The sequence below is a fragment of the Ceratotherium simum genome, chromosome 4 (genome assembly GCF_057802395.1).
Source record: "Ceratotherium simum simum isolate JZ-2026a chromosome 4, ASM5780239v1, whole genome shotgun sequence".
In the NCBI taxonomy this organism is placed as follows: domain Eukaryota; kingdom Metazoa; phylum Chordata; class Mammalia; order Perissodactyla; family Rhinocerotidae; genus Ceratotherium; species Ceratotherium simum.
Genome location: NC_141903.1, coordinates 64299771 through 64371859, shown reverse-complemented (window position 1 = coordinate 64371859; position 72089 = coordinate 64299771). Strand labels below are relative to the sequence as shown.

Here is a 72089-nt window from a genome sequence, read left to right as displayed (position 1 = left end):
AAGTATATGTGTTTGATAATGTTATCATGTTAAGAGACCACATCAAAGGGATAAAACCAAGACTTTGACACTCAGGGGACTTCTGGGAGGAAGTAATATCTGTAGTGAAATTGGAAATGTCTTAGAGGAAAGCAGTTGGAAGGTAAGAGGGTGAGGTAAGGGGAGAGGAGTGGAAAGATCAGACTGAAGAGATTATGCAAAAGTCTAGAAGTAGAAGAGATCATAGCATTTGGGGGAACTGAATTACTTTGATATTTCTGGAGGGAGGGTGATACAGAGACAGGAGAAAGCTAAAAATTTGGAAAGAAATAAGAGCCAGGCATGAAATATCTGAAAGAAGTGGTACCAAATTAAATTTACAAGCATCAGCAATAATTAAATGGATCAAGACAGCAAGCTAGGAAGGATAGTCTCAGAAGAGAGAGCAGTGAGAGGAGAGTCAGGAGTTGTACAACACTGCAGTATGCTCCAGAAGCTACACACATTTTGCTTTTAAGAACACAAAGTGTGAGAAAAGGAGGATAGAGGGATGAAGCTGTATAGTCACATGAGGACCATAAGGACTATAGCAGAGATACTCCTCACTGCCATGAAATGCCTCTTTTGCCTTATCCTGTGAATAATGGGGAACACTAAAGGATTATCCTATGAGTAATGGAGAACAACTGAAGGATTTGGAGCAGTAGACGCTGTAGACGGTTTTGTTTTAGTGTGAGGGATGGATTTAAGCAGGGTGACCTTGCTTGTCAGGATGCTATTGAAATAGTATCGGTAAGAGCTGAATGATGTCTGAATTTAAAGTGGATATGGTAGGTATCAATAAGTGAGAAGAAATATTTAAGACATATTTAGGATTAATACTTGATGATAGCATTGTTGGTTGCACTGCAGAGAAGTAACCAATATGCTTCCCAGTTTTATTTTTTTGGGTGACCACGGGAATGTAGAGGAAAAAGATGGAAATATCTTAGATTATTTTGGACATGAATTTGGTGGTGGCAAATTTAAATAATGTGTTATGCAGATATGTGTCGTATGAGCCATCAGGAAAGATATCAGAATGGAAATGTCAATGTTCAATCACCTACCTTTTATATTTTGTGGAAACCATGAGAGTGGTTGAGCTCACATTTGGCAAGTATTCAGAGGAAATAAATACCAGTAAACCAAGTTTAAAATATGAGGGAATACAAATATGCCAAAGATGGACCTACAAAGATGGCCATCAACAGATAGTTGCGGAAGCATTCAGAGACTTGAGAGACAATATTTATATGGAATCCAGGACACTTTTAAGTGGACACGTCTAAGAAGGATAAACACTAATTAACATGGTTTAATTAGTCGAAAGGTGGCAGAACAAGGATTTACTCTTGACATTATAGAGGTCATCAAAGTGACCTCTGAAATGACAATTTTTTGGAATGGTGAGGGAGAGAAAAGACCTTTAAGAATTGAATGGAGCATGAATAAAAGAGACGGTGATTATAGTTATGAGAGATGAAAGATCAAGGGAAAGGCATTTTTATTATAAGAGACTTGGTTGTTTTTATTGGGCTGAAGAGAAAGAGTGAGTAGAGAAATAGAGATTTGAAACTTGATGATGGTGACAGAGGAAGAGGAGAGGAATGATGATGGAAAAAGATGAGAGTGGAGAGAATGAAATCAAGAACTACTGTGGAAGAGTTAGCTTTGAAAAATAGGAGGAAAAATAATTTTCTAATGCTAAAACATAGAGTAGAGATGGAGAGAAAGCTTCTGCTTTTTTGATTGAAAGGGACAGGCATAGCTGATGCAGCCTCCTTCCTTACTTCTTCCTGCCTTAAATGTTAATACAAAGCCTGGAGATGGAGCTACTCTCTATAGCCATGAAGCAAAGTTCAAGAGAATTATAAGAATGTTGATTGTGTTGTCAATGGGCTGTTGAACCAATTCCAAAAGGTTCCTTCCTCCAAAGTCATAACAATTAAAAGGTTTAAAGTTTTCATTTATGCCATTTTATATCAAGTCTTTAAATTACTTATAGCTACATTAATCCTAAATGCTATATTTTTGATAAATCTCTGAAAGACAGGAGAAGGAAACAACTTTTCAAAATGTGTTGAAGTGTTTCTATGGCAATAGTATTTAGTTGGTATTCCATAGGAGCACAGAGAGTAGATGTAGAATTGGGCTGGGTTCTTGCTTGGTCATTATAGAGGAAGGACAGGAGTATAAGAGTTTTGAAGTGATGAGTCATGTCTGGCTAAAGGTCCAAGATGAAGCTGTGGGAATAAGTGACAAAGTGGAATAAGTGAAGATCACAGGTATTGAAAAGGCCAAGTATCTGTGAAGATAAGGAGTTTCATGAGTTGTCTATGCAAATATAGAACTCACCAAGCACGATGGCATAAGTTGGGGGTTAGAGGGATACTGCAAACAAGGTGTAATTGCATTAGATAACATATCTTACTTCATGGGTTCAGATGCCATTTATAGGCAGATAACTCCTAAGTCTTTAGTTCCAGTATTCCCAGTCCTTGTCTCTCCTCAATTTTCCAGAGTCACATGTTAACCCGCCTCATTAATATCTCCAATTGGATATCATATTGTTATCTAGACGTTAGCATATCCAAAACAGACTCTTGATTCATCTCCCCAAACCTGCTCTACCCTCAGTCTTTTCCATTCCAGCAAAAGGTACATAAATCACCAATATTTCTGGGCCAAAAATCTCCTTCTAGATCGAATCCATTAGTTCATCTTCTACCTTCAAAAACATGTCTTATATCTGTCCTCATCTCTCCATCCCCACTGCTACAACTCAAGTCCAAGCCTACATCTTTTTCATGTTTGTCGTCTACTACAACCGGTAAATAGTCTTCCTGTCTCTATACTTGAGTCCATATAGCCATCTGTAATGAAGAAACCAAAATGGTATTGCTAGCTCTCATATCATATGACTGATCTCTCTAAAACCTTCCAAAGGATTCTCCATGCAAACGGAATGAAATCTAAATTCTCACGCTAGCTTACATATTCATATCATATCCAATCCCCCTTTTTCGTCTACAATCTATTTTACATATTTGCACTCTCATTCACTAAGCTCCAGTCATATGGACCTTCTTTATGTTTCTTGAACACACCAAACTGGTCCCTACCTTAAAACATTTGCACTAGCTGTTTCCTCTGTCTGAAAGAATTGTCCTTCTGGTCTTCACAAGGCTGACTCCTTTATGATACTGGGATCTCAGACTACAATGTCACCTCTTCATTGGTGCCTTCTCTGAACATACAATCTTAAGTTGCCATCCTGTCAACTTTATCAGTTCTCCTCGTTTTAATTAACAGTATAGTGCTTGCCGCTAGCTGACTCTTTCAGCTTATTTTTTTATTGATTTAATGTCTCCCCCAGCCAAGTGCTAATAGCTCCATGAGAGACGAGGTTTTGATGTCATGTGCACTGCTGTATTCCTGTTGTCTACAACTCTCAGAGGCACTTGTTAGGTATTTGTTAAGCTTTTGTTGAATGAATTAATGTAATTATGTTTATCTTAGATTAGAGTTCTAGTAGGGATGGTTGAAAATTATGAAAAACCGAGAACCAGGGCTGGGGTTAAAAACAGAGCATATGATTGAAGAAAGTATGGGAGGGGTGTATGGAGGAGTGGTTAGCTCATATGGCATCTTCACAGAAAATCATCCATAAATTACTAGAAATTTATACAGTTTAACTTATCTGAATAAATTTTCTTATCCAAGATAGAACAGAACTTAACTTAAGAACATTCTGATGAAGAGAGTGTATGAAACAAACATGCTTGGGCAGAGGAAATCCACACCAAACTGAATGTCATAAGGAACACAAAACAAACTTAGATACCTCACGTGTTGGCTGAGCCCCTGCTGGTTCTATGCAGATGCTCAGTGGAAGCTATCAAAGTTTTTTGAAAGTTATTCCTGACATAGAATTCTATTTTTTAAAAATAAATTTACTAGGACAGCAACTACAAAAATTAAAAAAAGATAACGACTTAATATAGATATCAGGATTATAGTTCATGTTATCTTAGAATATAAATGTGGAAAACTGAAGCAATTTTTATGAGCAAATCTAGATAGTAAAACAATTTATATTGAAGTTGCAACGATATTGGTATGTAGATACCTTAAGTGATAAAAATTATTGTTATGATTGAATACTTAAAAATATCTAAATAGTATTTATGAGGATTTTTTTATGACTTGATAAATTGCTTATGCTATGATACGAAGCTATTAAAAGTAGAATACAGGGACTGGCCCAGTGGTGTAGTGATTAAGTTCCTGTGCTCCCCTTCAGTGGCCTGGGGTTCACAGGTTTGGATCCCAGGCACGGATCTGCGCACCGCTTATCAAGCCATGCTGCAGCAGGCGTCCCACATATAAAGTAGAGGAGGATGGGCACGGATCTTAGCCCAGGGCCAATCTTTCTCAGCAAAAAGAAGAGGATTGGCAACAGATATTAGCTTGGGCCTAATCTTCCTCACCAAAAAAAAAAAAAAAAAAAGAGTAGGATACAAAGTAACACACACAACATATAATCTCCAAATGCAGAGAAAAAAACAGCTATTAATGTATCAAAATTTTAACAGTAGATATGAGTGGGCAGTGAGATCATGAGTGGCTGTTATATTTTTTTTTAAACTTTGCCATATTATCCAAATGAACATGTGTTATATTTAAAATCAGACATAATAAATGTTTAATAATGAAAATTCTCTGGTAAATAAATAAATGATTCATAACATTAGACAAATGAGAAACACACCACTACTTGCTACAGTATTAATTCTCCAGAGATTTGTGGTACACTTTTCAGAGCTTTCATATTTTTAGGGGCAAGAATTGAAGAGAAATAACTAATTTCTCCACCCCAAAACGGCTCTAACCTCAGATCTCAATTCATTGACAATCTGGTCAGATCATTTATTATATCACAGTTCGCTGGCCAGAGGCTTCCCATTGCCAAGGAATTTTGGCAGGCCAACGGGCCCAATGAACAACGTGCTGCATTGTGTCTCGAAAAGATAGAAACCACCTTGCTTTTCTGTAGCCAAATGTGAGGGCTTAGAAAAACTTCAGAATGACAAAAATAGTTAATTTTAAGGGTTTCCATGTATAACAAGTCTTTTGTTGTTGTTGTTGCTCTTTTATTCTACTTTAGCATTTGATAAATAGGAATAAAAAGAAAGTCATTCTGGACTTTATCCAGCCAAAATTTTAGGTGGAGAATGCACACTGATTAAAGCAAGTCGATAGACATTTTAATTCTATCTTCTGCTGACCAGCTTGGGAGATAAATGTGGAATTACTACTTCTGGGTCAATTATATTAAGTCATGGATTTTACATGGCACTGTACATTTTAGACATGTTGTTGAATGTACTCAATGTGTCTATGTATACACAGTAAAATACATATTATTTAAATAAATTCAAACTACTCAACATAAGCCCCAGGCATATGTTAAACAAGTCAAAACTATACCTAATCTGAAAAATAATTCTTCAACCATTGTGAAATAGTTCATATTTTATTTGACAATACTACATATATTGTGCTTGAATATTTAGGATGTACATTTCATGCTGTAAATCTGAGATAAAATAAACATAACAGCATAATCTCCTGCCAAAATTGAAATCTTTTTTCCTTTACAACAGCCAATGCCAAATAAACAATTTGCATTTTTAAATTTATAGATGATTTGTTATTTTCAACAAGTTTTATTTTCAATTACTAGAGAAATATCAGTGCTTCGGATTAATTCATCACATGGTTAGAAAAGTTTTCAAGTTATTCAGAATAAATTTTGTGTTTCTACACAAAATTTCTATTTTGCTTTTTTTCCAGCTGAAATAAGCAACTCATTTATTCTTTTTAGGCTTTAGCTTTTAAATCATGCATTCCTCAAATTAAAGACCCAAAGGAAAGGCTGACCATCAGTAGACTTCATTCTGTCCTAAATGCTCTACTTTAACTACACGTAGATTGTGTTCATCTAGAATAGTCTTAAGGAATTGATGTGCAAAAGTTTTAAGTTAAATAAAATGTGGCTTCTTAGTCTCCTTTTCATTTCTCTATCATATTCATACCCACCTCAAAGTTGATGTGGTCTGATGCTTTCAGGCAGCTCCCTAACTTCCCCATCTTCTCCCAGCTTACCCCATGCTGCTTTCAAGGTAAAGCTTTAATGACATACAACTTAGGCAGAGAGAGAGGATGTGCTTGGGCTCACCTTGAACTATATCATACCTTCTTTTTACTGAAATTTATATATATGTACTTCATCTGCTCATGGAAATGCTCTGCCTAACTTTCAAGGTAGAAAATTAATCCATAGTGTGATAAAAAGGAATAGATACCTTCGTCACATACAAGGAATATTTTTCCCCACTAAAATGAAGGAAAGGTAGACATTTTGTTCAGGAATTCTAGAAATAATGTCTTTGTTGCTTTCGTCTAACTCATATAGTTTCTAAAAATAATATTTCCAAAAGACAGCAAAAAACATCTTGAAAGAACAATATGGTGACACTTACCCAGAGCCAGATGTATGGTATCCCTTGAAAGACATGATGGGTCTATTACCATCAATTGCTCAATTATTGGGTAAATTCTGTCCTGAGAGGAAGGTTCAAGTGTTTATATCAGGGGTCAGCAAACATTGATCAATGGAAACAAATGGCTGTGAAAACAAATCCAGCCTGCCTCATGTTTATATATAGCCTGTAAGCTAAGAATGGTTTTTACATTTTTAACAGGTTTAAAAAACTCTAACGCAGAATAATTTTTCATGACATATGAAATTGTATGAAATTCAAATTTCAGTGTCTAAGAATAGAGTTTTGTTGAAGCATAGCTACACTCATTCATTTATTTATTGTCTATAGCTTCTTTCATGCCACAACAGCAGAATTGAGTAGTTGTTACAGAGGTGGTATGGCCCACAAAGCCTAAAATACTTATATTCTGGTCCTTTACAGAAAAGTTTGCCAACTCCTGGTTTAGAGTATAATTCTTTCATTACTCACATCTTCACACCGTTGCCCAGAGAGGATTAAGGCAACCTGCACAAATCCCCCAACAGTACACTAACTTCAGACAAAAATGCCTTTGGATAATTTTTGGAAGCTGGAATGACAAATAGAGCTACTGTGTCCATGATAAAATAAACCTCTTTCTGAATATATCCTGGCTCCTATAATCCTCAGGCTGATAGGCAATTGCTAACATAGGAATGACTTTTAAGGTTTTGAAGAAATGAAGGAAATGATGGAACTTCAAGAATATTCTTCTGACTACATACATTGTTTGGTGTGAATATTACTTTTAAACCTTTTTATAGAACATATCACAATATATGTATACAAGGTTTAAAATAGTCTTTGTTTCCTTAAGAGTAGATGAGCTTTTAGAGTTTATTCAAGGGTTAGCGTTAAAAGTAGAATGAAGCAACACAATTTTGATAAGTCTGTATTGTCAGAAAAATCCTTCCCACTTTCCATTCGTACTTCATATTCTTCTTCTCCAAGATTCAACATTTCCGTCAAGTGTAAACTAATGTTATTGGTTAATCCTTTCTGTCAGGTGGTAATTGCAAACCAAAGCTTCTCATTCAATAACATAATGGCCAAGTCAACAATAACTAACAGCTTTCATTCCAGTGTATATCCTTGATTATCCATTTTTCCACGTGTTAAACCATCAGCAACTAAAATTTCTCTGGGATAAAAAGAATAATCTCCAGGGTCATCATGCCTTTAGTTTTTCATGTTTTAAGGGAGAAACAAGCAAACTAAGAATAAAACCCCACTTTTTAAATAAAAACAAATATTTAATAATCTCTTTTGAAGAAATATATCTACTAACAGCAATGAAAGAAAAGATTACTTGTAATTTATTTTAAGCAGTTGTGCATTTAACTATACCTTTGAGTAAAAAATCAGAAATTATATGATTCCATTTTTAAATCTGTGGTAAACCTTGATGCCCTGTATTAGCTTTATCATTATGTTTCACCAAATCCACAGCTGAAAGAATAAGTATCCTATTCTATTAAAGAGAAAGCCATAAACCTAATGATTACCTATAGTTATTTTTAAGTATAAGAAATGTGTAGTTATATTAGAAACATCCTGATGAAAGCTGATGTGTGGTTTAGAATTGTAATGACCGCAATAAAGTTTTTGTGGTTCAATTTACCTGGAATAGGTCCTATGGCATTTTGACATTTCCTCTTCTAGGTGGTTTCTTAAAATTGCCAACGTATTATCAGAATTACATCTGAACTGCCCATCATTGCATAAGTCCTAACTTTTACCATAGAGTAACAAGATTCCATTACTGAATCAAAGCGTGCTTTCATTTTAATATCTTCTTTTAAGTAAAATTGAAACACAAATAAGAAAAGAATCTCACTATTATATTTAATATTTCTTGGACGTTTTGTCACCATAAAGAAATGATAACTGTAAGTATTGGAAAGCAGGAGATTAAAGCTAAAAGTAGTTTACAACATTATGATTATTTGTTCAAAGAATAGCCAGAAAGGCTATTAGAATATATGTTTAGTAAAATTTCATTTATGAAATAAATATAATAGTAATGACCAGTTATGTAAATGGGACAAAAGAACCTATTCACAATAGCAACACATTTTTTTTTTTTAAATGAGAGCAAACTTAACAAGGAAACTCAGAGTGAATATGAAGGAAAAAAATATAAAATTTTCTGAAGGACAGTGAAGAAGACTTAAGTAACTAGAGACAAATCTTAGTCCTGGAGGGAATTACTTAATATTGTAAATACATTAATTCAAGTCAATATATACATATTATATGCAATTATAAAATCTTTAATAGGATATTTTTAAAATAAAGTAATAATTTTAACATCCATCTAGGATGTATAGGCAAAAGTACACAAGAAATGATTGATAAATGAATGAATAAATAAATAAAGATATTTGAGCCCTAGTGCCCAGATCTTGGTTTTTAAAACATCATCCGATTAAAGGAACCAATATTCTTTTGGATAAAGGGCTGCTCCAGGACTAGGGCAGGAAATATGTGACATGAGCCTACAACATCTTTCAGTGCCAGAAAATAAGGAAGTGCTCAAAAAAAAAAAATAGAGATGGTCATGTGGTATGTCAAAGAGAAGCAAGAGTCAATATAAAGAGCTCTCAATGGCCAAAGTTACAACAATTTGAGCAACAAAATAAATTGGTATAAAATAAGGATCCATGCATTCATACGTATATAAATAAATGATTGAGTAAATAGGAGAGAATAGCAAAATCTCCCATGCAGAAGAATTCTAAACGATTTATGGGTATACTCTACCCTCGAGTAAGGGGAGCATAACCCCATACTCCTTAAGTGTGAACTGCATGTAGTGCCTTCCTTCCAAAGGATATAGTATAGAAAGAGGAGAAAAAGAGTAACCTTACAGTGGAGAAACCTGACACACACGACCTCAGCTGGGTGATCAAGATTAACATCAACAGTGATAAATAATGTTGATAGTATGTACCCTTGATAGGATGTGGTGAGAAGGGCCCTTTTCCTCTGTGACATTCCTTCCAAAAACCCATAACCCCAATTTAATCATGAGAAAAACATCAGGAAAATTCCAATAGAGAGGAAGTCTACAAAATATCTGACCAATGCTCCTCAAAACTATCAAGTTCATTGTCTTAGTCACTCCCTGGCTGCTAGAACAAAAGTACCATAGACTGGATAGTTTATAAACAACAGAAATTTCCCACAGTTCTGGAGGCTGGGAAGTCTAAAATCAAGACTCCAGAAGATGTGGTGCCTGATGAGAGCACACTTCCTGCCTTTTCACTGTGTCCTCACATGGCAGAAGGGGTGAAGGATCTCTCTCTCTCGGGTCTCTTTTATAAGGACACTAATCCCATTCATGAAGGCTCTGCCCTCATGACTTAATCATCTCCATTAGGCCCCACATCCTATTACCATCACATTGAGGGTTAGGATTTCAACATACGAATTTTGAGGGGACATAAACATTCAGTCTGCTGCAGTCATCAAAAACAAGAAAGTTTGAGTAACTTTTACAGCCAAGAAGAGCCTAAGGAGACAAGATGATTAAATGTAATGTAGTATCCTGGAGGAATTCCTGGATTTAAAAAAAAAAAGACATTAGATAAAGACTAAGGCTATCCCAATAAAATATGGACCTTAGTTAATAATAATGTATGAACAGTGATTCATTAACTGTGACAAAGGTACTGTACTAAAGATGTTAATAATAGGTAAACTGGAAATAGGGTGTTTAGGAACCCTATGCACTATCTTCACAATCGTTCTGTAAACCTACAATTATTCTAAAATAGAAGTTTGTTTAAAAAAGGATGTTTGAAATTCCAAACTTTAAAATCTACCATAGAGATGTAATAATTTATAAAGATGACCAGTACAAATTTGAACAAATAAATCACTGCATAGAACACAGAGTCTAGAAACACACCTACAATTATATACTAAGCTTTTAAATCATAATTAAACAAATTTTTATTAAGAGTCTTCTAAGTACCTGGCACCATTCTGGGCAATGAAGATAAAGCAGTGAACAAAACATGCCAAAAAAAAAGCCCTCATTAAGCTCACATTTTAGTGGAAGAGACAGGCCATAAACAAATAAACAAGTGAGGTACAGTATATTTCAGAAGTTGGTAAGTGCAATGAAGGAAAATAAACTAAGCAAGGGGAATATGAAGTGCCAGCTCTGGAGTGGCAATTTTAAACAGGATGATCAAAAAGGCCTGACTGAAAAGGCAAGATTTGAGAAAAACTGAGGCAAGTGAGGGAGTGAGCAATAGGGATATGTGGGGAAAGATCACTTTATACAGGAGGAAAGTCAAAGTCCCTGAAATGACTGTATGCCTGGCAGATTTGAAGTCAAGCAAGTGCACCAGTGTGACTAAGACAAAAGAAGAGGGGGCCGGGGCTTTAGGCTGTGTGACCAGCGTGGTGATATGGTTAAGGTTCTTTTTTTTTTTTTTAATTTTTTGTTTATTGCAGTAACATTGGTTTATAACATTGTAAAAATTTCAGGTGTACATCATTGTACTTCTATTTCTGCATAGATTACATCATGTTCACCACAAAAATACTAATTACAACCCATCACCACACACATGTACCCAATTATCCCTTTCACCCTCCTCCCTCCCCCCTTCCCCTCTGGTAACCACCAATCCAATCTCTGTCCCTATGTGTTTGTTTATTGTTGTTATTATCTACTACTTAATGAAGGAAATCATACGGTATTTGACCTTCTCCCTCTGACTTATTTCACTTTGCATCATGCCCTCAATGTCCATCCATGTTGTCACAAATGGCTGGATTTCATCGTTTCTTATGGCTGAGTAGTATTCCATTGTGTATATATACCACAGCTTCTTTATCCATTCGTCCCTTGATGGGCACTTAGGTTGCTTCCAAGTCTTGGCTATCGTGAATAAGGCTGCAATGAACACAGGGGTGCATGTACCTTGGCAAATTGGTGTTTTCAAGTTCTTTGGATAAATACCCAACAGTGGAATAGCTGGATCATACGGTAGTTCTATCGTTGATTTTTTGAGGAATCTCCATACTGTTTTCCATAGTGGCTGCACCAGTTTGCACTCCCACCAGCAGTGTATGAGAGTTCCCTTCTCTCCACAACCTCTCCAACACATGTTGTTTCCTGTCTTGTTAATTATAGCCATTCTGACGGGCGTGAGGTGATATCTCATTGTAGTTTTGATTTGCATTTCCCTGATAGTTAGTGATTTTGAACATCTTTTCATGTGTCTGTTGGCCATCTGTATATCTTCTTTGGAGAAATGTCTGTTCAGGTCTTTTGCCCATTTTTTAATTGGGTTGGTAGTTTTCTTGTTGTTGAGATGCAAGAGTTCTTTATATATTTTGGAGATTAAGCCCTTATCAGATGTATGGTTTGCAAATATCTTCTCCCAATTGTTAGGTTGTCTTTTCGTTTTGTTGATGGTTTCCTTTGCTGTGCAGAAGCTTTTTAGTTTGATGTAGTCCCATTTGTTTATTTTTTCTATTGTTTCTCTTGCCCGGTCAGATGTGGTGTTTGAAAAGATGTTGCTAAGACTGATGTCGAAGAGCGTACTGCCTATGTTTTCTTCTAGAACTTTCACAGTTTCAGGTCTTACATTCAAGTCTTTAATCCATTTGGAGTTAATTTTTGTGTATGGTGTAAGGTAAGAGTCTACTTTCATTTTTTTGCATATGGCTATCCAGTTTTCCCAACACCATTTGTTGAAGAGACTTTCTTTTCTCCATTGTATGTTCTTGGCTCCTTTGTCAAAGATTAGCTGTCCATAGATGTGTGGGTTTATTTCTGGGCTTTCAATTCTATTCCATTGATCTGTGTGTCTGTTTTTGTGCCAGTACCATGCTGTTTTGGTTACTATAGCTTTGTAGTATATTTTGAAATCAGGGAGTGTGATACCTCCAGCTTTGTTCTTTTTTCTCAGGATTCCTTTAGCTATTCGGGGTCTTTTGTTGTTCCATATAAATTTTAGGATTCTTTGTTCTATTTCTGTGAAAAATGTTGTTGGAACTTTGATAGGGATTGCATTGAATCTATAGATGGCTTTAGGAAGTATGGACATCTTAACTATGTTAATTCTTCCAATCCAAGAGCACGGAATATCTTTCCATTTCTTTGTGTCTTCTTCAATTTCTTTCAGAAATGTTTTATAGTTTTCGTGTACAGATCTTTCACCTCTTTGGTTAAGTTTATTCCTAGGTATTTTATTCTTTTTGTTGCAATTGTAAATGGGATGGTATTCTTAATTTCTCTTTCTGCTACTTCGTTGTTAGTGTACAGAAATGCAACTGATTTTTGTATGTTGATTTTGTATCCTGCAACTTTACCATATTCGTTTATTACTTCTAAAAGTTTTCTGGTGGATTCTTTAGGGTTTTCTATATATAAAATCATGTCATCTGCAAATAGTGACAGTTTCACTTCTTCCTTTCCAATTTGGATCCCTTTTATTTCTTTCTCTTGCCTGATTGCTCTGGCTAGGACTTTCAATACTATGTTAAATAGGAGTGGTGACAGTGGGCATCCTTGTCTGGTTCCTGTTCTTAGAGGGATAGCTTTCAGTTTTTCACCATTGAGGATGATATTAGCTGTGGGTTTCTCATATATGGTCTTTATTATGTTGAGGTACTTTCCTTCTATACCCATTTTATTCAGAGTTTTTATCATAAATGGATGCTGGATCTTGTCAAATGCTTTCTCTGCATCTATTGAAATGATCATGTGATTTTTGTTCTTCATTTTATTAATGTGGTGTATTACGTTGATTGATTTGCGAATGTTAAACCATCCCTGCATCCCTGGAATAAATCCCACTTGATCATGGTGTATAATCTTTTTAACGTATTGTTGTATGCGATTTGCTAGTATTTTGTTGAGGATTTTCTCATCCATGTTCATCAGTGATATTGGCCTGTAATTTTCTTTTTTTGTGTTGTCCTTGTCTGGTTTTGGTATCAGGGTAATGTCAGCTTCGTAGAATGAGTTAGGGAGCTTCGCCCCCTCCTCAATTTTTTGGAAGAGTTTGAGAAGGATAGGTATTAAGTCTTCTTTGAATGTTTGGTAGAATTCACCAGGGAAGCCGTCTGGTCCTGGACTTTTATTTTTGGGGAGGTTTTTGATTACTGATTCGATCTCCTTACTGGTGATTGGTCTATTCAAATTCTCTACTTCTTCTTGATCCAGTTTTGGAAGGTTGTATGATTCTAAGAATTTATCCATTTCTTCCAGATTGTCGAATTGGTTGGCATATAGTTTTTCATAGTATTCTCTTATAATCTTTTGTATTTCTGAGGTGTCTGTTGTAACCTCTCCTCTTTCATTTCTGATTTTACTTATTTGTGCCTTCTCTCTTTTTTCTTGGTGAGTCTAGCTAAAGGTTTGTCTATTTTGTTGATCTTTTCAAAGAACCAGCTCTTGGTTTTATTAATTTTTCTATTGTTTTTTTGGTCTCTATTTCATTTATTTCTGCTCTGATTTTTATTATTTCCCTTCTTCTACTGATTTTGGGCTTTGTTTGTTCTTCTTTTTCCAGTTCCTTTAGGTGCATTGTTAGATTGTTTATTTGAGATTTTTCTTGTTTGTTGAGATAGGCCTGTATTGCTATAAACTTCCCTCTTAGAACCGCTTTTGCTGTATCCCATAAATTCTGGCATGTCGTATTTTCATTTTCATTTGTCTCCAGGTATTTTTGATTTCTTCTTTGATTTCTTCATTAACCCAGTCGTTGTTCAGTAGCATTTTGTTTAATCTCCATGTATTTGTGGCTTTTCTGATTTTCTTCCTATAGTTGATTTCTAGTTTCATACCTTTGTGGTCAGAAAAGATGCTTGGTATTATTTCAATCTTCTTAAATTTATGGAGACTTGTTTTGTGGCCTAATATGTGATCAATCCTGGAGAACGTTCCATGTGCATTTGAAAAGAACGTGTATTCTTCGGTTTTTGGATGGAATGCTCTGTATATATCTACTAGGTCCATCTGTTCTAGTGTGTCGTTTAAGGCCAATGTTTCCTTATTGATCTTCTGTTTGGATGATCTATCCGTTGGTGTAAGTGGAGTGTTAAAGTCCCCTACTATTATTGTGTTACTGTCTATTTCTGTTTTTATGTCTGTTAATAATTGCTTTATATATTTAGGTGCACCTACATTGGGTGCGTAGATATTTACAAGTGTTATATCTTCTTGTTGGATTGTTCCCTTGATCATTATGTAATGACCTTCTTTGTCTCGTTTTACAGTTTTTGTTTTAAAGTCTATTTTGTCTGATATGAGTACTGCTACCCCAGCTTTCTTTTCATTGCCATTTGCGTGGAGTATCTTTTTCCATCCCTTCACTTTCAGTTTGTGAGTGTCTTTAGGTCTGAAGTGTGTCTCTTGTATGCAGCATATATATGGGTCTTGTATTTTTATCCAGTCAGCCACCCTATGCCTTTTAATTGGAGCATTTAGTCCATTGACGTTTAAAGTAGCTATTGATAAGTATGTACTTACTGCCATTTTTTAACTTTTTTTTTTTTTCTCAGTGTTTTAGTAGTCCTTCTCTGTTCCTTACTTCTTCTATACAGAATTGATGGTCACTTTAGTTTGACCTCTGTCTGAAAGCTGTACTCTTTAACTACCCTCCTCCCTCCTTTTATGTTTTTGATATCATATCCAACCTCTTTTTTGTGCATTTGTATCCATTACGTTCTGATCGTGGAAATAGATAATTTTTCCTATTTGTGGTCTTCTCTTTTCCCCTTAAATCAGTCCCTTTAACATTTCTTGTAACACTGGTTTCTTGGTGACAAACTCCTTTAATTTTTGCTTATCTGGGAAAATTTTGATCTCTCCTTCCATTTTGAACGATAACCTTGCTGGGTAGAGTATTCTTGGCTGTAAGTTTTTTCCTTTTAGCACTTTAAATATATCATGCCATTCTCTTCTAGCCTGTAAGGTTTCTGCTGAGAAGTCAGCTGATAGCCTTATGGGGTTTCCTTTGTATGTAACTTGACTTTCTCCTGCGGCTTTTAGGATTCTCTCTTTATCTTTAATTCTGGACATTTTGATTATGATGTGTCTTGGTGTGGGCCTCTTTGGGTTTATCTTGTTTGGGGCTCTCTGTGCCTCCTGTACCTGGATGTCTGTTTCCTTCCTTAGGTTAGGGAAGTTTTCATCTATTATTTCTTGAAATAGATTCTCTGCCCCCTTGTCTCGCTCTTCTCCTTCCGGGACACCTATAACACGGATGTTAGTGCGCTTGATGTTGTCCCAGAGGTCCCTTAGACTGTCCTCAGTCTTTTTAATTCTTTTCTCTTTTACCTGTTCACCTTGGGTAATTTCTTCTAGTCTTTCTTCCAGCTCACAGATCCGTTCTTCTGTATCCTCTACTCTGCTTCTGAGTCCCTCTAATGAGTTTTTCATTTCCAGTATTGTATTCTTCATTTCTGATTGGTTCTTTTTTATATCTTCCATTTCTTTGTTGACATTCTCACTGAGTCCATCTATTCTTCTCCCCAGATCAGTGAGCATCCTTAACACTCTTAGTTTGAACTCTCTGTCAGGTAGGTTGCTCATTTCTGTTTCACTAAGTTCCTTTTCTGGGGTTTTGTCCTGTTCCCTTACTTGGAATGTATTCTTTTGCCTCTTCATTTTGCCTCTTTCCCTGTGCTTGTGTCTACTTATTAGGTAGGTCAGCTACGTCTCCTGCTCTTGGATAGGTGACCTTATGTAAGTGATGGCTTAGGAGGCTTCCAGTGTGCTTCCCTCAGTTCTCAATGTTCCAGGGGTGACCCCTATGTGGGCTACATGTATCCTTCTGCTGTGGCCTGTTTGCTCTCCCTGTAGGCGCCCAGGGAGGCTGAGTTATGCTCCTGGCCAGCTGTTGTAATGCTCAGCTGCTTGTAGTTGTTGTGGGCCCTTCAGTCTCTTTATCAGGTTTGGGGAGCCCCAGCACAGTTGGCTGCAAGTTCTAATACCACATTTGTGTTGCAGTATTTCTTTTAAGTGAGTAGGCCCCCCCCCGTGGCAGGTTGTTAGGCTCAGGGCCTTACAATTGCTGTAAGCCTCTAGCCTATTAGGTCTCTTGTCAGCTCTCTGAGGATTGCAGCTGGGTGGGGCTGGCCTCAGGCACAGGAGCACCCAATTGTTTCAGGTTTTGGAAGGTGGAGCAAACCTCCTATGTGGGTCTTTGAGAAGTACAAGTCTTCTGTGGCTGAGAAGCCCTGCCGCCCACAGGTCCACACACACAGTCAACACAGTCCTGCCCCGTGTGAGTGCCCTGACCTCCCCAAGTGGACCCAGTCTCTCCACGGCGGGAGCCCCACACACTCTGCCACCGCCCCACACTCTCCACCCGCTCCGTGTGCACACCCTGCCCCGCTCAAGTCAGCTCAGTTGCCAGGCTGCAGAGAATCCAGTCACCAATCTATGCAGGCCCACACGTTGCCTGAGGGCTTGTTGTTGGGTGGGGCTAGTCTCTAGGGTGGGCTGCCTGCCCTGGCTGAGCTGGATTAAATCGGTGCTCTAGCGGGTGGGGCAGACCCTGGGCTAGCAGGTCTCAGGGAGAACTCCAATGGCGTCTGTGTCAGCACGCTCACACCAGGCCACAACAATGGCCGCCGCCAATGTCCCAGTCCCTGGAGAGGTCTCACCCCTCACCGAGATGCACTCAGGGCCTATTAGGTGAGTCTCTTGTCACCGAAGCACTGTGCACCTTTCTTTCTGGTGATTTTAGGATGCTTTCTGGAACGGGTGAGTTTGTGCGTGGGCCCTTTAAGAGCCAGTTTTAGTTTCTTTGTGAACCGGGTTTTCTGGGGGTGCTCCCCAGTGTTTTAGTAGCAGGCAAAGTCAGATATTATGCTGCTGGTGTCGATTGTGCTGGGTCCACAAAATGCCCACAGCGGGGGCGCTCCCCGGCTCAGGGCCCCGCGCCTCCAGGGAGGCTGCGTACCTGTGAGCTGCTCCCGGCGGCCGTGGAGCTGGTGGCTTGTGAAGGCGGCGTTTTTCCTCTCCAGAAGGGAGTCTCTGCCTCTTCCACCCCAGTTAGGATTGTCCGTTGTTGCAGGAGTTCCTCTTATCCAGTTTTCAGTTCTGTCTCAGGGGTAATTTTTCCACGAGTAGTTGTAAATTGGCTGTGTCCACGGGAGGAGGTGAGTTCAGAGTCTGCCTACGCCGCCATCTTGACTCCCTGGTTAAGGTTCTTGAAGAATATTGTAAGGGTTCTAGAGTTTTTCCTTTGAATGAGATGAGATATTTTTAGATGGTTATGAACAGAGGCAGTGTACGGTCCAATCTGTATATTAAAAGCAATAATTTAGTTACTGTGCTGAGAATTGAATGCAGGAGGAAAAGAGTGAAATCAGGCAGATCAGTTTGGAGACAGAGCTGCTGCAGCTGCACCTACAACCACGCAGCAGCAGGTGCAGGCTCACGGCTCCTGCCCAGCGGCAATGCGACTTTCTGATCTCAGGGTAACGTCCTACCATCCTTTTTATTCCTCTAGCACTCCCATCTCCTTTCGGTTCTTTCAGAGGTTCCAAAACTTTTATGCCCTATCTCAAGGATTAAATTTTCTGTTTGAAATAGAGAATGTGGTTTCTATTTTTCAGCTGGATTCTGACTGATAGAGAGGGCCAAAGTTTTGATGTCCTTAATATTTAAACACAAATAAATAAAAAATTAATGTACCAATAGAAAACGGGCAAAAAATAAACAATTTTCTAAAATCAAATAAAAATGGCTAATATGTGTGTTTATGTATATATATATATATATATATACACACATAGTTTCAAACACACTAGTAATAAAAGATGAATTCTCAGTGAGATTTAATTTCTATTCATCAATTGAGAAAGACTAAAGAAATTACATATGCGTTATTGCCAAGTGTAAATTAAACAGGAACTTTTATACACTGCTGCTGAGACAAAATTTCCAGGGGACAATTTGGCAATATATACCAAAACTCTTAAAAATGTGCATACATTTGACTCAGCAATTCTTTCTAAGAATTTATCCTAAGGAAATAAACATGAACGTTTCCAAGAACAGTTTATGATAGTAGAACTTTGTTAACAGTAGTAAAAATTTCGGGGAAATAATCACAGGCAGTTTGTCCAAAGTGGAAAATATTTTATATAAAATATGGTGCATCCATAGAAAGGAATAATCTACAGCCATTAAAATGTCATGAAACAAAAATATTTATTAGCGTGAAGAAGTGATAATATATATTTAAGGAAATAAAGACAAATAAGGACTATATAAAAACCTTATTTATAAATATATCTGTTACACACACCTATCTATGCAACAGAATAACGTACCAAGGCCTCATGATACAACAGATGCTCCATACAAATAAGATAACAGAACAAAATAAAAATTTTCAAACTAAATATTTGAGAATCATTCTATGACATGAAGGCCTGTCTCACTGGGACTCCTGACCCAGAGAGAAGATAGAAACAGATCCAGATAATAAAAAGAAAAGTGTGTGAAGGTTGTTTTGTTTTCCTTTCTTTTGTGGAAAGTGTCATGGATATGCTGGGATTCCCAACCCCCTGCCCATTACCTCAAGTCCATTCACAGGAGCTCCAAGGAGATCCATCAGGTAGCTTGAGATGCATTCCCGGTATTTAAGGGAGGACCTTGAGCTGTCATCTGGAATATGCCAAGAGAATAACAACGCCAGAGGACATGGCTACTGCCCTGAGACAGCTGGGCAGGAAGAAGATGTTTGGGAAGTAAATCTTCCCAACTCAAGCATAAGAATGCTTGGGGACTACAGGAAAGAGAACCTAGAGCTATTGTAAAGACTGCCCATGAACACTGCCTAGAAGGTTCTGCGGGACACAAACTGCAAGAAAAACTGGGGCTGCAGAAATAATACTCACGGGGAGGAGATGATGCATCACAGCTATGCTGGAGTTGTGGCGGGAGCAGGCAGGTGAGAGGAGCCTCTGAAAGACCCAGGAACTACCACAAGTGTGAGAGTCAGAAATCGCATACACCTGTGCTCATGGACGATCACACTGTTCTCTCCACTTCTGTGTCCTTGAGCTTGAATTTGGTGAGGTGAGAATCAAGCAGTTACGGAGCGGTAGGGAGAAGGATACACTCTGAGCAGAAAAAAACAAACGAGGGAAGCACCCTCCCCACCGTGGCCCTGACTGTGGGGAGGGGAGAGGACCAAATGTTAAAGCAAGTTCACAGTTTTGATTATTTTCTGGGACTGTAAAATTTGAACCAATAAATTGAGATCGTGTTTACAATTTGAAGTGACTGAATCTTTTAATATCAAAGAATAACCAGAAAGATAAGATGGTGGAGTTTCTCAGCCGGAGTCCAAGGTTTCATCAAGGGACAAAGGAAAATTTAAATTTCCCACACCAAATACATTTTAATGGTGCATGGGAAACAATACAAAGCTATATTTTTATTGTATTCCACAAAAGAGAATGGTTTCATATACCAGATATAGAAAGAGACAGAGACAGAGACCGAGAAGATCATGAGTCAGTTCACTTTGTGATAATTGTGATCTGTGCATTTTCAGTATATATGATATACTCCAATAAAATGCTTATTAAAAATGGAAATATGTTAGCTACCATTTCTTCTAATTCACCTCACTTGAGAATTCCCGGACAGTCAGTGAAACGTGGCTTAAAGGGTAAGGTTTTAGAAGAGACAATTTCAATATCATTCAAGTTTTGGTCCATAGCAAATGAATATTGATGTATAGATGAATTTTTCTGCCACTGAGTCCAATTTGTTTTGAAAGCAAGAAGCAGGTAAACATATTTAAGACAAATTGTGCCCCAAATATTACCTACAGACATAAGGTCAAATGATACTTCAAAATCGAGTACACTGGAAGCCCTGTCTGTTAACATAGTCTTAGAAAACCAGCCAGAAGGTGAATTGCCTCTGAAAACCCAATTCCCTAGTAAGCCCAACACCCTGAGAAATGGAAGTAACAGCTATTCGCTTGAGTCAAGGTGGTATCTGCTGACACTTTGTCTAGGGTGGGCCTGGGTCATCCTCATTTTCTTCTTGCAGTGACTAAAGCTGGGTCCTTGAACAAAAAGTAATCAGAAAAGATGAACCCATTAAAAAATTGGGAGGGGTCATGGTACTAATAACTGCTAACCAAATCCCTAAAAACAAAATTAGCACTAATTCTTTTAAGAAATCAACTTTCCTTTATTTATTTGAATAACTGATTCATTTCTAGAAACAGCTGACTCACACTGAGTATATTATTATGTGTACCTATCTCCAATCCCTTTAAGCTGGATGTCTACTCAGGTGCTCTATCTTTTTAGATTTGTTGAATATAATTGACTGAAAATCTATCCCAGCTGTGGTGGAATAGATTATGAAAAACAGCTTTTTCATAATCACTGCTAGTTATATTTGCTCATTTATGGACTGTCACACAATCCTCACATTGCTGGCCCAATATTCTACTACATCATCCCAGGTGTGGAACTCAGCTCCTATCCCCTGAGTTTCCCCCCAAACATCACTCAAACAAGTGTAGACATATATAATCTATGTTCTAGGGTAACAGAGGGCTTTTATATGACCACATGGCTCTACTCCCTACCCACCTCAAGATCTCTTTTCCCCCTTCAGTTTTCCTTTCATGCAATTTCTAGATCTCTTTTTGCCATATTCAAAGACTCTAATATCTCCGCCAAAACAAAAGGACCTACTACTCAGAAACCCACCGTTTAATACAACAGAACCAACTCTCTTCCTCTTGTATCTCACCATCAATTTCCAGGAGGGGACAAAAGCAATATATATAGATTTCCCCTTTGATTTGAATTATGCAACCATCTTTCCAAAGGCTAGTTGGCTACAGTAGTTCTGGGTAAAATGAGAAAATATATCTTTTCTTTTTTTGCTATTTTTACTACTACTTCACTGTCTCTATATCTTTAGTTCAATCCCACCTGCATTTGATCTGCTCTGTAAATTTTTTCCTCCCATTTTTTTTCCCGATTCATGTTCTTGCATCAAACTTCCTTCATTAATTCTTATTATGCCTTTCTTCTGTACTCCATCTTCATTCCCTTATATGTCAAGGGTAAAAAATTTGATTTGAACTCAAGTCATTCTTACTTGAGTGATCATTTTATCTCTATTTTATCAAGCTGTCTGTATATATGCACTGGCACTAACAGCAATTTTCTATCATGTTTTAAAATGCTTATAGTTCTCAAATAGCGGAGTGAACATTTTACATATGGTGCTAAACATATTTAATTATAATGTAATAATATGGCAATACTAAAACTAAATATTATTTGTTTTAACATGCCTGTTTTATATTTCATTTAAATGAAAATATATTCTGCTGTAGAAAAATTTTTGTTTATATTTGTACCTCCATAGTCAACATAAGATAATGTTATTTACTATTTGATTTATGTATATATTATATACATATACTAATAGATTTATATTATCTCACATCTTGTTACTCATTCATTTAGCAAATATCCCTATGCACCTACATTTTGTTCTGTACTTATCCCAGAGAGAAGAGAGAGACATAGCAATATGATGAGAATTAAACTAGAGCTATGTACAAGGTGCTTTGGAATAATGGAAGGGGAAACAACTAGAATATACCATAATAATAATAATGACATAATGACAATAACTACCATATGGAGAGGACTTTCAGTAAAGTAGTATCCCATTATGTTTCTGTTTTATAGATGAGAGAAAAATAGTTTCAGTAGTTTAAATAATTCTAGATTCATATATAAATTCATGTATTGAAGATGTCATTTAAAGGCAAGATTTGAATACTTGCTTGTCTGGCTGCAGAGTCCATTCACTATATTATATTGCCTCCATCTGGAAGTTGCACCAATCTATGAAGTGCACAAATATATACACTTATGATGGTAGATGTAATCATTTAACTCCATGAAAGCAATTCTAAAGGAAATTTTCATTGGAAAAACATATTTTTATCCCTTCTGTTTGAAAAAGATGTTTGCTCAGTGTATACACTGCAATGTGATCACTGACAACTTCTATCTAGATTGCCAATTAAGATGTCTACCAAACCATCACCTTTGAAATATGTTCAATGCATATTTAGATTGTGGAGTAAGAAAGAGAAAGATGAAAATCTGTCTGAACTCTGCACAACTATGTCCAGTGGCAGTGACAAACCATAAACACAATAGTAGTTAAAGTTAGCATTGCCCAGAGAAATCTAGGCTAACAATTAGAGACACTCCTCACAGGGGAATTATAGAATTCCCTAACTATAGAATCCCTAACTGGGCAACTCACTATCTTATATCTTCTGATTAATTTAAAAGTCACCCTGGATATTTTACCTCTTTTTTGCAAGTTAGCCTCTTCTTGGGCTACACCGGGAAATACTCACCAATAAATCAATAGATTATGGACTTTGAAAATTTTTGCCTTATGTGAATGACACTTGTCATTTTTATAAAATTATTTCATAAATGAAATTAAAAGTTGTTCAGCCAGGAACTTGCTTTTGCTTCTTATGAATTGAATTGCCTAACAAATTTATGAGCTAAAAAGTTATACATATGTCTTTAGAAGAAAACATAAAACCAAGATCACCATTTATTGTCATACAAAAGTCAGCATCACAGGCACAGAAGAAGCCAACATTGACCACCAAAATTATATCAACTGCTGACACAAGGGTTAACAAGTGAATGGTAGACCCAACTTAAGACTATAACACATTTCCCAAATAAAATTATTTTTTAAATAGTGTGATTTTTGGATTGTATTACTACTCTCATCAGTGAGATCTCAGCCCAAAACTTAAAAGACATTGCAGATCCCATTATTGTATGTTCATCTGATATTTCCTGTCATTGTGGAGTAAATAGCAAAAATTTTTTTGAACCATCAGTTGTGCTCTTATATTCTCTAACTCCTAGGCAAGAATTTCCATTTCAGCTAAAGAAATATGTTTATAGTCAGCCATGTAGAATTTGTTAGCTCACAATTGCAAGTTTTCTCTAAAGCCCTTCCTCTCCACTCATCACATCTTTGCTTACATCTGCTCAGAGTTCACTGCTACATAAAGCCATTCTAACTGATCCACCTTCAGATCTGATCATGTTTACAGCTTCTCTTAATACTTATTTTAAAAGTTGTAGGAATCTTATTTATTAGTAATTTTTCTTGTAATATTTTATATTTTCTCACATGCACTTATTTCCCATTATGTGGGAACTTTTACATTTTCTAGTCTTGTGCCTCTTCAGAGCATATTTTAAGTATCTAGCTTTAACTCAGGATTCCTTATATAACTTGCCTTTCTTTAACAACCTTCTCCCTGAAAAGACTATCCATACAACTAGAAGGAAAAAGTACTTTGCCTATTGATTTAAATCCTCTAGAACAATCTTGAGAAAAATTTGCAATAGATTTGTTCATTGAGCACTTAATAATACTAACAATAAAGATAAAATATTATTTTTATTAAATTATGTACTGTGTGTCAGAGGGTGTTAAACACTTTATATATTTAACTGAGAGTAACAATCATGTATAACATTATCTCCATTTCATAAATAAAGGTTTATGTCTTATTTAAATAATTTGGCCAAGGTCACACAAATAGAACATAGCATTTTCAACATCTTAATCAAGGTTTGTCTGAATCTAGAGCACTTTTTAATTATTATGTGTGAATAGTTTGCCTGCCAACATGTGAGTAATCAGAGCACATAGTTCAAGCAAATATTACACATAGTATAAACACATATTGAGTGTTCAGCCCAACTCTAAGCACTCTGAGCATATGATCAGATTTCTGACAAACCAAAGAGTTTTCTCTTGCTGGCTTAAACTTCATGAATTATGTCATTAGTAGATTTTCTCTGATGACAATGTTAAATCGAGATATATTTTAATATAACATTAATTTTTACTCAAATTGTTTTGAATGTGATTTTATTTCTTATCAATTCTATATCTTGGGCTGAATTGCAAGATTATGTTGCCCAATATGTGAAGCTTCTCTTTTTTTTTTTTTTTTTTTTGCTGTGAGGAAGATCAGCCCTGAGCTAACATCCATGCCAATCCTTCTCTTTTTGCTGAGGAAGACTGGCCCTGGGCCAACACCTGTGCCCATCTTTCTCCACTTTATATGGGATGCCGCCACAGCATGGCTTGACAAGCAGTGCATCAGTGCACGCCCAGGATCGGAACCAAGGCTGCCAGCAGCAGAGCACATGCACTTAACTGCTATGCCACAGGGCCGGCCCCATGAAGCTTCTCTTTTTAATCCAGCATCTGTACATTATAGTAAAAAGAGAACTAGCCTGGAATCCACCCTGCTGAGTTCCTGTCTTGATTTGGTCACTGAAGAACTACGCAGCCACAAACAAGTTATATAGTCCTTCTGGACCTAAGTTTTTTCTTATTTGTAGATATAAAGAATTGGAATTTATTCTCTTTGTGATACTATCAAGTTATAATAGATGACAAAAAGCTTACCATCTAGTTGGAGCACAAATGTGTGTGTATTTATTTATTTACTTATATACATAAAATAAATCAAGACCTACAAATAAGATGAACCAACAAATAAATGACAACACTAGTATGTGGTCCCTAAGTTTATTTTTAAAAACTAGCTAGGATACAAAGAAAAGAACTATCTTAGTTCTATCCAACAGTTTACATGGGAAAATTAAATTAAGTTTGATAGAACCCATATTCTAGAAAGCAAGCCTGTTTGTCACAGCTCTATAAGGCAAGTAAGGAAATAGTGGTATAAAAACTAACTCCCCCTGCCGGCTATCACTGAACCCTCAAAAACAAAGCATCTCTTCCCAGAATTAAAGAGGTAGATGGCAGTGACTTTTCTTGGACCATGGTAGATAGATATCAGAACCCGATTTCAGATGCTGTCTAGTAGGTATTTAAGGAACTAAGCTCTGATGCTAGATTGCCTGGGTTTAAATGGTGACCACACACTCACTATCTATATGACCTTTGTTTATCATTGTTATGCTTCAGTTTTCTTATCTTTGTACATTAATGTTCCTACCTTATCTGGTTGCTGTTAAGATTATCTTAGTTAATCTAGGCAAAGCATCCAGTAGGTGCTTGGCCCATATTAATCACTCAATAAATATAACATATTATTTGAGAGTATAAGCTAAGGACTACAGTTGGTTACCTAAGCATCAGCCTTTGACCAGGGGCATTCTTCTCGTAGAACATTTCCCCGTTCTATCATTAGAGTAGTGATGCTCCTCACCAGTCCATCTCCTACAAGAATGCTGTATCAGAATCAGGGTCTTATTTTTAACAGTCATAATCACATCTTGAGCTAACACATCAGACATGAGAACTTACTTCCTCAAATAGGTATTATGTTTCTAAAATTGCATTAGTGAAACAAATTTTAACAACAAAGAAATGCTGAATATTATAGTCTTACCTAGTTTCTTTACTCATAGACTCCCTTAGAAGTCTGTCCTTATCAGTTCTCTTTTACCCAAGACAAAATGTTCATAGTAATATCCTTCCACTCAAATAAAAGGCGATGACATATTTACATAGATGATAAGGCAATATGGAATGATTAAAATTACCAAATTTGGATCAAATTACCTCTAAAAGTTTTGATAGAGGGAGTGAACTTTGGGAAAACAAACAAGGAAATGATAAAGACAAATGGAGAAGGTATTTCAGAGTTATGGCTTGACAAAAGACTTGGAATGTAGAGTGAATTTGTTGAACAATATATAGAACCAGGATAAAAAAAAGAGAACCTTCTAAATATGGGGCGGGGACCTTTTTTTTAATCAATTTAATTTCTGGAAACCTATTTCCTTGCATTACTTGGAGCAAAACTCTAATCTAGACAAACCTCTCATGGATTTCAAATATATTGAATTATACAGTGTATCACAGAAATGATAAACTAGCTAGTAGTGCATACAGAATGGTCAAAAAAAGGTAAGTGAGTAAAAATCTGCTACACAAACGGAACTACAATATATTGAAGTCTGCCTAACTTGAGACACAACCAAATCCTCCTAGCCACCTGCAATAATTTCAGAATAATCTGCTACTCGAGAAATGAAACCAACTTGGATCTATCAAAATAAGAAAAAGGCAGTGAGAAAATAGGCCTCTGAGCCAAAGGGAAAACGAAAACTGAGAACTACCACACCAGGAAGCTTTCTCCAACACCCAGTTTCAAAGTCCAGAGAAGAGAAATGCTTTTTGGAAAGCTTTTGAGATATAATTACTTAAACTTTGTTTATAGTGGCACAATCAAGTCTTTTCTGTTCTTACTTTGCCAAAAAGTAAAACCCTAATGGATTAGGAACATCAACAACTGAAATACAGAAAATCTTAGAGCAGAAAGATGCCAAGAAGCATGAAATGTTTCTATTTCCCCTTTTGTGTTAGCAGCTGGACTCTACATTACTTTCTTTAAACTTTATCCATGCTTCTCCTTTGTAAAAGTCGCTCTTGTCAGTTGCTTTCAAGTTTTCCACTTTGCATTGAATTCACAGTATTGTTAAATATATTGTCAGGAGTATCTCGTATGTTTTTTTAACTTCCATCACCTACCCAGTTTCCTCAATAAGTGTGATATGTAACATATTTATTAACAAATTTTATAGTCTTGAGCTGCCTCACAAAGGAATTTTCAGCATATTCAATTCAATTATAAGTAATTAGACTTATAATTCTGCTTGACCTGTAAATATTAACTGTGAGATATTTTACATCTTATTTTGAAAGGTAATTGCCTTGACTTAGAATTTCATTTCCACAAAAATAATTCTTCTCTCTCATGAATGAATGATTTTAAAAATAAAAATAATACATATTTTGCATTTATGCTCTTGAATTCCTTCTTGTGTATGTCCCTACTAGTAACAAATAATTACATATGCCGGTTCCTTGACCACAAACTGATTGACACATGGGGAACTGTAAATAATGTTCCCGGCAGACTCCAGATTTAGGAAGCTCAGCTGCTTTCTTGACGATGAATATGGTGCCAAATCTCTTTTATTTGTCTCGGTGCCTCTCCTTGTAAATCGCAGTCATCTTTTTCAGCCCCTCTGGTTATCCCAGCTCTGCACTATCCTCGTTTCTAACTCACAAAAACGCTCTTTCCTACAAAGACCTGCACCTTAACTGTCCTCTCCCCCTTTCCTGACCAGGCTGCGCGCGCTCTCTATCTCCTGCTCTCGTTTTTGTTTCCACTCCCCCACCTCAGCTCTGTTCCGTGGAGGTCAGGCCACCCTGCTTTCCCAATTACGAAAATTCCAAATGCCGCGGAGAAATCCAAGTATCGCCACTTTAGACATATATAGTTTTTTCCATTGTTGGATTTTATACTTGTATTAAGCACCAAACATAAAATATCCTGTCATAGAAGCAGGATATGACCTACTCTCTAGAAATTAATTTTAATTATCATGATCTGGTGTTAATAAACATGAGTGACCACATGTCATTTATCAAGAGAGCACATTATTTCATAATGGTGGTCGATTTAGAAACAAAGCATCACGGCTTAAAAGAAGACAGCTAATACTGAATAAACAACTGTTTCTCAAACTTTGTGTTTCCATAACCCAAATTTTTTGACTAATAACATGACAAAAAATAGCGTTGCTATTAAGTATTGACATTCCTCATTACCAAATAGAATTTATTCCATATTCTAATGAGGTCATTTTTATTATAAAATAATAACGGAGCTCTGAACTTGTTATACAATAATTTTTAATGGCAATCTTTACTTTAATTAAAACTACATTAAAGTAACTATAGAAAATACAATTCATCTCTAATGCTACTGATATCCAAAGTAAATATTTTAGATATTCATTTCAAATATGTTTGTAATATTCTTTTTTTTTTTTTGGCTTTAAAAAGTTTTTTTTTTTTTTTTTTAATTTTTTGTTTATTGCAGTAACTGTTTTATAACATTGTATAAATTTCAGGTGGACATCATTATACTTCTATTTCTGCATAGATTACCTCACGTTCACTACCCAAATACTAATTACAACCCATCACCACACACATGTGCCGAATTATCCCTTTCGTCCTCCTCCCTCCCCCCTTCCCCTCTGGTAACCACCAATCCAATCTCTGTCCCTATGTGTTTGTTTATTGTTGTTGTTATCTACTACTTAATGAGGGAAATCATACGGTATTTGACCTTCTCCCTCTGACTTATTTCACTTTGCATAATACCCTCAGTGTCCCTCCATGTTGTCACAAATGGCTGGATTTCATCGTTTCTTATGGCTGAGTAGTATTCCATTGTGTATATATACCAGATCTTCTTTATCCATTCGTCCCTTGAAGGGCACTTAGGTTGCTTCCAAGTCTTGGCTATTGTGAATAACGCTGCAATGAACACAGGGGTGCACGTATCTTTATGCATTGGTGTTTTCAAGTTCTTTGGATAAATACCCAGCAGTGGAATAGCTGGATCATAAGGTAGTTCTATCCTTGATTTTTTGAGGAATCTCCATACTGTTTTCCACAGTGGCTGCACCAGTTTGCACTCCCACCAGCAGTGTATGAGAGTTCCCTTCTCTCCACATCCTCTCCAACACATGTTGTTTCCTGTCTTGTTAATTATAGGCATTCTGACAGGCGTGAGGTGATATCTCATTGCAGTTTTGATTTGCATATCCCTGATAGTTAATGATTTTGAACATCTTCTCATGTGCCTGTTGGCCATCTGTATATTTTCTTTGGAGAAATGTCTGTTCAGGTCTTGTGCCCATTTTTCAATTGGGCTGTTAGTTCTTTTGTTGTTGAGATGCATGAGTTCTTTATATATTTTGGAGATTAAGCCCTTATCAGATGTATGGTTTGCAAATATCTTCTCCCAATTGTTAAGCTGTCTTTTCGTTTTGTTGATGGTTTCCTTTGCTGTGCAGAAGCTTTTTAGTTTGATGGAGTCCCATTTGTTTATTTTTTCTATTGTTTCTGTTGCCCGGTCAGAAATGGTGCTTGAAAATAAGTTGCTAAGACCGATGTCGAAGAGAGTACTGCCTATGTTTTCTTCTAGAAGTTTCATAGTTTCAGGTCTTACATTCAAGTCTTTAATCCATTTGGAGTTAATTTTTGTGTATGGTGTAAGGTAAGGGTCTACTTTCATTTTTTTGCACGTGGCTGTCCAGTTTTCCCAACACCATTTGTTGAAGAGACTTTCTTTTCTCCATTGTATGTTCTTGGCTCCTTTGTCAAAGATTAGCTGTCCATAGATGTGTGGGTTTATTTCTGGGCTTTCGATTCTATTCCATTGATCTGTGTGTCTGTTTTTGTGCCAGTACCATGCTGTTTTGGTTATTATAGCTTTGTAGTATGTTTTGAAATCAGGGCGTGTGACACCTCCAGCTTTGTTCTGTTTTCTCAGGATTCCTTTACTTATTCGGGGTCTTTTGTTGTTCCAAACAAATTTTAGGATTCTTTGTTCTATTTCTGTGGAAAATGTTGTTGGAACTTTGACAGGGATTGCATTGAATCTATAGATGGCTTTAGGAAGTATGGACATCTTAACTATGTTAATTCTTCCAATCCAAGAGCACGGAATATCTTTCCATTTCTTTGTGTCTTCTTCAATTTCTTTCAGCAATGTTTTATAGTTTTCCATGTACAGCTCTTTCACCTCTTTGGTTAAGTTTATTTCTAGGTATTTTATTCTTTTCATTGCAATTGTAAATGGGATGGTATTCTTAATTTCTCTTTCTGCTACTTCATTGTTAGTGTATAGAAATGCAACTGATTTTTGTATGTTGATTTTGTATCCTGAAACTTTACCATATTCGTTTATTACTTCTAAAAGTTTTCTGGTGGATTCTTTAGGGTTTTCTATATATAAAATCATGTCATCTGCAAATAGTGACAGTTTCATTTCTTCCTTTCCAATTTGGATCCCTTTTATTTCTTTCTCTTGCCTGATTGCTCTGGCTAGGACTTCCAATACTATGTTAAATAGGAGTGGTGACAGTGGGCATCTTTGTCTGGTTCCTGTTCTTAGAGGGATAGCTTTCAGTTTTTCACCATTGAGGATGGTATTAGCTGTGGGTTTGTCATATATGGTCTTTATTATGTTGAGGTACTTTCCTTCTATCCCCATTTTATTCAGAGTTTTTATCATAAATGGATGCTGTATCTTGCCAAATGCTTTCTCTGCATTTATTGAGATGATCATGTGATTTTTATTCTTCATTTTATTAATGTGGTGTATCACGTTGGTTGATTTGTGAATGTTAAACCATCCCTGCAACTGGAATAAATCCCACTTGATCATGGTGTATAATCATTTTAACGTATTGTTGTATGCGATTTGCTAGTATTTAGTTGAGGATTTTTGCATCAATGTTCATCAGTGATATTTGCCTGTAATTTTCTTTTTTTGTGTTGTGCTTGTCTGGTTTTGGTATCAGGGTAATGTCGGCTTCATAGAATGAGCTAGGGAGCTTCCCCCCCTCCTCCATTTTTTGGAAGAGTTTTAGAAGCATAGGTATTAAGTCTTCTTTGAATGTTTGGTAGAATTCACCAGGGAAGATGTCTGGTCTTGGACTTTTATTTTTGGGGAGGTTTTTCATTACTGTTTCAATCTCCTTACTGGTGATTGGTCTATTCAAATTCTCTACTTCTTCTTGATCCAGTTTTGGAAGGTTGTATGATTCTAAGAATTTATCCATTTCTTCCAGATGGTCAAATTGGTTGGCCTATAGCTTTTCAGAGTATCCTCTTACAATCTTTTGTATTGCTGAGGTGTCTGTTGTAATATCTCCTCTTTCATTTCTGATTTTACTTATTTGTGCCTTCTCTCTTTTTTGCTTGGTGAGTCTAGCTAAAGGTGTGTCAATTTTGTTCATCTTTTCAAAGAACCAGCACTTGGTTTTATTAATTTTTTCTATTGTTTTTTTGGTCTCTATTTCATTAATTTCTGCTCTGATTTTTATTATTTCCCTTCTTCTACTGATTTTGGGCTTGGTTTGTTCTTCTTTTTCCAGTTCCTTTAGGTACATTGTTAGATTGTTTATTTGAGATTTTTCTTGTTTGTTGAGATAGGCCTGTGTTGTTATAAACTTCCCTCTTAGAACCACTTTTGCCTGTATCCCATAAATTCTGGCATGTCGTATTTTCATTTTCATTTGTCTCCAGGTATTTTTTGATTTCTTCTTTGATTTCTTCATTGACCCTGTCGTTGTTCAGTAGCATTTTGTTTAATCTCCACGTATTTGTGGCTTTTCTGATTTTCTTCCTATAGTTGATTTCTAATTTCATACCATTGTGTTCAGAAAAGATGCTTGGTATTATTTCAATCTTCCTAAATTTGTGGAGACTGGTTTTGTGGCCTAATATGTGATCACTCCTGGAGAATGTTCCATGTGCATTTGAAAAGAGTGTGTATTCTTCAGTTTTTGGATGGAATGCTCTGTACATATCTACTAGGTCCATCTGTTCTAGTGTGTCTTTTAAGGCCAATGTTTCCTTATGGATCTTCTGTTTGGATGATCTATCCATTGGTGTAAGTGGAGTGTTAAAGTCCCCTACCATTATTGTGTTACTGTCTATTTCTGTGTTTATGTCTATTAATAATTGCTTATATATTTAGGTGCACCTACATCGGTTGCATAGATATTTATAAGTGTTATATCCTCTTGTTGGATTGTTCCCTTGATCATTATGTAATGACCTTCTTTGTCTCTTTTCACAGTTTTTGTTTTAAAGTCTATTTTGTCTGATATGAGTACTGTTACCCCAGCTTTCTTTTCATTGCCATTTGCATGGAGTATCTTTTTCCATCCCTTCACTTTCAGTTTGTGAGTGTCTTTAGGTCTGAAGTGTGTCTCTTGTATGCAGTATATATATGGGTCTTGTTTTTTTATCCAGTCAGCCACCCTATGCCTTTTAATTGGAGCATTTAGTCCATTGACGTTTAAAGTAGCTATTGATAAGTATGTACTTACTGCCATTTTTTAACTTTTTTTTTCTCAGTGTTTTAGTAGTCCTTCTCTGTTCCTTCCTTCTTCTATCCAGAATTGATGGTCTCTTTAGTTTGACCTCTGTCTGAAAGCTCTACTCTTTAACTCCCCTCCTCACTCCTTTTATGTTTTTGATATCATATCTAACCTCTTTTTTGTGCATTTGTATCCATTACGTTCTTATCATGGAAATAGATAATTTTTCCTATTTGTGGTCTTCTCTTTTCCCCTTAAATCAGTCCCTTTAACATTTCTTGTAGCACTGGTTTCTTGGTGACAAACTCCTTTAATTTTTGCTTGTCTGGGAAATTTTTGATCTCTCCTTCCATTTTGAATGATAACCTTGCTGGGTAGAGTATTCTTGGCTGTAAGTTTTTTCCTTTTAGCACTTTAAATATATCATGCCATTCTCTTCTAGCCTGTAAGGTTTCTGCTGAGAAGTCAGCTGATAGCCTTATCGGGTTTCCTTTGTATGTAACTTGACTTTCTCCTGCGGCTTTTAGGATTCTCTCTTTATCTTTAATTCTGGACATTTTGATTATGATGTGTCTTGGTGTGGGTCTCTTTGGGTTTATCTTGTTTGTGACTCTCTGTGATTCCTGTACCTGGATGTCTGTTTCCTTCCTTAGGTTAGGGAAGTTTTCATCTATTATTTTTTCAAATAGATTCTCTGCCCCTTTGTCTCGCTCTTCTCCTTCCGGGACACCTATAACATGGATGTTAGTGAGCTTGATGTTGTCCCAGAGGTCCCTTAGACTGTCCTCACTCTTTTTAATTCTTTTCTCTTTTACCTGTTCAGCTTGGGTAATTTCTTCTAGTCTTTCGTCCAGCTCGCAGATCCGTTCTTCTGTATCCTCTACTCTGCTTTTGAGTCCGTCTAATGAATTTTTCATTTCCAGTATTGTATTCTTCATTTCTGATTGGTTCTTTTTTATATCCTCCATTTCTTTGTTGACATTCTCGCTGAGTTCATCTATTATTCTCCCCACGTCACTGAGCATCCTTAACACTCTTTGTTTGTACTCTCTGTCAGGTAGGTTGCTCACTTCTGTTTCACTTAGTTCCTTTTCTGGGGTTTTGTCCTGTTCCCTTCCTTGGAATGTATTCCTTTGACTCCTCATTTTGCCTCTTTTCCTGTGCTTGTGTCTACGTATTAGATAGGTCAGCTATGACTCCTGCTCTTGGATAGTTGACCTTATGTAAGTGATGGCTTAGGAGGCCTGCAGTGTGCTTCCCTCAGTTCTCAATGTTTCACGGGTGACCCCTACGTGGGCTATGTGTGTCCTTCTGTTGTGGCCTGTTTTCTCTCCCTGTAGGCGCCCGGGGAGGCTGAGTTATGCTCCTGGCCAGCTGTTGTAATGCTCAGCTGCTTGTAGTTGTTGTGGGCCCTTCGTCTCTTTATCAGGTGTGGGGAGCCCCAGCACAGTTGGCTGTAAGTTCTAATACCACATTTGTGTTGCAGTATTTCTTTTAAGTGAGTAGGCCCCCAGCGTGGCAGGTTGTTAGGCTCAGGGCCTTACAATTGCTATAAGCCTCCAGCCTTTAAGTCTCTTGTCAGCTCTCTGAGGATTGCAGCTGTGTGGGTCTGGCCTCAGGCACAGGAGCACCCAATTGTTTCAGGCTTTGGAAGGTGGGGCAAACCCCCTTATGTGGGTCTTTGAGAAGCACAATTCTTCCGCAGCTGACAAGCCCTGCCGCCCACAGGTCCACACACACAGTCAACACAGTCCTGCCCTGTGTGCCTGCCCCGACCTCCCGAAGCAGACCCAGTCTCTCCACGGTGGGAGCCCCACACACTCCACCACCGCCCCACACTCTCCACCCACTCCTTGTGCACGCCCTACCCCACTGAAGTTGGCTCAGTTGCCAGGTTGCAGAGAATCCAGTCACCAATCTATGCAGGCCTACAAGTTGCCTGAGGGCTTGTTGTTGGGTGGGGCCAGTCTCTAGGGTGGGCTGCCGGCCCTGGCTGAGCTGGATTAAATCGGTGCTCTAGCAGGTGGGGCAGACCCTGGGCTAGCAGGCCCCAGGGAGAACTCCAATGGCATCTGTGTCAGCACACCCACACCAGGCCTCAATAATGGCCGCCCCCAATGTCCCAGTCCCTGGAGAGGTCTCACCTCTCACGGAGATGCACACAGGGCCTATTAGGTGAGTCTCTTTTCACCAAAGCACTATGCACCTTTCTTTCTGGTGATTTTAGGATGCTTTCTTTTTTTTTTTTTTTTTTTTAATAATTTTATTTATATTTATTTTTCCCCCAAAGCCCCGGTAGATAGTTGTATGTCATAGTTGCACATCCTTCTAGTTGCTGTATGTGGGACACGGCCTCAGCATGGCCCAGAGAAGCGGTGCATCGGCGCGTGCCCGGGATCCGAACCCGGGCCGCCAGCAGCGGAGCGCGCGCACTTAACCGCTAAGCCACGGGGCCGGCCCTAGGATGCTTTCTGAAACGGGTGAATTTGCGCGTGGGCCTTTTAAAAGTCGGTTTTAATGTCTTTGTGAACCAGCTTTTCTGGGGGGTACTCCCCAATGTTTTAGTAGCAGACAAAGTCAGATATTCTGCCACTCGTCTTGGTTGTGCTGGTTCCACAAAATGCCCACAGCGGGGGCGCTCCTCGGCTCAGGGCCCCGCACCTCCAGGGAGGCTGCGTACCTGTGGGCTGCTCCCCGGTGGCCGTGAGGCGCTGCGGTTTGTGAAGATGGCGTTTTTCCTCTCCAGAAGGTTGTTTCTGCCTCTTCTACCTTAGGATTGTCTGTTTTTGCAGGAGTTCCTCTTATCCAGTTTTCAGTTCTGTCTCAGGGGTAATTTTTCCACGAGTAGTTGTAAATTGGCTATGTCCGTGGGAGGAGGTGAGTTCAGAGTCTGCCTAGGCTGCCATCTTGACTTCTCCACTCTGTAATATTCTTTATTTTGAAAAATAATATATGTTGGCCATAATAAATTTAGAAAATACAGAGAAGTTAAACATGAACATTAATTTCTCATAATTATTATACATAGAAATAATGCTGACAACAACGATTATATCCTTCCAATCATGACATGGATAGGGATAAGTCATACCTAACAATTAAACTTATAAGGAACATATTTTACATACAATGTAGTTTATTTTTCCTATTTAAAAATAGCTCCTGAACCTCTCTTATGCCATGTGTCATTCTGTACCATGCTATCTTGTTACAGCCTCATAATCTCCCAACCATTCAACACACTGTCCTTATTAGTACTTTCTGGATATCAGACAACTTGTAATAGTATTATTTAATTATTGTTTTTAAATTATATGTCTTCCATTTTAAACATTTTTTTAATTCAGTTTTAACTTGATTTGAAACATTTACTTAGCTTTAACTATGGACAATATCTTTCAACATTTACTGCCAATTCTTTTCTAAATTTTCTATTCATAAACACTTAATTTACTTCATTTTTCATTAATTTATGTAACTATTTAAATTAATTCATAATTTTGTTTTATGAACAGCTGCATATTTTAGTATGTACTTTGTTGGCTCACACATCTGAAAAACAAGTTAGTGGAGTATAAAAAATGATACCAGTTTTTATGTCTCAAAGTCTCCACTTTTAATTTTCATTTATTATTGCAGAAGAAGTCTGTTGCCATACTGAGAACTCTTTTTTATATTCAACATGTCTTTTCAATCTGGGTATTTTTTAGTGTTTTCCCTTTTGTGTGTGTGTGTGTGTGTGTGTGTGTGTGTGTAATTCAAATATTCAGCATGTCCCAAAATGTTTATCACTTAAGTCTATTGAAATGTAAAATTTTTAATCTGAAAGAACAAGCTAATTTATTCATCTCTAGAAAAATTTCTTATGTTATATCTTTGATTAATTGCTTTTCAAAAACATTTGTTCTGATTTCTTTTTATCCTGAATGTTAGGTCAGTTTTCCTACGTGTAATATTTCCATGTGCCTTCATAAAGCTACTCCTATGACTTGTACTACAATATGTCTTCAGACTATTTTTCTTACTTATTAACACTTAAAGTAAGATCTATTTAGATTTAATATTTGCCAGTGGATGTATGCATGTGTAGGAAGATTCCACTTTATCTCATGTTCTAATCCAGAAGTCAGCAAACTTTCTCTGCAAGGAGCCCAACAGTAAATATTTGAGGCTTTGCAGGCCATACAGTTTCTGCCACAACAACTCAACTCCATCATTGTAGAGAAAGACAATATGTAAACAAGTGAGGATGGTTGTGTTTCAATGAAACTATACTTATAAAAACAGGTAAGGGGCCAAATTTGAACTGCAAGGCATACTTGCCATCTCCTGCTCTAATCTATAAGGTGCTATTGGTTCTCTCCTCTTACTTACAACTAGAGAACAAATTGACATGCACAGATTCCAACACAATAACCCGCCTCTAGCCAACAATGATAACCTAGTGTAGCACTTCTATGTTAACCCAGGAACTTCTACTTCCAATGCCTTCTTCTGAAATTTGAACTTATATGTGCTTGACAAAACCTCATACTCTGGTAAACCCTGCTATCATAGATCTTCTTTAACTCATTTACCTGTCCTGCCTATAATGCTCTACTTGTGGGGACTGTTTATCCAACATGCAGTAGTGTAAGACTGTGTAATTTTCTGGTCACTATCTCTATTAGTTACCTGTTGCTGCATAACAAATTATCACAAACTTAGCAGCTGAAAACAACACAGTATTTACCTCACAATTTCCATAGGTCAGGAATCTGGGCATGGCTTAACTGAGTCCTCTTCTTAAGCCCTCAGAAGGCTGCAGTCAAGATATTGGCCAAGCAGTGTTCCCATCTGAAGCCTTGACTGGGGAAGAACCCACTTCTAACTCACTCAAATTGCTGACAGCATTCATTTTCTTGCAGTTGCAGTTGAGGGCACCAGCTTCTTGCTGGCTGTCTGCTACAGCCAAACCTCAGCTCATACAGATTGTCTTTAGTTTCTTGCTATGGGGACTTTCCCAAAGTGAAGGCTTACTTTTTCCAAGCCAACAAGGAGAGTCTCTAAAGTGAGTTACCAGCAAGACAGAGTCTTATATAAGGTAACTTGATCATGAGAATGACATCCCATCACTTTTGTCACATTCTGCCGCTTAGAACCAAGCATAAACACCAGGAGCCAAGAATAATAGGAACCACCTTAGAATGTATCTGCAACACCATAAGCCTCTAATTTAGGAAATAAAGAAGAATAAATGTACAAACTATTTTCTACCTTTGAATTTTAGTCTGTTTTACAGAAAGCCTATGTATACCGAAATTGTAGGTTGTGAAGTTTTAGAGCTAATTCCCTGATTTGGAAAATAGATTGTTTACCAGTATGATCATTTAGGCTGTCGTGAGTTTTTGTATCTTTTCCAATCTTTAAATTTGTTAGTGGTGGAAATTGTTACAAGTTGCATCAGACACGTTTTAGCCAGGTGGCATTTTAAAGCAGAAATCTCCAGGACTAGTCAATTCTAAATATAGTATTTCATTTCAAACATCTTGTCAAGAAGGCAGAACTTTCCTGCATCAGTTTAATAGAGGTAAATTCCTTTTAGGCAGCAACTGCTCAAGCATGATAGTCTGAATCCAAAGGTATCATAATGATCTTGTAACAGAATCGCTTGACAAAATGACCTGTGCTTGCGAAGGTTTGCCAAAGCACACTCATTATGTTTAGAAGTTACCTTGACAAGGCTAGCTCACATATGCTCATATTTCAAGCTATTGTAGCTCTGATACTTACTAAAAAGGCAAAAGACAAGAACGTAAGTCAGAATGACTTGGCTAAATGAAGTTCAAGGGTAGGTAACTGGTTGTTACTAAAACTCAAATCAGTTGTCTACTGATTTCATGTTCTTGAATCATCATTACATTCTTTAAGCTGTCTAGTTTACCAATCTTTCACAAAATAGAAGTTTTCTGAAGACTATAACTTATATGTTTTTCTCTCTCACTTTAGAAATTTAAGGCAAGAGATACATAACATCTGCAAATTCAGATTTATATAGCATTCCATTCACCATCTCCATTACTTTTATGGAAGCAGGTTTAATTTATAAGTAGTCCTAACTTTTCTCCTAAAAACATTGATTATTCCTTTAAAAAAATACACATAGATTATCCAGGATTGTTATTCAACAATAGAACCTTTTAACACTTATGTCATGTTTTAAAAGAAATTTTTTTCCTAAAAATTAAAGCGTATCTTACACATACATTCTTAACATTTGCTTTTTAAAATTTTACTAAATTCGTTAGTTGTCTCTTTCATATTTAATCACTATTAAACATTAAACTTTCTTAAAAAAATTATTATGAAATATGTTAGACTTCCTTAAAGACTTAAAATTAGTATATCTATGTATCCCCGATTTAGCTTACACATAAGGTTGAAACCATAAATATTACCCTCAGAAATCTTATGCCCTTCCTCTTCTCATAATATTTAAGCACTTTCAAAAATTTGGATGTTGTCATTCTCATCTATTTCTTTTTGCTTTTTCCCTGCAAATCATGTATATACACAACATATATTATTTTATGAAATTATTTTTTATAAAAGCTATCCTCATATATGTAATATTATGCAACTCTTTTGTTCAATATTACATTTCTGAGATTTACTTGTATTATATAAACAATAAATTATTTTCACTTCTCTGTATAAATTCATTGTATGAATAACTACAGTTTATCTATTGCTCTGCTGATGAACAATTAAATAGTTTTCATTGTTTTTTTTTTCACTATTTATAAACGTAACTACTAGAAACGTTCTTGTCTATCTATGTCTCTCAGCACAAATATATGAAAGATTTTCTGTGTTCTATAACTTGAAGTGAAATGACTGTGTCACATGGTAAGTGCATCTTCAAATTTGCTAAATCTTGCCAAATTGCCCTCCAATTTATACCTATTTAATGAATTAGAACTAGCAATTTTTTGTGGCATGTGTTTTTGCATCTTGTTTGCAAAATTTTTCCCTACCAAAGCATTATATTCCTTGATATATTTTTATTAACTCTAAAGTTTGTTGTTTCTGGTATGAGGTTGGAATTTTATTATTTTTATTATATATTACTAATCATTGCAAAACTATTTTTGTCTAAAATACTACTATCTTAGTTATGAGAGCTTTATATTAGAATTTAATATATGCTAGGCTAAGACTTTCTAAATTGTTCTTATACAAAATTTTATTGGCTGCTCTTAGCCATTTGCTATTCTATATAATGGTGAGAATCCACTTGCTAAATAAAAAAAAAACCTGAAAGAATTTTTATTGGAAATATGAGGAATTTATGAATTAATATGAGGATACTTACCATATTTAGGATATTTTTACTCTCATAAATGTTATATATTTCAATATATTATTTATTTTTAATGTCTTTCAGTAAAGGTTTTAATATTCTCTATAAACGTTATTGCACAGCTATTGTTGGAGTTATTCTGAGACACTTTATAATGATTATTGCTATTATAAATTATATTTTACATATTTTAAATGGTTCTTGGTTTGTAAAAATGCAATTTTATTTTTTAAAATTATTTATGTTACGTTCAGAAAATTTACTAATCATCTTACTACTAGTATTAATTTGTCAGTAGGATCACTTGTACTTTTTATGAAAGCCATGATAATTGTGAATGACAAGATTTCTTTAGATATTTTAGGGTCCTTGAGAATCTCATACCTTATATTTCCTTTTTGTCGTTCAACATATAGGTCCACCATTATCACGTTAAGTAGAAATGGTGATAATGGCCTTGTTTTCTGTTTCTATTTGGCCAAGATACCTTTATCTTATACTTTATATTTTTTAATATTTTTGTGTTTTTTTTGTTTTATAAATGGCCTATGACTAGATTTCACTTTTAACCTAATCTAAATATTTCTATATTTTTAATGAAGTGTTGACTTCATATTACATTTGTATATTGAATATTACATTTGTAATAATTTTGACTAAGTCAATGCCATATATTTTGTTGCTGTTACAAAAATACATCACTTCTGATACCAACTTTCATCCATATTAGTCAGAATAAGATGATTAAGTACTAGAAACAATCACACATTTTCAGTGGCTTTAAGAAAAAAAATTGTTTACTCCCACAACTTTTGCCAAGTCCGAATATCTCCCCAAATAGCTCTATTCAACAACGTAACGCAACAATCCAGATTGCTCCAATCTTTAAACCCACCATCTCAACACAAAACCTCCTCCAAGATTGTCACAAAGTGGAAAAGAGAAATAGAAGTACTCATAGACTTTTCATTGGCTTAGGCTGGAAGTGACACAGGCAACATCTACTCTGTCTCATGGTCCAGAATGAGTCAGATGGCTCTGCCTGCTGAGATGGCAGTCTGCCATGGGTGTGAAGTGAATAACACTAGGAGTTTCAGAGAAAGTTCTGATCGTGTTTGTAAGCATTATAACATTAAGTATGTGAAATAACAGGAGGAATAGGCAAGATGAAGATATTAAGACTTCTTTTCTAAGAAAATAGCTAGCCTTTCCATTTGTTCACAACTTTGTGTCATTTAGGAACATTTGAAAATATTTTTTAATGTAGATTTGATCATTTCTTGCAAAGTTTATTTTCTGTCCAATTTATCTTATTCATTACTAATATAAATGGGACATTTCCACCATAATATTTCTTCTGGCTTGTAGTTGTTGGTGAAGTATATGAAAGTTGTTGATGTTTTATATTATTAGCTATTGGTGTAAGCTAGTTTTTTATTCTACTACCATAATAAGGTATTTTTTACTTGATTCTCTTAACTTTTCTGGTGCAAAATCAAGTCATCTGAAAATATAGTTAGCCTCCTGTAATGTTTATACATCTTGTATTTCTTTTTTCTAATTTTATTGGACAATGGCTATAGAAAATTTTTGAATAATAGTGGTAATAGAGTATATCTTTGTCTTATTCCTAACCTTAGTGGAAATGCTTCTGTAGTATCTTCCCATTATGAGTAATGCTAGCCTTTGGGTTGAGATTAATACATTTTATCATGCTAAGGAAACTTTTATCTATTCCTATTTTTTTTCAGTTTTTGAGAGGGTTTTATTTTTGGTGAGGAAGATTAGCCCTGAGCTAACATCTGTTGCCCATCCTCCTCTACTTTATATGTGGGACGCCTGCTGCAGCATGGCTTGATAACTGGTGTATAGGTCCGCAACCGGTATCTGAACCTGTGAACCCTGGGCTGCCAAAGTGGAGTGCACGAACTTAACCCCAACGCTAGCAGGCAGCGCCTGAGAGTTTTTTTTTTTTTTTAATAAGCCAAGGAATTAAATTTTGTGAAAGGAATTTTTAGCATCTACAGAAATGCTCAAATGATATTTTGGTACTTCCCCAATATTGTAAATTTTGTTAATATATACCTTAATATTGAACCAATCTAGTCCTGGAATAAACCCCATTAAATTCTATTATGCTCTGAAGTGTTCCTGGATTACTGCTAATATTGAGCATTATTACATCAAAAGCTATTATTTATTTTTTTATGTCTTTATTGAGATATAATTGACAATTAAAAATTGTATATATATAAGGTGTAAAACTTGATGATTTGATATACATTGTGAAATAATCATCACTATCAAGCTAATTAACATATCCATTACTTCATATAGTTACCATATTTTTTGTGTATGATGAGACCACTTAAGATCTAACCTCTTAGCAAATTTCCAGTATACAATACAATACAATATTGTTAACTGTAGTCACAGTGTTTTACATCAGATCTCCAGAAGTTATTCATCTTGTATAACTGAAACTTTATACCTCTTGACTAACGTCTCCTTGTATCCCTCTTCCTCCAGCCCCTGGCAACCACCATTCTACTCTCTGCTTCTATGAGTTTGACTATATTAGATTTCACATGTAAGTAAGATCATGCAGTATTTCTCTTTCTACATCTGACTTATTTCACTTAGCATAATGTTCTCCAAGTTGCAAATGGCAGAATTTTTTTCTTTTTAAGGAGGAATAATATTCTATTTATGTCTAACTACTTGTCGTTTTCCGTTCATCCATCAACAGACATTTAGATTGTTTCCATATTATCCGTATATTTGTCTTTTTAAAATTTTTTAAAATTAAAATAAAAATTGTTATCAAACTTCGCCTTGAAGTGTGAGAAGATTTCAGAAATGTTCTTTATTTTTCTTGTTCAAAACGACCTTTTGTGTTTTGTATTCTTTAAGTATTTCATAGTATTTCTTGTGAAATCAAGTGAGGTTAGAGCTTTTTTGGGAAGGAATGCTTATTGCTTTGAAAACTTTCTGATTTATTCAATAGAAATTGATTCTCTCTCTCTCTCTATATATATATAGTTGTAATATAAAATGTGTTTATAGTTTTCCAGATTTGTTCTTTAAGGGCTCCATTTTCTCTGACTACAGCAATAGGCTGTTATAAAAATGGTATTTCTCTATAGTTGGCCCTCATAGAACCTGATCTTGTTCAAGAGGGCTTTTCTATAATCCTGCATCTCTCTGGTTTCTTAGACTGCTGGATCTAGGGATGATAGCACCTGCCTTCCTCAGTGATTAATCTTTTGAAGGTGTATTTTGCTGCCACTTCCTGACATCTGCCATCTCTAGAACATGTTTCCAGAGAAGGTAAAGGACTAGAGTCAATTTTGCTCAGATTCCCTGTCAGGGAGGATCTCCCCTCTGAGAGTGAATATTTGCTAGAGATTTCTGAGAGCTACCATCACAAGGCCCCCTCCACACTCCTTGTTCTTTCCCACAGAACCATTATGACTTGCACAGGCTTCCTAAATCGTCCCTTTGGTCTCAGATGCATTTGGTATCACTCAATGGTAATTGGAGTTATGGGTTTTCTCTGACTTTTTGTTCAACTGAAAATGTGCTCAATTTTTCTTGTTCTTATTTCAAAGAAAAAGAAATTTTAGAGCAGTTTTAGATTCACAGCAAAATTGACAGGAAGATGCAGAGATTTCCCTTATACCCCCTGCCCCCACACATGCATAGCCTCCCTCATAATTGACAATGCCCACCAGAATTATACATTTGTTACAATTAATGAATCTACACTGACACATCATAATCACCCAAAGTCTATGGTTTACTTTAGAGTTTACTCTCTGTGTTGTGCATTCTATGGGCTTGGACAAATGTGTAATAACTTATATTCATCATTTAGCATCATACAGAGTATTTTCACTGCCTTAAAAAAATCTATGCTCCACCTATTCAACTCTCGCTTGCCTCCCCAATCCCTGGCAACCACTGATCTTTTTACCGTCTCCATGGTGTCATGGCCTTTTTCAGAATGTCATACAGCTGGAATCATACAGTATGTAGCCTTTCCAGATCAGTTTCTTTCACTTAGCAATATGCATTTAGGATTCCTCCATGTCTTTTCATGGCTTGATAGTTCATTTCTTTTTAGTGCTGAAAAGTGTTCCATTGTCTTGATGTACTACAGTTTATTTATCCATTCACCTACTGAAGGACATCTTGATTGCTTCCAAGTTTTGAAAATTCTGAATAAAGCTGCTATAAATAACCACATGCAGGTTTTTGTGTGGACATAAGTTTTCAACTCTTTTGGGTAAATACCAACGAGCATGATTGCTGGATCATATGGTAAGACTATGTTTAGTTTTGTAAGTAGTCACTGGGTTTTTATTCTTCTTCTTCTGGTTGCTTTTCATGGGAGACTTTTATTGCCATTTATGCTCTTAGCCAGAATCAAAAGTCCTGCTCAAGTCATCTTAAATGAGATAACTCAAAATCAAGAGCTAACAGAGTCAGTCAAGAAAAAATAAGTGAGGAAATTGGGCTGGATATATGTAAATACTATCCTGAATTTTCTGGGCACTTGTATTGCATATATTAAAAAATAAGAGCATTCTTCATTTCCAAAATTTCCACCCTCTCTAATTTCCTTAAAACTTGAGACCCTTTCTTGCATGTTCCACTTTTGATTATCCAAGAAGAGGAAAAGCATCAGAGGAAACACGAAGCTATATGTGAACTAAGACTCAACCTCATGCCCAGTAGTCATTACAGATTGGCAAGGAGGGTGGAAAGCGAGAAAGTGTGCACCACCACTCAGCATGGGTCCAATGTGCCAGCTATTCAGATTGTTCAAGAAAACCCAGATATTTGCATTTTTATGTGAAATCTCCTGCATTTTAATTGATGGTATATTTTTAAAACCATATTCAAGTCAAACAAACATTTTGTGAGCTATGTCTGTGCAGCAGACTTTCAGCATATGAAATCATCCTGAACTCTTAAACTTCAGTGTTATTGTTACATTTGACATCATCTCGATTTCTCTGTATCTGAAAGTGGGCACATGAATGGCATATTTCATTTTTGACTTTTATGTCTAAAAATCTCCCGGGAAAGTGTAGGCTTAATTTTTTTTAAATTGATGGAGAGCACATCTACTTCTCTGTCAGTAAAACTTCCCAGTCATTTCTCATTTAAACACTTGTTCATTAAATTATATTTTTTCTATTCCATGCTTTTGGTTTATTTTGGACCTTGATAAATTGAACACTTTTACTTTTTCCTCTCAGACATTCTATGCCTGATGCTCCTTTTACTACATCAACATAAAGGATGGATTAATGACTTTACTGAGAAGACAGCGACATCCATTTACGGTCTCCTCACAGGCATCACAGGGCTGTATATTGCTCTAGCTAATTACAAGAGCAAATGCTCAAAGGAAACATCAGAAAATGGCAGAGAGGGAGAAATGAAGTAGAATCAGATTGCATTATCTTAAACAAAATATGTCTGTAAATCGCAAGATATATGTGTTTAAGATGCATTTAAGCTAAAAAAAGAAACGAAGAAATTAATCAGACAATTCAAGCAAGAAAAAGAAAGGAAGAGAACCTTGAGTTTTCTTTTCTCTTTTACTTTCTTTTTTGTTTCTTTGCTTCTAAGTATATCTTTTAATAAACTTTCAGCATATAGTAAACTTCCAACTTTCCCTGAATCACAATAGACTGGAGCCTTGTTTCCCTCCTACTTTGTAATTTTGAAAATTTGATAAATTAATTAGGATAAATTAATTACAAATTATTGTAAGTTTTCTTTATTGCAACCACCACCTACTAGCACATAGTAGGTATTCAATCAATGTTTGTTAAAATAGCAAATTAATGAATAAACATTGTTGATGTTCATTCCTTCATTCTAGCCTCACGTTAGAATCCTCACCAGCCTGGTAAAATGAGTTAACCTGATTTTGCGGCAAAGGGCAGCTATATTTTATTTACACACTCGTTCAATTACTGCTTAATTCACTAAGTCCTCAGTCTGTGGAGGCTGGCCGAGGAGGCAGCATGGTAAGTTTTGAGGTTTGAGAAACTCTTACAATTCAATAGCATCCGTTAAAATTTTTAAAACTAGGTATCACTGAACCTAGGCGTGACTCAACTCCTAGATTATGCTACAGATGTGCTCCCTCATTTGAGAAATTACAGCTCTACTTTTTCAGAATATAAGACTAGAGGGTCCTTTATATACACCAGTAGTTAAGAAGATAAAGTTTGGTACATTTAAATAATGGAAGACTTACCAGCATAAAAAATAAAGGTTAGATCTCTATTGGTTCTCATGCTTTTAAATGATACTTGCTAGATAAAAATATTGTCTGTATTATGTTTCTATTTGTAAAAAAAGTGAAAATATAAATGTATATTCATATATACCTACACATGTATACAAATATATATATTATATAATATATAATGTTCATATATATAAGGACTATCTCTAGATGACACACAAAATTACCAGTTTTCTTTTGGGGTAGGGAACTGAAGGACTGGAGGTCTGATATGAGAACTTCATATTATAATGAAGTCACAGTAGTAGTAATAGCAGTTACAACAACATCTAACTATGTACCAAGTTCTATTCACTTTACACAGAGTATTTCATTAAATCTGCATAAAAATTACCAATAGGTCCTAGTATCATCTCTTTTTTTCAAAACAAGAAACTGACTCACAGAGAAATTAAATAATTTGTCTAAGATCATGTAATTAGTTATTTGTTATTCCAAATGACAAATTATTATTCCAAATTAGCCCAACCTGTCTAACACCAGAGCCAATGCTCTTGAACATTGTACTACAGGGTTTACACATGTAACTTTTTTCTACTCAAGTATTTTTTTAATTAAATCAAAGTTGAACATGTACCTTGTTTGAAGGATCAAATAATTCCATAAGGATTATGAAAAAACCTTTTTCACCAACTGTGTAATTTTTTCCCTCCCTAGAGTCGCCTACTTTCAATTTTGTGCTCATATTTAAAATGTTTCACCAAATCTATATATAATAATGTTATAGAGCTACATCCTGATTTTTCAGTTTTAGGCATTATATATTAACTTCTCACTAAGAAAGATGTGATTTTCACTTTATTCTTCTCTTCTCTTCCCCTCCATCATCCCCACAACAAACAAGCACACTTCCCTCCCATCCAGCTAATGTGGTTACAAGTTTGTAGTTAAAAGATTATCCAATGTTTAAAATAATGACTATATAAATCTATTCACCACTGAGCCATGGAGCATAATATAACCATTACATCTGTTTTCTTTACTTATTACTTTCCTCAGAGTGAATTTTATCCTGTTTTGTCTTGCTGTTTGTTTGAATAGTTTTCTACTTATATAACTTCAAACATCCAGCCAAGTGTCCAATTCTCCTTGAAATACATTCCAACTTAGCAGGTGTGCTATCAATTGGACTTTGACCTTTACCTGTAGAGCACAATAATTATGTAGATTTCTTGCTTCATCATTATCCTGGAGTCTCCCTTTTCCTCTCTGCTGTATTTGGATCCCCTGATTCCTGGAAACCATCACATACATTTCCCTTTTAAATATTTTTTTTGTTTAATTTCTCATTTTTCTTGAGGATCTCAATAGTCTTAGTTACCTGTCTGAATTTGTCTTCACTCTACCCCCATCTTTGTATAAGAGTTTAACTGGTTGTAGAATTCTGGATTAGAAATCATTTTTGCTCAGTAATTTGATAGTATTGCCCTTTTGTCTTCAAACGTCTTATGTTGAAATTGAAACAGTAAAAGTTATTCTTTTTCCTGAGTCTTTGTATAAGATAAGTTTTTCTCAGGGAAAGCTTACAGGATTTTCTTCTTATCTTCATGAGTTAAAATTCAATGATGATGTCTCATGGTGTGCATCTGTTTTTATTCATGGTTCTGGATATTTAGTAAGAGCTTTCGATCAGGAAACTTATGATTTTTAGGTCTGGGAAATATTATTGGATAATTTTATTATTTCCCCCACTCCATTTTCTTTGTTGCCTCTTTTTGGATTTTCTACTGCTAGGATGTTGAACATCTAGACTAGCAGTTTAATTTTTTTCTTTTCTGTCCTATATTTTATTCTGTTTTGTTTTGCTCTTGCTTTGGGGAGCAAAACTTTCCAAAAATTCTGCTGAGTTTTTCAATTCTTGTTTCATATTTTTAATTTTGAAGAGTTTTGTTTTTGTTCTGATTTTTCTGTATTGAAAATACAGCATCTCTTCTTGTTTGTAGATATAACACTTCCTGTATGTCTCTGGGAAAATTAATGATAGCATTGTATTTTCAGAGTTAGCCAATTTCAATGGTGTAAATACTTCCACATGGCAGATTTCAAGGTACCAACATGTAGTCATTGAATGCAGAGTAGGGAGAAGATATTAACAATTGACTTTTGCCCCCAAGCCAGCAGGCCCCAGCATACTATTGAATGATGGTTTACTTGAAATTACATTTTTCTTTAATTTATTTGGTCTCTGTTTTCCTTAGATATATGGTGATCCTTGCTTACTGTCTCATCTTTAAGAGTAAGATGCTATAAATGGAAGTAAAATGCTATATATGGATGCTCTAAGCATGTGTGTCGAGCTTATCAACTCGTCTTTGCTATAAAGCATCTAGCTGGAAATCCTCAATGTTGATGTCTCTAGTAATTTCTCTTAGATTACTATGTTTCTCAGAGAAGGATCTTCTAGTATCTTGCCTAGAGAATAAAGGCCTAGCTGTTAGTGTTCCCAAAACAGAAGGAGAAAGAACTAGAATTTGTTCCAGAATATGTTTGCTTATTTAATTCCCTTGTTTTTTGTAGAGTACCCACTTAGTCAGATATGCATGGCTTCCCTAGGGTAGATACCATCTTCAGGAAATCAGTCTTCTGTATTTTGTTAGTCAGAATCTGCATTGTGAAAGCGCAAGTGCTTTTGGTGGCAACTGGCACTTAAAACAAAGATAGAGATTTTTTTTTAAAAAAAGGTATTTTACTTCAACACATATTACTGTTAAGAAATGAAAGTGAGAAAATAATAAAAGGAAATATTGTCATGAGTCTTACTATTCTGTCAAATCCCTGTATGACTAAGGATCTCATTAGGAAAGATTTTATTTAAATTTGCATTCTAGAGTGAAAGGAAAAATAATTAAAGTTTCAGTGTGTAGCCACCAGTCCTTAATTCAAGCAAAAGCAAAACAGAGTTCTCACATCAACTACAAGCCTCCCTTGGTCTTCATTGCATTGACCTCCACACAATGAGCATGAGAGCATCTGCATTTTTGTGTAGTGTTGTATTTTTTTTAGTCACTGTCATTTACAACTTGCTCAATTCTTGGGATCCCAGTCAATATTTTCGGGCTTTCGCTTGTCGTACTCTCATTTGGGTTATATACTTTCTTTTTCTTAATAATGTAAAAGTAGGCTTTGGACTATAGTTGAGCAACAATATATTACTCCTCTTAAATCCAGCAATATGCTGGTTATATCTATTGCATTTTCTGAGAAATTATATTCATATACTCTTGAGAACACTAACAAATCTATAAAATGTTTTCCATTTGTAATCATTTTTATGTCTTGGTTTACTTGATAACTTCTTTGCATCTCAATCTACTCACCCGTAGAGATATCATTAATGATGATCAATGAATAAAAATGGTAGTTGGCTGTATTTCTAAAAAAAAAATCTAATAAAATTACTTAATATGCATACAAATGTTTAACAACCCTTTCAACAACTTTTACCTGATACTACAAACACTTTGGCAGAATCAAATGTTTTCTGTTGGTTTTTTTTTTTATAATGGGGGGAGATTCTAGAGATTTTTTGACACAAGAAAAAAATACAATTCTACACTAGAATTTGTTTCTTGTGAAAATTGAAACAAAGTTCACCTGAGAATCATTTTTAGGTAAAATTCTAGTACCTAATCATCACTGAATTATAGGAATTTATGATAACATCATAAACACATGCTTCTTTCATTCAAAGTGATGCTAGCTCTATTGGGTAAATAATTTTTACCTATGAATACCATGATCTGAATTAGAAAATATATGTATATATTTTGAGCTACAGTCTTTATAAACTTTAATTTTAATGATAATTTGGTACATAGACTAAAATGTTCTGTACTCTAGAATAAGGACATTTTTAATTTATCTTTTCACTTTAACTTCAATTAAACAAGCTAAATCTTGTGTTCAGTGATGCTTTACTTCTTGAGAGAAGTGTTTTCCATCAGAAGTGTTGACTCAGGTTGTCGTTTTAATATGAAATTAAGACTTCTGAAATGCAAGCATAATTTATTTATCAGTGGTCCTTCAGGACACATAAGCAAAGTGCAAGCTGTCAGAAAGTAAAAATCAAACAATTAGATGTCATTTAATGTATACACAGAGAATGAACTTGATTTCATAATTGTTGATTTGTTATCCTTGGTCTTTAATCTAACATTAAGGAATGGATTTTAATGTTTATATGCCATTGACAAATTAATAAAATAATAAAAATAAAACCAAACAACACTATACTGTTGTTAGGGAAAACCTTATTGCTTACACCAACCTTTTGGAGACTAATGTGGCAAAAAATTTTAAAAACATAGTTAGTTTCATACCTTTCAAAAATGTAATCTGATTCCAAATATTTAAATCTGAATAAATAATCGAAGCAAAGAAATATGCTCAGAAATTTTCTTACTGTTCTATGCACATAACAATTTAAAATAGCCTAAAAGTCTCAGAAGAGTAAGGTATAGTTTAAGAAAATTATGGCATATTGATTGAATAGCATTTTAAGAGGTCATTTAAATGATAATACAGAGATTATGTAAAAACATGGATCAATGTTTATGAACTAATGATGAGTGAAAAAGTGGTGCACACAACTGTATGTGCACAATTAATGTAAGTGCCAAAATATTTATGATGCACAGAGATGGAAAGATAATGCACAAACACAAAGACTTATCAGAAAGGTCATGAGACCGGGATAGTTTTAAAAGCTCTTTTATTTCGTAAAAAAAGAAAGAAAAGAAAAGAATTAGAAAAACAGTTCTTGATTCAAGTCTCCATGTTCAATTATTGCATATATCATCTGCAGTTGATTATAAACTAATATTATTACTTTTTATGGTACAAATTTATTATTTTAATCATTCATACTTATAAAATAGATTAAATGTTAAAAATTGGTACAGTTACAGAATCCCATAACCCATGAGTTTCAATTTCAATATTGCTGAGTGATTATGAATAAAATGTCATCTTTATTGACCCTCAGAAATGATAAAACACAAGAAGCTATTTTTTTCCTTTGATGTGTAATTTACTATTCATAAATAATTTCTACAGTTATAAAAATTAAATTTCTGCTACATAAGATTTTAAGTAATTGTCTTTGCTGAGTACAATTTCATGAATTAGAACTGTCCCATAAAATCGAAGCCTGCAGTTGAATTATACCTATTGCTATTATTATATTTTCACCTCAAAAATACATTGCCACACAAATTCATACAAACACAGTGATTCACAGTCACAATAACAGCATTTTCTAAAACTAGCTAAAAGCTCACATTAATTGAACACTTACTGAGTACAAGTTAGTCTACAACAATTATTTCATTTAACTATCCTACTCATAATAATATTTACACATTTTTAAAATGAAGACGCTGTACAAATGTGCATAGCTGGTAAATGGTAAAACTGGAATTGAATCCTAAGTAGACATACTTTAGAGCTTGTGTGATTAGTGGCTACCCCATACAGCTTCCCGTAAAATTATGAAGATATTTGTTACATCATTAAGGGCTTACAAGGTTTAGCAGTGATATAGCCATATGTTTATTTGTATGTATATATGCATGTGCATGCATGTATATATATGTATGTATGTGTATAGTATACATATCTTTCAATATGTGTAGTTATATGTCTGTATTTTGTATATGCGTATTCATACCTGTGTAATATATATTAACATAAAAAATATAAACGTGTATGTACATGATTCTAAAGGCTTTAGCATATATATGTGCTCATAAAAGGGGATAATTTTTTAAAATCTCTTATATGTGGCAGTTCAAATAGCATATGTGTCAAACTGATTACCAGGTAGCTGCTTCAAGGTTTGTAATTAAAACAATGCAAAATGCAGTGTCTTGGAACAGTGGTGTTAGTGTCACTTCACCTTTTCCAAAAAAAAAACCTAAAAGGAAAAAAAAGTAAAACGCACATACTAAAGCATGATTGAACTTAAGTCTACATAAAGCCCTCAATTTGAGAATATAGATCAATTTTCATCTGCATAAGTAGGTTCATAGTAATCAGAGAACCAAACACAAACAGTAGTAAAGTCTGTAGTTGGTTCTGTGATAAATAGGAGAGAAATGGTTTAATAGCAAAAGCCATAATTATCCACAGCTCTCAGTTTACAATTAGTTTTCTCTGACAGTTATAGTCATAAATGCCAGCTTTAATCATGTGTTCAGGTTGAATTAGGCTCTGCCAATGCTGGAAGAGATCTAATCCGCTTTCTTTCCTACTCATAATGAAATAATAATGCAAATTCACCACATTGATGGGACAACCCATGTGAATGTATTATAGGCTTGGAGAAGTCTCTTGAAAGGGATAAATTCTTTCTGGGTACAGACTTGAGGTAATTCAAACCAGACAGGGAGAGAAATGGAGCTGTCATCAGAGGCCAGGATATGGAATGGATTTAATTTGTATGAATAGGCTTTTTAATAAGTATAACAGGGCTAAGCTCCAGCTTTAGTTGGGGGATATTACTGCTGTCAGTTTCCAAATCTGGATGCACTAACTTTGTTTGGGAGGATAAAGACCATTTCCAAAACTTATTTCTTGTAACAGCACAGGTCACTATAGCTAAAAGCACACTATGCAGCAGCCATGGTGAACAGGTCTAATTGTGGGAGCTAAGTTAATAGGACAAATCATTTTCATCAATTGGCCAGTGTCGAATGCAGTTGACATTTCCAACTGCTGTTTGAATGTATGTATATTTTAGGCTACAGAAGACATGTCAATGAAATAGAATATATTTTAGTGGCTTGCTTTGTTTTTGAGTAAGAAACATGTTAATTTAATACGATCAAAAGGATAAATAATCCTTTCTAAACCAATAGAAGAAGCATAAGTAAAGCACTGTTTGAAAAACAATACAAAAAACATGACCTTCCATCATATCAACAGACAGGGAACCAAAGTTTGACCATTATAAATATTTCAGGCTGCTAAAACTTCATGTAACTTCGTGTTATATATGCATAAATTTATTTTCTCCTGAAGCTATATGACAAATTCAACCTGTTTCCTCAAATACTTTAAATTGTGTCAGTGAAATAGAACTGACATTTGCTTATTGGTATAATATCATTGATTACTTTGATAATAAACCTAATAAAGAATTAAGGAGTGATGAGTATTCAATGCAGCAAAGCAAAAAAATTTCAAAAACAAAATTTAGATATTTCAAGTCAAAAATATTCATTTTCCTCAATTTATTATTTGGATTCGTTGAATACATTGTTTTGCCTTGCATTACCCTGAAATATAATGTATTTATTAATTTTAAGAACTTAAATATGATCAAGTAATTATTTTTCTCATTTTAAAATACTTTAATTTTTATGAATAAAATTCCAAATGCATCGTTTCATCTGAAATCATTGCAACAAGATTCTTGATCCTTTTTTACGTATAGACAGTGATTTATTCAATCTTTATATAGTGAAAAGTGTCATTCATTTTCATAACAATAAAGTCCACTATTTCATGAAAACACTAAAAATAAGGTCACTAAATAGATAAAGAATAAGCTAAAGACAAATTCAACATTTCTTCACAAACCATTGTGACAACGAGAAGTATATCAAAAGAGTTCATTTCTACTGTTTTCTAGTTTGCCTTACTCATATGGACTCCTTTGTTATGAGTTGGCATTTAATGTTTTTCCATTCAACAACCTTCCAAGTCATATCTACCTACCTACCATGCTCAAAGAACACATTTTACCCAGTGACAGTTGCGCTGTTCACATTACGATTATAACTGTAGCACTGTAAGTAATTACTACATCATAAAACAAAGAATGAATCTACATTATTACAGAGGCTCTCAGAACAGTGGCTCACCTTAAAAAGAATATAATATGTAATGCCCTGGGGAAAAGTGGGAGAAAGCAAACAGTGAATGAGAAGGCTTTTGTTTGTGCAAAGGCTGTATGATTTTCATTTTAAAAAATATTTGAATTTGATGAGAAATAGCTTAAATATTACAGGTGAAATTTACAGTAAATTGTATATCTGATAGGTTAAATGGTATTATCAGATAAAAATCAGTAGCAATGTGGAAGTTTTATAAATTTTTCATACAGAAAAATGACTCAAATATTGTTTCATGAGTGACAAAAATAATTAGGTTAAAATTTAATTAATTCAACATATGTATTCCAGTGGAAGTGGTGGGAATGAAAAAGCTGAATTATTTAATTCATATTGTAAAAGCAACCACAAATGTGTTCTATAAATACATACCTCAGAAGCAATGTGACAATCACTAATTAATATGCAGATAAGATACCACATAATTTTTTTATGTCCCATATAAATAGTCAATAGTCACACTAATATATCCCTATTATCCTGAAAAGTAAAGCAAGTATTACTAGGTTTCCACAAATATTATTTCAGGAAAATATCCAAAATAGTTAAAGTTTTATGTTATGGATTAAATGATATGCATTTTAGTTTAATTAATTAGTTTAAAATAAGCACTCAATAAATATTAGCTGCTATTATTATTATACTTCTTAGGTAAACTGAGTCACTTACACAGTACCGTCAGCATTTGGGGGTTGAGGATAGAGAAGAAACATTTACAGACTTTATTAAACTATACACAAATGGGATTTATAGGAATAATATATATCACATCAACAAACATTTGCATTGTTTCAGGTTGTTTTGAAGAGAGGTTGTCTAAGAATCAGTTGAACAAAGTGATCCATAATTTAGTTCTTGCAATGTGAAAATGAAAACTTATTTTGTTCACATATTTCATGGTACTTTCCTTCCACTCACTGTATTTCACTATCACTGTACACCAAAAGGCAGAAAGGACAAGAATTGTGCACCATATTTTATGCTTGAGAAACCAAGACAGAGAGAGAGCTGGTGACAGACACAAGAGCAACTCACAAGCTATTTAATCATGAAATTAGGATTTTAGAGAAAACATAATATAGTTACCTAAATTTATATCAGAGGAAATGGAGGTCCTGAAATGTCGAATGACCTTCTCAAGTTTACATAAATAGGCAGTTGCAAAGTTCATATTAGAACCAACTTTTTAAAACTTTCATTGTACTTTCCATGATTTCAGGCTTTAACTGGAAATAATGGCCCAAAATCCAGGCCATTGCCCTAAATCCAAGAAACTTGGGTTTGCTAGATAGTGAGCAGAATCAAGAAAAATTTATATGACCTCTATGTAGTACACAATTGTTATTCTCTCTAGCAACCCTACCCCCATCATCTTCTTTTATTCAGAAACTCCTCTAACTCTCATTTCATGCAATCAACAAGACTAATCCCTTTCTTCATCATTAGAAGTGGACATGAAACCTAGGCTGAACCAACATATTCACAGACCTCTGGCCAAAGTGACTACTTCACAAATAGCCTGAGAAGGAGAAAATCCAAATCAATCGTAAAAACATTTTTGAAACTACGGTATGGGAAAGATGAAGCTCTTCGAGCAAAGGTTTCTGAGAGGAAAGCATGTGAAGGCCATCTTGCCAAAACATGTGTAGAGGCTGCCTGCATGAGGCCAAAATAAATGGAACAGGAGTGAGCAATAGAGAGTGTGACTCCTGATAACGTCATTTGAGTCTTTAGATCCATACATACCTGATCGGCCACTGGAAATTTTAGGTAGATATGCCAATAAATTCTCTTTTTCACTTGAGCCAGTTTGGATTGGGTTTGGTTCAGTCACCATCAGGCCTCCTATTAAACACTGTTTCATAACAAATTCTGACATGGATAGCTCTCTTCCTAAATTGAGGATGAATAAAATAAACAACAAAACATTGTGGGGCCTTGAAATCTCAAAGGAAAGAATATTGCCACAGTGTCTCAGAGGGAGTGCCTATCACTGCAAATGCATTTCTACAAGGAATAGAACTAATTTTTTCAAAGTAACTTGTTATCCCCCCAAAAATGTAAGAGGCTACAGGAGAATATAACCATATGGGGAAAATGGGAGGAGATAAGCCAGAAATTCAAGGAAACCAAAATAGGAAAAAAGTAAGTAAATCTGCAATAAAATATTGGTTAACAAAGGCAATAAAGAAGTTTCAACAGTGGTAAAGCTTTAATCAGTATTGTGGAAGGCAGAGAGGGAAATTCTCTCAGAATGCAGATAGAATGATAGAGTTTGGGGAATGGAGATATCACTAAAGAATCAAATATGAAAAAATAGTTAATATCCATTTTATTTTTCTTGGGTTGAAATTCAGCTTGAAAATATGATGTTTCAAGAAAAATACCAGAAAGACTTTGCCATAAGTAAATTCTTAAGAATTATATTTTAGGGCATACGTTGTTAGACTTTTGATAACTTTTAGAGGCCTAACTTGGATATAATTTCAAAAGTCTTGTAAGTGGCAGTATATTTCAAGTGGTAATATATTTAAAAAATAAAATGGGGGATTATTTTTAATACTTTTCTAATATCCCCATCTTTAAAACATCTTTTTCTTTTTAATTCTCAGGATATTATATTTTATTGCCTTTACTTGAGTATTTACAAACATATACTTCATTTTATTTGCTTGCAATTAAAATAATATACAGTTTATAAAACTCTCAGAATGATATAAATTTGAAATTCTCATATTTATTAAAATATGTTTTAAAATTCAACAAATATTTATTGAGCACCTGCCTGGTGCCAAGAAATGCTCTAGATAGTGAGAATACAGTGATAAATAAGAGAAACCACAAGGCATCTGCCTTCAAGTTGAGAGAGACAAAAAATAGAGATCAATAGTATATCATCAAAAATTTCAGATTGTGTTAAATGTTATAAAGGAAATAAGCAATTAGTATCAGAGTTATTGGAGTTGGAGATTATAAGTGAAAACACTCCACATGATAATTTTTATATTACCAAAACATTTATTTATTTTAATGTCTACATCAATTTTGGAAAGCTAACATATTTCTTGACCTGGCAACAAGCAGACCTTGGTTCTAAACCTGCAACGCACTTAACAGCATCATTAACTTGTTAATGGAAAGGACAGCTGTGTAAAGATGTTAATGGAAATAAAGTTATCTTTTTGCAAATCAGTAGGGATGGGCATAGTTTATGTAAAGCTATAGCATGGCCTAAGTTCTTACTAAATATTAACTCTTTCCATAGAAAGATTTATTGATTAAAACCAAAAAGAAAGTGTGCAAACAAAAGCAAATACCAGCATTATTCTTATAATTCCATTTTAGTTATGTGATAATTATTCACCTAGTAGTTGTTATAATGTAAAATTAAAGCAAACTTGGTAATAAGAGTAAATCTTCTGTAGCCTTCTATTTTAGTTTGTGTTTTTCTGTGAAAGCATTTTCAGGATTCTCAGATAATAAGTGCTGGAGGCTAAAATAATAATTAATACCGTTCCCCATGCATATCAAATATGTGGAATGACAACTTTCAAAACATAGTCTCTTACCTGGTACTGGTTAATTCGGATCCAAATGAGGGAGGCAAAACTGCAAGATGCCAAATGAGCTCTTAATATAGCCACTTGGAACGGAAATGGAAGCAGTACTGAGCAAAGAGATTTTTCTCCTTTCTATGCCAATTTGATTCACACCTGCCACCACTTCAAAAATGGTGATACTGGAATACTGCTTCTTATACTGTGGTGGTGTATTAGCCAACTTCCTACATGTTCTCTGTCAATCACAGTAATGGAGGCCATTGGGAGAATGCTGTTTCTTGCGAAAGATTATTTGCAGAGAAAAGGTATTGAGGAATCGGTCCTGTTAAACCAGAACCATGAAAGCGGCTGGTTCACCCTCCATTTTAGATCCTAGAGAAGGATGAAAAATACTTGAAACATTTTAGAAGTGTTATTTACTAATTACTAGGATTTTCTGCATTTATTATTATGAATAAAAATCTCACTGTTGATATTCTTTTTTTTGTCAAATATTGATATGTCTGGGCATAGCAATTTATATATTTATTTATATATCGGAGGATTTTAAAGTATACTCATATGACCACAAGAAAATAGTGTTAAGTATAAAATGTAATATCCAAATTCTGATCATATTTGGTTTTTGAAATTGATAAATTAATCCTCATTATTTCATGACAGAAAAGGGTTACAATTACAATTGTACTTCAATTTCTTTTTTTTGTTATATGTACAAGTTCTTTATTAATTTTGTTTTATTTATTTATTTTTTAATTATTATATTGGGGTCACATTGATTTATAACACTGTAAATTTCAGGTGTACATCATTATATTTTGACTTCTGTATAGACTGCATCATGTTCTCCACCAAAAATCTAGTTTCCATCTGTCACCATACAATACAAGCCCCCTTACTCCTTTTGCCCTCTCCCCACCCACTACCCCTCTGGTAACTACCAATCTATTCTCCTTATCTATGTGTTTGTTTGTTTGTTTGTTTATCTTCCACACATCAGTGAAATCATATGGTATTTGTCTTTCTCTATCTGACTTATTTCACTTAGCATAATACCCTCAATGTCCAGCAATGTTGTTGCAAATGGCATGATTTCGTCTTTTTTTATGGCTGAGTAGTATTCTATTGCATCAACAAAAAGAAAGGACAACCCACCAACTGGAAGAAAATATTTGCAAATCATCCGATAAAGGATTAATTTCCAAACTATATAAAGAACTCATACAATTCAACAACAAAAAAATGAACAATCCAATGAAAAAATGGGCAGAGAATATGAACAGACATTTTTCCAAAGAAGATATACAGATACCCAACAGGCACAAGAAAAGGTGTTCAACATCACTAATTATTAGGGAAACGCAAATCAAAACTATAATATATCACCTCACACCTGTCAGAATGGCTATTTAAAAAAAAAGCAAGAAACAATTGTTGGATTGGAAGGGAACCCTCAAACACTGCTGGTGGAAATGTAAACTAATGCAGCCACTATGGAAAACAGTATGGAGATTTCTCAAAAAATTAAAAATAGAACTATCATACGATCCAGATATGCCACTGCTGGGTGTTTATCCAAAGAACATGAAAACACTAATTCCAAAAGATATATGCATCTCTATGTTCACTGCAGCATATTCACAATAGCCAAGATTTGGAAGCAACCCAAGTGCCCCTCAACAGATGAATGGATAAAGAAGATGTGGTGTATATATATACAATGTACTTCAACTTCTAATTAAACATAGAGTGCTTAGAAACATAATGAAGAACTAGAGCAATAATCTGGCCAACTCAAGGAAATGAAGTATATTACGCAGTTCATGTGAGCATTTCTTTGACCTAACATATCCACTTCATTTTGCATTTGCTGACCTAACTTTTATCTGAGCAGAACCAGCACAATTAATCTACAAGAGTTTCAGTGGGGATACCATGATCAGTTTTCACAACTGACGTCACAGCTGTAAAGAGGGATGTATGATAATTGTGACCTTACATTCATACCAACCAGTTTTGACACTCTTGAATTCCCCTATTATATAACAAGGCATAGTCCTACTAAACATAATATAACAGGTTTTAAAATTTTAGACATATTGATATTTTCATCAAACTTTAAGATACTTACAAAAACTCAACACTTGCACACTTTTGACATTCTGGAATAATTGTTATTAAAAATATGAACACACTTTTATTCATGTAGTTTTTCTCCATCACTTAATCTTATTTGAAAACTGACCCATTATTTGAATTTTTGTGTTATGAGAAAAGTTATGTATCAGAGATTTTTCTGTGGTTGTTATATGCTTAGTTTTAAAGCTTTCTTTTTTTTCATGAACAGACATTACAAAATAATTACAAATGTATCCAATCCTGGAAATAACTTCAGGAAACTGATGTTTTTTGGGAGGAGGGGGCAAGACTTCCTGAAAAGAATTGAAGCTCCACCGGTTTATTCATTGTGTGATTATAGACTTACTTAAATTGTGGTTTTCTCATCCCATTCATTTTTTATAGAAAGCCTCTGAGGTAATAATATAAAGTTCTACGCAAACTGTGTGGTGTATAGTTTATGCTCAATTTCTAGTCATTTCATACTTTGATGTGTATATTCTTATAAAATAGATTGTATTTTAATACTGCTTTGTAACCTGATGTTCAAAAATTTATTAACACATTATGAACACATTTCCATGTAAATAAATATAGATCTTCTCATCATCTTCAACGACTCCATACTCCTTCTTTACCTACTTCGACCCACTCCAGTGAAGTGCTTCAATTACTCTACTTCAATTGCTTGTAGGGGGGTCACCAATTACTTTCTTGAGATTATATCCAATGAATGTTTTTCAACTACTATCTTGTTTGGAATTTCTGTATTATTTGACTCTTGATTGCTCACCAAAACCAGTCTCTAATCCTCCCTGTGTTATAACATTCTCTTGGTTTTCTACGACATTGGATATTCTTTTCTGGGCCAATTTTTGGTTTCTTCTACCTCCTTAAATCTTGGTAATTCTCAGAATTGTTCTAGGCCCTCTTATCTCTATACAGTTTCCTAAATCATCTCATACATTCTCATGCTTCAACACAACTTCTATGCCTCAAGAGCAAACACGTCTATGACTGTTACGTATGCTTACCCAACTACCACACAGGTTTCTCCACTAGGATGTCCTAGCAGCACCTCAAATTCTACACGAATATGACAAAAATTCTACTGAATTTATTATTGCTTCCCCACCCTGCAAAACAAAACTATTCCTCTTTTAGTGCTCCATATTTTATAAATGACACACAATCTTCTTGTATGTTTAAGTCACAAGCAAAAGAGCCACGCTTGGCTCTACTGTTCCCATCCTCACACCTCACATCCAGTTACCAAATCCTTTTCATTATCTTTAACCGTCTCTTTACTTCTTTACATATGCATTGCCAACAACTGGTACAAGCTACCATGTTCTCTAACTGGAACAGTAAAACTACCTCTTAACTGAACTTCCTGCATGGATTAGGGTGAACTGTATGAAATTACCAACATTCAACCATTTTTGATGATAATTTCACATGGTTAGGTTTTATGTAACTCTCAAATTCATTTTATGTATTTCTCCTAGAATGTTCTTTCAAAAACACCAAAACATGAGTGTCGAATGAGCATTTTTTGCATGAGTAACTATGTGAGGCTATACTTTAATTTTTTTAACCCACCAACAATTTTTGCTATAGTCTATTTCAAATATTTCACTTGGATGAAAAATTCTATAATAAACAGTTTGCCTACACTTCCTTGTGTACATGTTTAACTACTTTCTCAACACATATTTTAAAGGAGAACTATTGGATGTCTATCATTTTCTATCACTGGCAGACACGCCCAACATCTATTCTGAGAGTGTTTGATATGTACATATAACTCTCAACAAAACCAGAACAGAATTCAAGAGAGCACACTTCAAAAATCTTGGAAATGATCCCTTTCTTAAGAACCTGCCAAAAGAGAGTGTATACATCTAAATGATGTTCGCTGCAGATTATTTTAGCTAAAACAGTTAATTCAATGTAAACAAGTTGCTCAAAAGTGTCTTGGAAACTTTATAAACTTTAAGGATTTATTTATTTAATCATAAATTTTGTTTAAGAAAAAAATCCCCTGTTTTATATTTTCTGAAATGTATATTTTCTGAAATTTTATATTTTCTGAATTGTGTTTCCAGTTTATCCCTACTGCTGGTGTTTCCCACAATGTAATATTGCATCTACTTAATATCTAACAGAAAATTATAAAAAAAAATCAGAATATGACTTGCTAAACAAGGATCAGATATTGGAATCTTGATACAAACGTTACCTTCACTTTCCATCTAAAGATACCATTACAGAAAAGGATGGCTTAGAAAAGGCCAATATATCGAAATGAAAGAAAGTAGGTAAAAAAGATTACCTGAGAGATAAAGATGTGTTAGAGAGTTGTATGTGCGAAAAACTTTAAATCAAATTGTTTTACATTTAGCAATAGTTACCAGTACATTTTTTTAAAACATTAAAAACAAAAATGGGACAAATAAATCAAATACTCCATTTACCAGCTGGAGTATGCTACTATGTAATCATTTCCAATATTTTAAAATTTGTGACACTGTGAATATATAAAATATCACATTCACTCTTCTGAGCATTAATTTTGATTTTAACCTATTGCCTTCTGTTAAAGGGTGAATGTCCAGTTATATGTATTTTAAGTGGAATTTTTATTTGATGCAATGTCTTTAATACACATCTTTAATTATGGACCATAAATTCACTTGCCAGCAAACTTTGCTTATCTTTATGTATTCTTAAAACTATACTAAATATCACTGTTCTGGACCTTGTACATGTATTATCAAAGCATTTCAACAACGATGTATGATATTATTAATAACAGTTTACAAATAAAGGATCTATTCTTTCTTTAGGTATCAGGTATCACAGCTTTTTCCCTGAGGTTGTTCTTCAATCCAGGTATGACAGAATAGGGCCAAAGAACAAAGCGTCAGACTCCATGGTCCAAAAAGATGGAGATTGAGTTCAGGGCTGCCAAGACATCAGGAACTCAGGAAAATCCCAAAGTGGCAAAAACCACAGAAAAGGAGCCTAAAAACTGTAAACATGTTTTTCTCTACTTGTTGGCTCACTCCTTGCTGTACATGTGCTAGGTAAATCTCAAAGAAACACAGCTGAGAACAGCAACCAAGATGCTAAAGAAATGAGCAAAAATTCGAGTAGCTGTGAAATACTGAGAGGTAGATTTTAAAGCTAAAACTTTACCGTGGTTTATGAGCCTTAATCAACACCTAGACCGTTGGTTAAAACCCAAAAAGCCACGCCCTTGAAATAAGGACCATATCCAAGAATTAAGGATAATGACCACGAATAAGGACGACACTCCACGAGGAAGGAGAGACTGAATAGACCAGCCCTAACGAAGTCTTAAATCAAACCTCAGCAAGATCAAGTTAATCACAGAATACTAAATCCTGTGGAAGCAAACTTTACCCTTTTGGGAGAAGAAAACGTCATCCAGCGTTTTCACAAGTGCACTTCAACAATGTTCAACATCCATTCAAAACTTACAAGGAATACCAAAAAGAGATTGAAATGACTGAGAATTAATATAAAACAAGGAAAATAGATGAAGAACTACAGATAATTCAGATATTGGAATCATCAGATAGGGAATTTAACTATGACTAATATGTGAATCATGATAAAAATCTGAAAGAAAAGAAAAGATGAAAAATAGATTAAAAGCTAAAGATTTTAGGGGGCCGGCCCAGGGGCATAGTGGTTAAATTTACACACTGTGCTTTGGCAGCCTGGGGTTTGCAGGTTCGGATCCTGGGTGTGGACCTACACACTGCTCATTAAGCTATGCTGTGGCAGCATCCCACATACAAAATAGAAGAAGATGAGCATGGATGTTAGCTCAGGGCCAATCTTCCTCAGCAAAAAGAGGAGGATTGGCAACAGATTTTAGCTCAGGGCCAATCTTCCTCACCAAAAAAAAAAAAAAAGGTAAAGAGTTTGACAGAGAATTGGAAATTACAAAAAGTGGATATTCTGAAAATAATAAAATAGCTGAAAATAACAGCACATTGAATGTGATTGGACATAATAGGACATAGAATTAGAAAACCAGAAATAGAACAATAGAATATATACAAACTGAAGCACTGAGAGAAACAAGAATGATAAAAAATAATATACAATAAAATAAAATGCATGAGATGTGAGACACCATCATAAGTTCTAACCTATGTGAAATTTGAATCCCAAAGAGAGTAAATGAGACCGAATCAATATTTGAAGAAATACCAGCAAATAATTTTCAAAAACTGATGAAAACTTCTCTGTGAATCCCATGCAGATGCAAATATTTTATTTAAATGCATACAAGATAAATATAAAGAAAACCATGTCCAATCACATCAGAGTGAAACTGTTGAAAATCAAGGATGAAGAGAAAACTTTGACAGTAGCCAGAGAAACAAAAGATGTTATTACCTTCAAAGAAACAGTAAGATTGATGGCTGACTTACCAACAAAAACGATCAAAGCCTGATGGCTGTTTAATGACATATTAACATGCTAGAAACATTTCCAATATACAATCCTATACTCAGAAGAAATATCCTTCAAATGTGGAATAAGAGGTATCAGACTTACCCCCCAACCCTAGACAACTATAAAACTGGAAAAAACTATATGAAGCAACTCTTCAGATCAGTAACAACACATAGAACAAGGCTATTATCTGTAAGAAAAAGGAAATGCATTAGGTAAGCATCACATTCACCAAGCTTTCCACCTGGGGGATCTTTCTGGACCATGACAAAAGGAAGGGAAGTTCAAAAAGAAACAGTCTCCCTGGGAAGAGGAAATCAGTGATTGCAATACAGGAATCTTGAGGCAGCTGAAATTTCAAAAGCAGAATATGAGAGATAAAGGAGATGTGCAGACAGAAAGCAACGGAAATCTGCATAGCAATCCCGTGAGCCTTTGGCTGAAGATTAATCTGCACATGCACAGGATGATTCTCCATGAGAACTTGCTGAGAACCACCACTGAGTGACTGTATCCTGAATAGGAATTCTGGATACATTGGAGCTTGTCCAGCCATGGTGGAGAGGCTTCACTCATCACTCTGGGCATTCAGTTGAAATGACCGAAAGCGCTTTCCTTGGTACGACTACTCTCGTACTAGGGTAAGGCAACTTCAAAACTGTCCTAATAAATTCTAATACCAAGACTCAATAGGCACGATAAATTAACTTTCTGTAAGAACAAAACTCATCATTCTTTAAAAGAAGCCAACAGAATCCAGACTATCGACACTGTAACATCCACAAGGGCCAGCATCTAATCAATCACAAATTGATACCCATAGACAAAAGTGGGAAGCTGTGATCCATAGCTAAAAGGACAGATAAGTCAAGAGAGATATAGGGATGTCACTGAAATTAGCAGACAGGAAAGTTAAAAGAGCTATTACATGTAAGGTCAAAGGTTTAAAGGAAAATATAGACATCAAGAGGTAAGAGGTTGAAAATCACAGTAGAAAAATGGAAAATATAAAAAAAACCAAATGATTCTGCTTACAAATATGTTGGAGTACTTGTTTGGCTTTGAAAGTACTAGCTTTCCTGCCATAAACAACAAGAAAATGTTTTCAGACATTGGACAGTTGGCAATACAGGGCTGTAATCCTGATAGAAGAAAAATAAACAAGATGAATTTTATGATTATCCCAGCTTGCTGAATGCCTGGAAGCACTTTCAGGACTCTAGTGTAGTGAGGGGGAAATCAACCAGAAGAAACATTTTCTCTGTATTAAGAAGATAAAGATCAAAGTTCATAGCTGTAGAGGCAGCTGGAATATATGGGCAAAGTACCATACAGAAGGTTGTTATGCAGAAAAAACTCCAGAAATCTACAGTGGACTCCTCTTCAGTATTCAGCCAAAGACTATTTAGCCATGCACCTATACGGGACGATACTCCACCAGACTGGACAATGAACAACAAACTTGGATCTATAAGCTAAACAACAACCAAAGCTCACATAGTGTGGGAAGACATTTAATTCAGACAAGGAAGAGTAGGGAGATGTTATTGAACTCTTAGGGCTATAAGTAGAGTCACCAGAAATGATACACACAAATTTTGAGTACAGGCATACTTTGGATATATTGCGGATTTAGTTCCAGACCACCACAATAAAGTAAATACGGGAATAAAGCTAGTCACACAAATTTTTTGATTTCCTGTTGCATATAAAAGTTATATTTACACTATAATGTAGTCTATTAAGTGTGCAATTGCATTATGTCTAAAACAACGTACATATCTTAATTAAAAAATACTTGATTACTATAAAACGCTAACTATCATCTGAGCCTTCAGCAAGTCATAATCTCTTTGCTGGTGGAGGGTCTTGTGAAAAACACAGTATCTGCAAAGCACAATACAGTGAAGTGTAATAAAGTGAGGTATGCCTGTGCTGATAAACCATTCCTAGAGTAAAGACTACTTTAGACACATTGTAGCAATGGATATGACAAGCTTTCAAAGGATCAAGCTAATCCACAAATAACTCACTGCCAGAAAAAATCAACACTCGTAAAGGAAAGCAACAAATTTCAGATGTTCAAAAACATAATATTTACATGTTCTGCATTCAGTCAAAACGTACTGGTCATACGAAGATCCAGGAAAATGTGATCCATAAGCTGAGAATAATCAGGAGAAACAGGCCCAAAAATCCATGTCTGCAATTGGGAAACAAAAATTCTAAAACATATATTATAAAAATGTTCAAGAATTTGAAGAAAAGCATAAACATAATGAAAAGAAAAATAAATAAGGACAAAAATTGGAAACCTTAGAGGTGAATATACAATCCACTGAAGAGGAATAATAGCAGATTATACACAGTATAAAGAAAAGATCAGTAAACGTTACAGTAGTGCCTTCCTAATATATGGCAGAAATGTTATAGATATGAAATATCAATGCCAATGATCCTTTCATTGCTTTTCTTTGGTCTAATTCATGGTTCTAAAAGAATCTACATATAATGATTCGTAATTAACAAATCTCATGGCAGCTGAATAATATTTTGAAATATTAAATAATTCACATATGTACATATGTCTAAATGAAACGTGTGATGATGACTCTTTATATTTATTATACAGATCTATATGTGTTAGAGATAGTAAAACTGCAATATAAGTTAGTGATTTATTTGATAAAATTAAAATATTTTGTATATTATAATGATAATATATACAACTCCATTACAAAGTTTAATCTCAACTTCAAAATCCTACTTTATTTCTGAATCTAAGAATTGCTATAAGAATTTCATAGACAATTCATTACAACTTGCACAGAAAAGTAAAGTTTTTTTCCAAATTAATATTAATAGAACACAATCTAAGACCTAAAATGACTCAGGAAAGGATATATAATTTGGCATTTCATTCACTTGAACAAAAACTATGTGGAAGAGTTATTTACAGCAATCTATTTAGTGATTTTGCTGAAATTAATGCATAAATAATTTTGTGAAATGTTTCATAAAAGGTATATTTCTTTATTATTCACTCAAACACAGTAGGACTATTTGGAGGCATTTCTCCATGGATGTCTTGTATTTCTACACATCTTACCAGCAGATACACTGTCATTTTTTTGTTCCAGACTACTTTTGTGTGTGTGTGTGTGTGCGTGAGGAAGATCAGCCCTGAGCTAACATCCAATGCCAATCCTCCCCTTTTTGCAGAGGAAGACTGGCCCTGGGTTAACGTCCGTGCCCATCTTCCTCTACTTTATATGGGACGCCGCCACATCATGGCTTGACAAGCGGCGCGGTGGTGCGCACCTGGGATTGGAACCTGCGAACCCTGGGCCGCTGAAGCAGAGCGAGCGCACTTAAACACTGCGTCACCGGGCCGGCCCCCCAGACTACTTTCTAAAGAATATTTGTTTGGCAAACAGACTTGAATAACAGAGATAGTGTAGGTTTTTTCAGGAAAGAGGGCAGAATTTTGCTGTCCAGAATAATAAAGATAATGTCTCTCTCAGATGCGAAGTTTGGACATGTTTGCTTGCAGCTCCCTTAAAAGACTGGAATTTCCTATGGCTGGGGTTCCACTCCTGCACTGCAAGACACTGTATACCCAGGAATCACGTGGCCCTTGTCATGTCATCATGTGGGAATTGGGGCTTACTAAACTGCTGTAAACGATGACACTCTGGCTACTGTATGGCTGTGAGTAATAAAGTCCTTAGTCTCCGACCCAAGTCTCCTGTCTTCTTCAACTGTCCCTGAAAGTAGGGCAGGCTAACTTGTTAGGTTGCATGGAGAGTAAAATCTCCCACATTTAACAGTTCTTGATATGACCAGCTAGAGAACTATCAGATATAAATATAGAGATTTATCATCTTTGATATTTTTCATTTAAAGCTATAGATTTTTCTATTTTTTCATTATGAAGATATATTTGTAAGGCAGAACTATAAAATCTATTTTGAAATATATTTTATTAAACTCATTAATTTGATTTACAAATTAAGTATTTAGTCAGGTGGTATGTGGGCCTTCATTTTTATTCTTTTCTCAGACCCCATATGTATTAGGGGTGGACTTGCTCATATGAACTGTGGTTGTCCCCAGCCTACATCATTAACCTAAATATAGAATTACCCCAACATTGAACATTATACTTCCCGAAGTTCTGACGTGAATTTCACCTCCTTATATTTCATGTGTCTACTGGTGAGGCCATTTTGGTAGACTTGGAAAGTTACACCTCTGTCATTAGACAATATTGCTTACTCTCTGTTTCTTATCCTGGCCATGCTGATTTCCTACTATATCTTTTAAATATGTAAACCAAAATGGACTTACCCATATTGCCTCTGTAAATAAGAACTTAATATTGCCATTTGTCAATATGGTGGTTGTACAAACTTGCACTAATGATCTCTGCTGTTTTTTTGTCTTAGACATAAAGGAGAATCTAAATAGTTTCCTCTTTTCTTCTAAAAGAATGTTCATATAGATGTACTAATTAACTGGATCCTCATCATTCATTATTTCTTTCATGTATTCATTGGACATTCTTTGAGTACATACTATGTGCCAGATTCTTTGTTAGATTGGAAGCAAGAGAAAATTTTTCTAAAGTTTAGTAGGAAAATATAAGTAATAACAAAGAAAATGCAGTGCTATTTCAATGTATATTACCTAGAGAAATAAATCTTAACAAAGTGAACTTTTGTTAGAGGGGCTATGGACAGCAGAACATAATGTCATTAATGGCATTTTTAAGTCAGATGCAAGATTTCCAATTGACTATACATAAAAATACCTAGATTTGTTTTTCTTAATTCTGAGTTTTAAGAGACAACAGAATTTTAGAAATTCTGGAAAGAACGGTGGTATTAGCATACCACCAAAAATACCACCATCCAATACACAATTAAATAGGAAAAATTAACAATAGAAAAGAAATGAAGAGTTATAGAAAGTCATTCACCTCATGTTACACGCCAATTTGGGTAAGATAGAAAGGAAATAAAATAAGCTATAGTAAAACTTTCTGGACCCAGGACAGAATGACCTATCAAAAGTGGGTTTCTGATAGACCCTATTAGTACCTATCAGTTTGGAAAGAGAGGGCTGAAGAAGTAGGTGGGCTACAGTAACCCTTTTAGAACTTAATATACCCTTGCTGATAGACAGGAGTTTTAGAACTGAAGGAGAATATGGTAGGCTAAGTAGTAGTGTAATTTCTTTTTTTTCCCCAGTCTAGAATCCTACAAGGAGGAGTGAAGCGTGGAAGCAAACTGCCTTAGGGCTTCAGAAGCAATGTAAACCTACATAGAAAGTTACAATATAAACTCAATGGATAGAAGAGTTTCACTCCTAATAAAGCCTCACCAAAGTGAGAATTTATACCCAAATTCTGACAAAAACAATCATGGAAACAAATCATTCAGAGATAATCTCTGAATTGTATGTATCTAGGTCCAGATGCAAACTTTTCAACAACCTCAGAGAGAAACTACAGAGACAATGTTAGGAAGTTGTAGTTTCCATATGTCTGGGTTCCCCCATCCTAGTCAGGAAACTGACGAAAGTGATAATTCAGAAGGGCAAAAAGGACTAAGAACAGGTGGATTAGTTTCCTCATTTGACTTGGGAGGACTTAATCCTGACTTTTGTACTTTTGTGTTGGTTCAATGAGATATACAGTTTAAAAAAAATGTTTCAAACTATAAACATAACTACTAATAGAAATTAAAGTTTGTGAAGCCAAATATGGTCACCAGCCACATGTGGCTATTGAATATTTAAAATATGGAAAAGGGACTTTTTTTCATACTATTCAAGTTTAATTAAATTTAAATAGCTACGTGTGGCTATTAGCTACCTTATAGAACACTGCGTGTATAGACACAATAAGAACCCTTTCTCAGAGATCTTGCTGTCTAATGGTGAAAAAGGAAAAACAGATAAGAAATATGTAAACAATTACATGAAGTAATAGGATAATTTTAGACCATGATGAGTGCCATGAATAAAATAAATAGAGTAATGATTTAGAATGTAACATGCGCATGTGTGTTGGCAGACATCTAGATAGGGCAATGAAGAAAAGAACTGGAATTTATGTTAAAGCCTAAAAGACAAATTATGAATGTAGATACATGATTTTCCAGTCTTTCCTAGTACAGGCTTAGATGACAGTCCATGTCAGATTCATTTGAATCTCTGGCATGGTCCTAGTTTTGCTGATCCTCTCCTGCTTGTCCTGTGCTCATTATTTACAAGTGACATCTGCAACTGAGTGCATGGCTTTCATGTACTGAGACCCTTATAATTATCCAAATATGCTCATTCTCTTACCATCTGCAGTTTTTTGGTTTGTTCTCAAAACAGACTTTTGAATACGGTCTTTCTAAGAAACTTTACAATTTCTACGTTCTGCTGGCTCTCAGCTGAAGTTTTGCATTTTCCCTGATTTTCACAGAGCTGGCTCTCTCTTTTCTGTTTTCAGTGATGGTGTTATCTTCCGTGATGAAAACAAAGGGAGAATACTTTATTCTTTAGAAGTAATTCTCTAATTAAATTTGGATGGAAAGAAGTATTTTCTTTTTTACAGAAATTGTCTGTGGGAAACCATCACACTTGACTTCCTGACTTCAGATGCAAAGAAACATTCATGTGTAATCATTAGATATCCACTAGCTTGTAGACTACTTGGTATTAATCATGGAAGTGTACCTAAGGAAGCATTGGATCACAGGAAGAAAGGAGTCTCACTCAATTTAAGCAGATGTAAAAAACCTTTTCAAAGGAAGTTATTAGGCTTAAACTTGAGAGGAATATAATAAGCAGATGGTGTTGTGAAAAAACAAAAGTACAAAAACAAGGTAAAAATTAGGAACTGAAAGTAGATTAATATAACTTAAAAATATAATAAAATTAGAACATTATTTGTAGCATAACTACAATTATGTAGATAATGTGATACTTCATAAACCAGCTGCCTGCAAGTTCAACATAAACTCTTCATATTCTTATAAGAGAAAAAGTCTATAATAAATTAATATGAAAATGGCTTATTAATTCTGATGGGAGATAAAATCTAATATTTTATTCTCTCAATAAATTATACATTGAATCCAGGAGAAATATGCTATTTTACTATAATGAAATCCATGGTATAATGAAGATTTTTTTATTGATTTTACAGTTTACCTATCTGTTAACAAGCCTAATATTGACAATTTGGTTATTTGGAAATTCTCTCCTAGGATATAAATACGTAAATATTCTAAAAAGATACAAAAATCAGCAATCTTATATGTCTAAGCTAAAATAGAATTTATTGTTTCACACATTGGTAAAATTGCTTAGTCAATAATTGTATTAAGTGATTATATTCTAGTGAAAGACAAAACTGATTCATAGCACATCACAGATGAGTATCATTTTTAATGTAAACAAACTTATAATCAAGAGTTAAGACAATTGAGTTGTTTTGCTAATCTCTTATGTGGTAGATCAGGGATTAACTCTGCAAGTAGTTCTTTAATAATGAATCAACACAGCTGCATTCTGTCACAGTCTAGAGACAGAGGGTATAACACAAAAAAAACCCCAATTGTTCTTATTATTAGTAGCTTTATTTGTTTTAGCATTTTATTGAATTTTCAAACAATAATTATATAACAGAGGATCAAACCAAGCAAATCCCATATTGCCATTGAACTCTAATACACACTTAAT

General features: G+C 35.0%; 1 long non-coding RNA gene across 1 annotated transcript; it reads left to right on the top strand.

The window, feature by feature from the left end:
* Nucleotides 1–17145: 17145 nt before the first annotated feature.
* Nucleotides 17146–68087, top strand: LOC147917309 (uncharacterized). The gene is made up of 2 exons (XR_015551992.1): nt 17146–17280; nt 67572–68087. It is a non-coding gene; the product is annotated as an uncharacterized LOC147917309 (long non-coding RNA).
* Nucleotides 68088–72089: the final 4002 nt, after the last annotated feature.